The following is a 71,018-nucleotide window of genomic DNA, read 5'->3' on the forward strand; positions in this document are numbered from 1 at the left end:
CCTAGTAATCTGGTCTTGGGCTTGATTGGATCCAGGAGCTCAACAAATCAGAAGACTGCCTCCTCTCACCTCTGGCTCGCCTTCCCACGCCCCTCCCCAACACCACCCCTCCCCCAAGGACTTCCCTCTAAGAAAGGTCGCCCTGAGTGGCAAGATGGCCTCCTGGTTCCAAACTTCTTCCCATCAGCTTAGCAACTCCAGAGGGTTCTCGTTGGCCCAGCTTGGGTCATGTGCCTAACCCTGAGCCAATCACATGGTCAGGAATGTGGTGCTCTGATTGGCCAAGTCCCCTCCCCCATCAAGTTCAAGAGTGTGGTGCTTCAAGGAAAGTGTGAGTCCCTGACCAGGAGAGAGATTCCAGTGCTTCCTCTCTCCAAGCCCCTGCTCTATGTCTTGCAGCTGTGCCTGCCTTCAGAAAACCCAAGATGAGGCGATTTCACTGAAAGCTGGGGATACGGTGGTCAGGCACAGAACAAAGCACTCTTGTGTCTTAGCTCATGCTGAGGGGGTCGCTGGTTTCTGCACGACTGCCCCTCCCCCCAAACCTGGTGGCACACGCCCACTCCTTGAAGCGGCTTCAGATTCGTCTCTGTTCCTGGCAACCCGGAGCTTAGTACACAACCCATAAATGTCAGCTGCCATCACTGCTCTATCATATACTACCATTAAAGGTAAATTTTAGCTTTCACTGGAGTTTTCTAATTGACCACAGCCTTCTATCTAAAGTGTTGACCGGACTTGCCTTCCAGTGTAAGAGAGGGTTAGGCCAGGACTGGGCCACCCACTGGTTTCTCAGTGCCCCCCTCGGAATCCAGGGCAGTGTGAGCTTGATCTGAACAGTAACCAAGTCTTGGGGAGCGTGGATGGGCCCTGGACTCCGGCTGACCTGGCAGGCCTGTGCAGACAGATCTCCAGGGCTGAGGGAGGACAGGAGCCAAGCCTCCGAGGCCTTCCCACACTCAGTTCCCTGGCGCTGGGTCCTGCTCATCCTGCCTGGCCCCCACCCCACAGCCCACACCGGTGCAGCTGGTCTGACCCCTCTCCCTCTGGTTTTCCTGTGCGTAGCCTCACAAGACCCCCCTCCTTTGGCTCAGCCAGGCAGCCACAGTTGTCCAGCTCTGCCTGATAACAAAGCCTGGGTCAGCTCCATTCCCAGTCACAGCCCACGCCTTCCCTGATCAACTCTCTCCAGCACTTTTTAACTTTTGTGAGATGCCTTTAAGGAGCTGTTATGTGCCCAGGAAAGTGCACATGATGGGCCAACACTGTCAGCAGGCAGTTTCCTGAGCCCCTGAAGGCTGTCTGGGGGCCCCTGGTTAAGGAATCCTACCTGGGAAGAATTCTCCTCTTGCAACCCCCATGGGCTTCGTTCTTCTTAATCCTTATGTCCTGGCTCCTGTCCTCACCCTCCACCATCATCAGGACCTGAACCACATATGAAGCTATGCCAATGCCCCCAAATTTCTTAATGAATAATAATTGTTGATACATATCAAACATTTACTATGTGCTAGATACTACTGCAAAATGTATTATTGGTATTATTAACATGTTTATTCCTCATAGCGACCCTGGAGGTTGAGATAATTAAAATCATACCCATTTTACAGATGAGGCAGTTGAGGCACCAAGAGGTTAAGGAACATTTCACAAAGTCTCATGGCAGAGGGAAGGTGCTGCCCTCCCTACATAGCAGCCGTTTTACCACCTATAGTGCAATCCTCAGTCTCCCTCAAGGCTGAGCCAATGCTTAAACACAGAATGAAATGAACTCAAACAGCCAAAGGGGAACTGCTCCAGACAAGTGGCCATCAGTGACTTCTGAAGACTCCACGCCTTTGTGAAGGCTGTTTCTACTGCTTTGGCCACATCTCTTCTATAGCCTCTGCCAAACTCCTTCATCCTTCCACCCTACACGCTGCTTCCTCCAAGCAGCCTTCTTAGTGTCCAAGAGTAGACTGGATGTCCTTGCCCTCAACTCCACATTAAGTTGCAGCCCCCAGAATTTTCCCATCCTAGTCCTTATCACTCTGTCCTGCAACTGCCAATCTATGTGACTGCCTCCCTTCCAGACTGGAAGCTCCTGAGTGGGCAGGGATTAAAGTCGGTGCTTTACTTTGTTTTAAATTGTTTTTGAAAAAATAACTTTTATTTTTTATTGAACTATAACATATGCTCAGTAAAGTACACAAATCATTCGTGTGTAGCCTGCTGAATTTTTATGTATGTACACACCATGTAACGATCACTCAGTTCAATATATAAAACACGTGTTATGGTAGTGCCTGGAGCCCCTACCCCAGAGGGTCTGATGTTGTCACCATAGTTTTTGTCTTCTGTTAAACTTCAAATAAATGGCATCGCACAGGAATACTGTTCTGTCTGGCTTCTTGTGCTTCCCACTATGTCCATGAGAGTCACCCATGTTGCTGCATGTTTCAGTGGTTTGTCCTTTTTATTGTTGCGAAGTATTCCATAGAATGAATATACCAAAAATTTACTTAGCCATTTTACCACTGCTGAACATATCAGTTAGGATAGGGAACATCAGGAAATCTCATTCTGGTGGGAGTATAAATCGCTACAACCGCTAAGGAAAGCTGTTTTGTCTATCATTGTTATAATAACTGTCATTTACTGAGCATTTACTATGTGCCAGGCACCGTACTCAGCCGCTCATCTGCATTATTTCACTTTGAAGGATTTAGCTCAAAGCTGCCATTTTGAAAATGTTTGCAGTAAGTGTTATTGTTATTAGCTAGAGGCACAGGGCTGGGAATTCAGGAGCCTGGTTTCCATGCCTGCCTAAGCCAGCCTGAGCAAGTCATCTCAGCAGCCTTGACCTTAAAACCCCCAGAAGGTCAACAATCTGCTAGCAGGGACCTCTGGGGATGACACACGTCATGCCCTCCAGTAAGAGCCAGGCTCCAACTTTGAGAAGATGGAGGGAGAGGGCCCAAGACTTAGATTGTAAATCAGGAAGGGCTTGGGGGTGTTTAGGGGCCCTCTGCTACGTGCTTCTTCTAGAAGTTTAATAGTGTAGGTACTTTCAAGGCATGATTTTTCAATATCTCTCACTGGCCTGTAAACCCCTTATATAAGGGCTTGGTCATTGTGTTTTTCAAGTATTTGTTCACAAATAAGATTTAAGTGCCTCCCCTCCTCCAGGCACCATGCCAAGAGCTGAGGGATAGAGCAGTGAATGAGATAGACAAGGTAGGGACAGGAGCACCAAACACAGAAAGAAGCAAGAGACTTGTGGTGGCAACACTGTGACGGAACCGCGGCAGGGCAATGAGGTGGACAGGATCTCCTGGGGAGGGGGGTGCTCTAGATTAAGCAGTCACTGAAGACTTTCAAATTCTTGGGGAGGATGAGCAGCCTGATGGGGCCAGAGTTGGGGACAAAAAACTCCAAGGCACTGAGATGAGAAAGGACAGAGGGTGGCCAGAGGAGCTGTGAGAGGAGGTGCTTGAAGGGGAGGTCTGAAAGGGGGTGAGGGCAAGTTCATGCGGAACCCTGAAGGGCAGGGAGCGTGGATTTGACTTTACAGCCGGCTGATGGGAAACACTTTTAAGCTAGGGAGGGCTGCATGGAATCTTAGCATCAGAAATGTGTTCTGATGCTCAGAAGTTTGGGGGTAAGGGGCTCACTTGTAAGGTGCTCGACTATTAGCTGAATGAATGCACGCACGCACGGACATATGGGTGGACGCGCGTCCAGAAATAAAGCTGTTCAACAGGGGGCCCAAGACCTGGCGGCCTGAGGCCCCAGTTCTAGGCCCTGTGACCAGGCGCTGTGACCTTGGGCACATCCCCGCCCCTATTCAGGGCCCGGAACCCAGCGTCTCGGGGGCGGGGAGGACGTGCAAGGAGGGACAGTGCGCGCGCGCGGCAGGCCGACGGATGGCGGGTCTTCTGGCCAGACCCCCACCGGGGCCCGAACTCTCGCCGCCTGCGGTGTTTACATTCCACCCGCGCCGGCCACGCGGCTTTTTGCCGCTCCAGCGCCGCTCGGCTCCACCCCCGGAGCCCCGCGGCCCGCCCCTTGCCGCGCTCGCGCCAGAGCTCACCCGCGTCCCGCCCTGCGCCGCCCCGCCTCCCGCGCGCGCCAGCCGGCCCCGCGTCCCGCCCCGCGCGGGCTCCGCAGCTCGGGCCGCGCAGGCCCCGCCACGGCCCGAGCCCCGCCCCCCCGGCGCGCAGGCCCTGTCACTTAGCCCCGCCCCGCGCTGGGCCTGCCCCCTGCGGTTCCGAGCGCCTGGGCGGGCCTGCGCTGCGCGGGGCGGTCCTGAGGGCGGTGGCTGGGCGGGCCCGGGCTCTCGGGTGGCCGCTGAGGGGCTCCGAGCCGGCCGGGGCGGGGCGGAGGGTGGCGGGAGGGCGCGAGGGCGGGCCGGGGGCCGGTTCCGCGCGCAGGGATTTTTAAATGTCCCGCTCTTAGCCGGGCGCAGGAGCAGCCGGCTCGGCCGCCAGCGCGGTGTAGGGGGCAGGCGCGGATCCCGCCACCGCCGCGCGCTCGGCCCGCCGCCGCCTCCCGCCTCCCGGCTTCGCGCTCGCCTTTGCCTCCTGCCTCCGGCCTCGGCTCGTGCCGCCTGCCTGCCTGCCTTGGAGACGGCTTCGGGTAAGGGCCCAGCCGCGGGCTGCCGGACGGCGCGGCAGGCGAGGACTCCTGGAGCGCCAGGGTCGGGTCGGGCCGGGCCGGGGTGGGGGTGGGGCGAGGCCGGGTCGCCGGGTCCCCCGAGGCGTCAGCGCGGGGTGCCCCGGTAGGGCGGCTCAGAGACAGGCTACGGGGAGGGGTTGAGGGGAAGACTGAGGCAGCCAGGGCCCCGAGGGAGGCGATGGGCCGGCGAGGGTTTCGGGGGGCGTCAGGGCCACCCCCAGTCCGCGTTCCGACCCGGCATCGCGGGCTGCTGGCGGCGCCGCGGGTGACAGGCCACCCCGGGCCCATCGGCCATTTTCCCGACCGGCCCGGGAGGCTCCCGCCGCCGCCGCCACCCGCGCGGGAGGGGGAGGGGGAGGGGTGCCCGGGGCGGGCTGGCGGGTTCTGGCCCCCCTCCCCTGGCCGTCCTCACTCCACTGCCGCTTCGTGTCCCCCCAGGCCTGAGGTCTGATCCTGCGCCCAGCGCCATGCCGAGGGAGAAGAAGGAGAGGTGAGTGGCCTGGCCGCTGCGGGGAAGGGGAAGGTGTGCAGTGGTGGGGGAGGGGTGGGCTGAGGTTTGGGGAGAACTCAGCCCTACCTCTGTGCTACCCTGGCTTTGCAGGGATGCGAAGGAGCCGGGCACTATGAAAGAAGAAAGCGGCACCGATGTCCCTGTTCGCTCCAGGAAGAGGAAAGCAAATGTGGCCGTTGTGAGTACAAAGGAGACAGGTGGGGGAGGCTTCCCCCCCATCTTACCTGGGTACCAAACTGGGTTCTGCCCACGTAGTTACTGATGGGGGTTCAGGGAGGTGTGTTTGGCAGAAACGGTGGTCATAACCTTACCAGCTTTCTTTTTCTTTTTTCTCTCTGTGTTTTTGTCTTTGGACTGTTTTGTGTGTTTCCTTGCGGTGTGGGGGGTGTTTTATGTTAGTTTTTGCAGGATCCAGATGAAGACATTGCCAAAATTGACAGGACTGTGAGAAGCCAGTGTGGCAGTCAGGTAGGTACACTTGCTGAGTGGACCTAAGTGAAGAGTCTCCTTTTCTTGGGTCACGTTGAGCCTCATACTCGCCTCCTGCTGAAGGCTTTTTCTCTAACTATGGCTACAGTGCATATGACGAAGCACTGTGCCTTTCAGTGGGCACTGACCTCTGCCAGCCTTGGGATTCCAGGAACGTCTGTGTTCGTGACTGACATCCCTGAGATTACAAATATGTGCTGATGTCTGGAAGAACCAGAATGGACATCACATAACTCAGTCCTCTCCTTTTGCCCTTGAGGAAACTGAGACTCAGTTAGAGGAAGAAAGTAACCCAAAGTCCAGTGCAAGCCAGGGGCGGAGTCTGTCCTGCAGCCTAGTCTTTAGGCTGGTGAACTGCTGGAGGGCTCCTGACACGGAGCTCTTTGGGTAACCGTGATGGAGGTTTATGGGTGCTCATAAGCAACTTCTCCCCCATCCACACTTGTGTTTTTTCATCATGGTACGTTAAGGACTTCCCTTCCCTGCTCCCACCCCAACTCGGTCATGTTGCAAACATTTTCCCCCTTTCTGAAAATTCTTCCAACCCGTCCGGCAATTACCTACAGTGATCACTGCTGACTGGGGCTCCACCTGGCCTCCACTGGAGTATTAGTGGGGCATTCTGTGTGATGACATGTGCATCTCAACACGTTTTTTTAATTGACTAGTCCATGTCTCTTGCCCCTCCTTCATGGATTTGCTGCCGTATTTCTTGCATGCCCATGGTATCATTATAATATCAGAAGTCCCTAGAAGAAAAAGCTGTATTATCTCTTTACCTCCAGAAATGGCTGGAGATGGTAGTTATGGCTCCAGTAGGGGAAGCAGCCTGTCTCCAAACTAGCTGATCAGGCCTTCTGATGCTATAATGATAAAAGCTGAGCAGGAATAGTATTTGAGCCCAGGGCAGTGGTCCCAATTAAGTTAGCAGTGGTAGCATCACTTTGTAGGGCAGTGAGCAACAGCCACAGCAGCTGAGTCTGGAAGAGCGAAGGGCTTCAAAGTAGTGGGCCACATTGTTTGCAGAACACTTGTCACTGCACATAAGACCCTAGAAATTAGCAGTTCTGGGGAGGTTCTGGTGAATATTGAACAAAGGGTTGATGTTTTCTTGCTGTATTTGAAATACTTCAATTTGGGAAAGGAAATAAGAGTGTATTCTGAGTTCTTTCTTTTTTTTTTTTTTTTTCTTTTTTCTCCCCTTAATGACTTCAAACCAAGCAAGTTGATTTTTGAGGATCTCTACTAAAATAGATCTCTACTTTGTGAAATTCAAGATTATTTATTTTCCCAGCTGTGTTTTAAGTTGACATTTTTTAACTGAGGATGAAGCAAAGCCACCCCTGTTTACTTTTTGGAGTTTTAGAGTAGTTTCTGTTCTCAAAGATAACCTCAGATGCCTAAGACAGGGCTTAGGCCCTATCCCTGGACTGCGGAGAGTTGATAGATATGATACATGAATAGCCATATTATTTCCCACTAGAAGGCATTTTCATGGTGATTCAGAGATTAATAACAACAGGTTTCTGCACATTTTGTAGAGTGGATAGCCTGAAAATTACCCATCATTATGGAGCAATCAATGTCTTTTGTTATTTCTCAGTGTAGATTCATGAAGCTAGAATTTTGGGTAACAACCTTTTTCCCTATTAAGTACACAGAATTTTTCTCTGGAGTGATCATAGTTCAGCCCTTTTTCAACAGCCCTGAGCTACCTGTAGCCATCATGCTCAGCTCCAAGTAACTGCTTCATCAAGACCACGTGGAACCTTTGATTCTTACCTTAGGTTTTTCTTAATGGAAATAATACTTTTTATCTAAAGTATTTAACATATCCATTTTGTTGTTTATTTATTTATTTATTTTTTTTTTGCAAGAGACAACTTTTTTAGTGAAATGGAATCCTTAACTTTCTACTAGTTACTTCTCAGAATATAATTTTGCGTAAGGTAGTTTTACTCTTTGTTAAAGGTGACTTAAATAGTCAGGGGTGGCTAGGAGTAATCATGATTGGTCTCTTGCTATTTCCATTCCTTCCTAAAGTCAGACTGATCTTGTTCTCTTTGAAACATGGCATACACTTAAGTTAATAGACTTCATTATCTTGCTTCATATATTGGTTCCTAAAAAGGCCAGCTTTGGGGACCATTTGTCTGCTTGTGGTTCACACGATTTGTCTGTGAACTGCAGGTTGGGAACTGTTACCATTTTATCTCCAAAGGCCTGCTCTCAGCTATTTCAACCATCTGGCTGTAGAGGGTGACACCCAGCTTCTGCTTTCAAAACTAGAATTCATTCTTGAATGGAGAGCAACTTAAAGCAGTTGTAATATGACCCTTTTTGAGTCAAGGAAATACTACCAGCACATGATACCAGAACTGGAAGAGGAGTCTGCCCTTCTCCAGCAGCTGTTGGCAAGGGCTGTCATGGTTAATTTGCATGCCCAATTCTTTGCGCATTGGATGGAGAGGAGCTTTATCCAGCTTTGCTCTTCTCAGTACACTGAAAGTGCTCTGGCTTCCTCTGAAAGTGGCCGGCGTGCTGTGCTCGCCTCCGCGTCCCGTATCTTCCAGGCAGCACTTGGAGCCCAGGTTGCCGTGTTCATGTACAGTCTTCTCAGTTGTCTCTTTTCTAGTAAACAGTAATGATTTCTCTGCTTAAAAAAAAAAAAAATGCCAAGAGTCTGAGACTTTTCAAAGAGCTTCCATGCTGGCAGGGTTGTTAACATGGCACATCTTACAACAAAACCATTATTTTATAATTTTAAAAATCAATCATTGTCTCTTAGAGTAGTATGATAAATAGTACCTTTAAAAGGAAAAATTTTTAAATAGCAAAATGAGATTACTTTCCAAATACTAAAAATTGAACAAAATTAAGTATCTGGGATCTTTAAAAGAGAAGCGTTGTTTTGGTTTTTAATGATAGTTTATTCAGTTAGCAGTTATCACTCTGTAAGGGTTTGGGTTTCAAAGGTCTTCAGGAGTATCAAGACTCCGTCTACACACTTAGTATATATCCTGTGACTGTTGCTTGATTTGCTTCTAACTAGGTGGATATTCCTTTTGTTTCATTTTGAATTAAGGAAAACCAAAGGTCCCCATTATGTAATATATTTGGCTTGATCTGCAACCAAAGGAAGATGTCACATTTGATGGGTTTTGTTTTAAAATAGGGGAGACTTCAAATATAGATGGCAATCAATTTACATTTTGTTCTTTTGTACTTGTGAATGTGTAGTGCTTATGTAAATACTTTTATTGGAAATTCTGTCTTTCACTCTTAAGAAATTTTAGTAGGTTAGTTGTACTTCTTAAAAAAAACAAATGTTTGAATTGTGACCAGATAATCTCACAACACACTTTAGAAGCCATGCTGTAATACCTCTCACTGAGCTGCAAATGGATTTTATTCTCTTTTTTTTTCCCCTTCAGTAATATAAGAGCTGTTTGTATTTTGTCTAACCCTGCCTGCTTCCATTTTGCTGCTCAAGCACCTCGTATGAGGATGGTGATGTGGAGGAGAAAATGTTGCTAAAATGCTTTCTTAGGTATTTACTGCACAAACTCCTAAGCTTAATGACAAAAATGAAATGAAAGCTTGGAGTCATTACTGTGTCTTTTACTTATGCGTGCTATCTCCATCTTAATTTAGGCCAGAATATTGATTTAGACCTGGAGATTACTCTCCAGTGTGAAGACATTTTCTGTTTTACTGGCTGTTTGACAAATCAATGAATGTAAAAACAGCTGGTTTACATCAAACATTTAAAAATGTGTCTTTCTTTTTATAGCCTTGGGACAGTAATAAAGTCTGTGAAAACCCCTGCTCCTTGATTCCCACACCTGACAAAGAAGAGGATGAACTGGTATACCCGAATTCCGTGTATAAGCCTCAGAGCTGCACACCGTCCAGAGCCTCACCGCTGCCCATCCTGAAGTGAGCCGCCGGCCGAGTGCCTCCCAGACCCCTTACTCCCTGTACGCACTCCCACCTCCTCAGGGTGGAAGCATACTGACACCTGTCTTTTGTTTTTTTGGCTTGGTTTTGTTTTTCTGTAGCTGGGCAAATAGAGAGGAGGTATGGAAAATCATGTTGAATAAGGAAAAGATGTACTTGAGGGATAAGCACTTTATGCAGCGGCACCCTCTTCTGCAGCCTAAAATGCGAGCGATTCTCCTGGACTGGCTGATGGAGGTGAGCCGGAGCCTTCCTGGTCGCTAGGACCATTGACCGCTTCTAGATTCTTCTGTCTGTTATGGGCTCTTCACGTGTTTGATTCCACTGACACATTCTGTGTCTCTGAACCGTGGCACATATACTGCAGTAGTCTAACTTTTTCGCTTATGTACTTTCTTAAAAGAATTTTTGAAGTATTAGATATTTATAAGTTGGCATCTTTTTCCCTCAAAGTTTAAATAGTTGCAAAGGTTATATTTTCCAATTAACTATAAATGTTTGGTATTTGATCTTTGTTAATTAAATTGCTTTTAGGTGTATACAGGGGAATGTGGATAATAGCTATTTGACAGCCACTGTCGTATGTTTTAAAAATAGGTGAACGAACTTATCTCCAGCAGTCAGAAATTTTACGTCATTTTTTTTTAATTCCTTGGGATCCGTTTCTCTTTCCCCACAGAATTTTATCCTTACAAAATATATCGTTCACATCTTTTATTGATCATACTATCACTTCTCTACAATAATTGATCAAAATAACAAGTGTTACAAACTGTGATAGACAACTGTTAAACATTAGAAGTAATGCTGTGTAGGCAGTGCCCCTCTTCCTGGGAGGAAGTGTGGGTGACTCAGTAGTGGCTCGATTAAGGGACACTCCCTGGATGCCTCTGTAGGCCCTGGGTGGGTGAGAAGTGGGTTTTCTTCTGTGATGTGGAGTGATATCTCAGGCAGATCTGTTTTATGAAAAAGTATATATGCAAGTTGAGTGTCTAAATATTCCCTAAAAGTGAACTGAGCCATGTGCCCTTTAGAAAGTCTGTATTGCCAGGGGTACGCGTGCCCTGTCCTGCACGTCCTACAGTCAAATCCCCTGCTGCCACTTAGTGACTGTGTGCCCTGGTCAGGCAAGTCACCTAACTTTGAGTTTTGGTTTTCTCGTCTGTAATATTTTCTAGCAGTATTTTCCTCGCAGAGTTTGTGTGGATTAGAAATTGTGTATATGAAGTGCAGCGTAGAAAGTAGGCAAGGAAAGATAGCTTTTTTTTTTTCCATTCTTGATTTGTTTTTCTTCATTGGTCCCTAAAAATGTCAGCATAGAAAAGGTACCAATGTACAAATTCTTTGGCAGGCCTGCTTAAATCTATAGGCCTTGCAGGTGTCCACCAGAGACCCAGTATGGCACATAGCCCTTCTGGGCCCTTTAGAACATCTTATAATTCCTTGAAGCATTAGGTGTAGTATGCTCTAATCTCCTAGGCTTCAACTGTGATGTTGTGACTGAGAGGTTCTATTTTATATAATGGCAATGGATGCAACTGATACTTCAAAGGAATGATTTTCTATGAAAGTTAATGAAAAAATAAAATACCATTGAAAGGATAGAAAAGAGTGGTCACCGTTATGTCTTCAGTGGAACGAAACCGGAGTCCACAGTTCACAGGTTGTCTGCAGCGAAGTTACGTTGCCCAGCCCCGGCCCAGCCAACAAGTCTTACGCAAGAAAGGCGGTGCTCGCGCTGTGTGCCCGACTGTGAGCGGGCGAAATAGGGCTGGAAGTTGTTTCCTTAGAGAACAGAAGCTCTAGTTTCGCTTCTAATCAGATTGTAGTTGTGTGGTTTTATAAAAACTGACTCTGAATGAGACTCCACCCGGACATAGAAGTGCTCTTTGGTGACTGATGGAGTTTTTCACTAATATTCCTGTTGTTTCCTCTGGTGTCTTTTCTACTTACTAACCCCGTGAATTATACTTAGAAGAGATGTACTGTTAGGAACAGCAGCTTTATATGCATAATCAGACATTTGGTGATGGTAATGAATTGAGGTCTGATATCTCCTTGGTCCTTTTCAACTCCATCATGTAGACTGCTTGGCCACACCTCACAGCAGTCCTGTGAGGCAGGCAAAGCAGGTGTTGTCCTAATTTTGTAGTATGTTCCAGCTTTCAGGCTTTCATACTGAGAGTGCCCAATGTGAAGAAATGTGGTAGTTCTTTTCTCACATCGTAATGGAACTTATAAAGGGGACACATTTTTATTGTGTATGTGCTTAGGGGCAAGCAAGGTCACCATCCCTTCAGAAAAGCCACGTTCTCTCTCTTGATTTGGTTATATTATCCTTCCCCAAAAACTCATGGCAAGTTTTTTGTCTGTCTCTGTTCTTCAAGTCACTGTTCTAAAACTCACTAAATATTTTTTCAGGTGTGTGAAGTCTATAAACTTCACAGAGAGACATTTTACTTGGCACAGGATTTCTTTGATCGGTATATGGCGACACAACAAAATGTTGTAAAAACACTCTTACAGCTTATTGGAATTTCATCTTTATTTATTGCTGCCAAACTTGAGGTAAATCAATTTTGAAATGTTTGTTATGTAATACGTGCTTTTCTTGACTGCCACTGGGATTAGGGGAAGAGGTCAACTGCTTGTTTAAATTTTTCTAATTTGAGGCCTTCTAAAATTAAGCCACATATGAAAAAGGCTAGAAGTTAATCAAGAAAAGTATGAGTATATAAAATGCTTAGGTATTCCTTTCATCAAAAAAATTGAGCTTTGACCAAAAAGGATTAAAATTTTGGTGTGAATAGAAGGGTGGATGGGCCTAACCTTCAAACATGTTGCTACAGGTATTGAAAAGGTGAAAACTTCAAAACTTCCCAATGAGTAAAATTTTATTTATTGATTGATGAGAGTGAGTGTTCAATTTCTTTCACAGTTCATTCATTTTGAACCACTGAGTGGTTCTTGGATTTATCCCATCACTGTACCCCCTTTTTCTTTCTATGTCAGCATACTAAAAAGAACCATTTGGGATGTGCATTGGAAGGTAAAACTATTAGAGACTGGCTTTTTGCTAGTAGTATCTTCCTTTTATTTCCTTTTAGGAAATTTATCCTCCAAAGTTGCACCAGTTTGCTTATGTTACAGATGGGGCTTGTTCAGGAGATGAAATTCTTACCATGGAATTAATCATTATGAAGGTAGGTTACAAGTTAATTTTTCAGTCCTTTTTAAGAATACATACATAATATCTTTTCTACGTTCAGCATGAGTGCGTCTGGCTGGGTGTTCTCCGGCTGGACACATTGTGGCATGGGAAGCGGCTGCATTTTGAGCTGCTGTAGAGGACCAAGGGGAGGAGAAATGTCTTTTTCTTTTTTCAACCACTGGTCTCTTTTCTCTGTTTTCCCTCAGGCCCTTAAGTGGCATTTAAGTCCCCTAACCATTGTGTCCTGGCTGAATGTATACATGCAGGTTGCGTACCTAAATGACTTTTATGAAGTCCTCCTGCCACAGTACCCTCAGCAAGTCTTCATACAGATCGCGGAGGTGAGCAGCTCTGTTCCTTCTGTGGGGCTGCCCACCCACAGCTAGACTGAGTCACTCCAGGAGGGATGTGAGCTGGCCGTCTCCTTCAGTGTCCTTTTCTTCTCCATAGCTTTTAGATCTCTGTGTCCTGGATGTCGGCTGCTTAGAATTTCCCTATGGTGTGCTTGCTGCTTCTGCCTTGTATCATTTCTCTTCATCCGAACTGATGCAAAAGGTTTCAGGTAAGTTGACTTCCCGGTCCATTCACAAGGTGTATTAAACCGACAAACCCAGATGTAACCAGATTGAGCCTATCGTATATTTTCATTGCAGGGTATCAGTGGTGTGATATAGAGAAGTGTGTCAAGTGGATGGTTCCGTTTGCCATGGTGATAAGGGAGACAGGAAGTTCGAAACTTAAGCACTTCAGGGGAGTTCCTGCTGAAGATGCGCACAACATCCAGACCCATATAAACAGCTTGGATTTGCTGGTCAGTACTGGTCCTTGCTTCCCAGACAGAGTCTTAAACCTGCTGGAGTAGCTAGCCTCTTCACTTCCCTTCACACAGGCTCCAGGTATCCCCAAAAGACTCCAATTCTTTTAATTCCTTGGGAAAGAAGAATTGTGGTCAACAGATCCCGTGTCTAAGTATCATGCAGACGAGATACTTTTAGATTGTTCTTTGCTATTTTTTTCCTTCACTTACTTCCATTTAAAAAAAAAAAAAAAAAGCACAAAGTAAAGCCCAAAGGATACTTCCTTCCATTTTAACATTTCTTGCTTTTATTCTTATCAACAGGACAAAGCCCAAGCAAAGAAAGCCATATTGTCTGAAGAAAATAGAATTTCTCCTCTCCCTTCTGGAGTCCTCACCCCACCACAGAGCAGTAAGAAGCAGAGCAGTGAGCAGGAAACAGCATGACCACACCATCATCCTCCACCAAAGACAGCTGTGCGCAAGTGCCTGCTCCAAGTTCTCTCCTGTGTCCCACAGCAGAGGCGTGCGTTCGCTTTTTCAGACATTGAAATGGAAGAGTGTGTCACTTCTGCAACAGAGGGTTTCTGTGGATGGCATTGGACAGGGAGAAGTGTGTTTTATTGAATGCTTAGATTTTTTTAATAAGTGGGTCAAGTACACCAGCCACCTCCAGAACACCAATGAGTGCTCCAGATGCTGCTAAGGAGGGTGATACTTGACTTGATTGACTATTCACACAAATAACAAAGGCTTGAAGTTGAGGAGCGCCACGTTGCTGCTGGCCTCCCCTCGGGTGTTCTGGGTTGTGTTGTAGTAAGTGGAACAGGTGGTTGTGAGCGTTGTGATGCGGAGCCCACAACCAGCTGTGCTGGGGGCCTGCCCTTTTCCATACTATCAGTTGACAGTGTACAATGCCTTTTATGAACTATTGTTTTGTAAGTGCTGCTACGTCTATCCGTTTTTTAATAAAGATAACACTGTCTTTGAGACAGCTGGTTTTATGAGCTATGTCTGGTAATTTAAGTTAGGAGTCAACTTTGAATGTGGCTGTATCAAGTTCTCTTTTTTTTTAACTTCATGCTCTTGAAGCTCAAGCCTTTCAAGCAAATACATTAATAGAAAACTTCGGACGTGAGCTTCTGGCGCAGCCTTACAGGCCCCTTGAGGGCCCCTGGGTTGGGGATGAGGTTCCAACTGGCATTTTCCCATGACACCCTGTGCAGCGGGAGCTCCGGTCGGGCTCGCGGGCTGGCCCTGGCAGTGGTTGTGAAGTCACGTCTGCATCCGAGAGGGTTCTTGGGTATGATTCCTTCCCTGGCACAGGACAAAGGTCATGAAGTATCTGTAATTAGTGTCATTTAATAATCTTTTCGTCCCCACCCAAACCTAAGGCATCTTACCTAAAGGAGTTTTGTTCGGAGAACTTGTTAACCCAACATCATAGCCTCAAACTATACCTTGAAAAAGAAAATGCAAAGTAAAATTGTATGTAGCTCAAGGCCATGATGTTCGTATACTGTCTGTCCCCCGGCCGTTGATGGAATCACCAAGTGCCTTTCGCTTTAAGGCCCCAATGTGTACAGTTCACATCACATTTTGTGGGACATTCTCAAAGGGGTGGCCTCGTGGAGTCTTGTATTTCTCTTTCTCACAGTGCTGTGGTGTGTGTATGGGTTCATTAAGGGAGGGTGAATGAGCAAATAAATATCATTTATTTTCAACTTGGTATTTTATTATTTTGCAAAAATCTATCTGAAGTAGAAAGAACTACAGCCATTTTTAATCTACCATATTTACATGAAATTTGAGAGAGACCCTACTTCTTCACATTGTGATGTTCTGGCAGTTTTAATACAGTTTTCCTAATAAAAGCATTATAAATCTACATGTAATGGTATTTAGCCAAGTGATGCTCCTAGCTAATTAGTTCTACATCCCAGAGATGCTCCTGCCTTAAAGTAGTGAATTTTTAATGGTGATCATTTGTGATTTGTTGGAAAAATCCTAAAAGTGGTTTATTTACATTTGACATTTTTTTGTGCAAAAATTGGGCACTGAAAACATTTCTATTTTCCTATAGGTTTATGTAAGTTTGAGAGCTTGGCAAATGTGAGGAAACACTGGTTTGAAAGTATGTTTGAGGCAAATACTTCTTGGATCGTTTGGCAGAGAGTGTTACTGAGTGTGCTGAGATGAGGGTACCTTACATGTAAATTGTGCCTCATTTCTGGAGATCAGTGTTTTGTTTTTTTTTTAATGGCAGTGTTGCCACAGGCAGCTCTTAATAATCTGTGCTAATAAAGGATAAGTCCCAGATGGGTAAGTGAAATCCACAGTAATCAATATTTTCTGTGGCTCTGCCAAAACCCCGAAGAGCCACTAGCAACTGAAATCAAGTTTCCCCTCTCAGAGGAGCTTCCTCCACTTGCTAGTCGTCAGTACAAACTTTGGCCCCTCACTGGTTGGCTCCATACCCATCTGCCAGATCACTTGTTCTGCAGTTCAGCTGAAACCGGCGGAGGCAAGGTGAGACCAAACAGACAGCAGGGGTGGAAATGGCAGCTCTAGTCAACCTAGGTGAACAAAACGCTCTGAGGCAGAGACGTGTCAGCAGGGAGGGCCCAGAGAAGGGGAGGGGTGTGGGCCCTTGGTCTAACTTGTGCTAGAGCTGGAGAAACAGTAATTTTATCGACCAACCATGAAGACAGATTCGATCGTGGCAGAGCACACCCCATCCTCGTGTTGCACTCTGGCTCACAGAACTCACCAGAGCTGCTGGCAGGTCTCTGTCCCCTGTGCCCGAGGAAGAAAACACTGGCCTTCAGGTGGTGGGTGCTGAAGGTTTTTCCAGGCCATCCTCCTGGTGTGGGGCTTGGACAGTGCACTGTGTTACGGAGGTCATTTCATGCTAAGCGGGTGAGTAAATGATGCTAACGTTCACATCACCCTTAAGTTCCCGAGGCCGTAAGTACAGCTGTGGGCCCTCACAGATTGGCGCTTAGTGCGAGGATATACTTCCGGCCTCCAACTCAGACACAAAAGAGATTGGAGTTTATTTGGGCAAAATTAGGCTCTACCTCAGCGCAGGGAAGGAACGAGAAATCAGATCTGATAATGTCTAGTCATATTTACCCAACCGTGCATTTTCCTACCGCATGTTCAACATTTTGAAATTCAAATCACATTTATACCTTGGACATTGTTAGAAGACTATTTTTATCCCGGCTATAATCATCTAATTTGCTGATTACAGGTCTCAAATTGCCACAGAGAACTCAATTTTTGAAAGAATTGTCCTGTTTGATCAAATATGTTATTCAAGCAATGCAGTCATTTGTTCCACAAGGTTACCTGCCAGGCAGAGCTAACCAGGAGTAATAGCATTAGAAGCCTGTACTTAAAATCAAGCATTAGCTAACCTGTCTGTGACAATAGAGTCTTAAATATAATTTGCTGCAGATACTTCAGTTCCTGCACTGACAGACAATTGCATTTCGCATTCAATGAGCATAGATTTTTCCTACCTCATCCCAATTCCAAATTTAACTCCAGAAGACTCTAATGTGCCCAGTTTCACAGGCTTACCAGGTACCATTTCCCAGAAGCCTCATACAGGAGGGCAATGGTATCCTCTATTCAATAAACACTCCCTTTGCCCCCTTTTTAAATCATTTTCCTGATCAATGCCAATTCCCCAAAGTGTGTAGCATCTGCCTGTGCGGTGAGGTTCACGTCTGATGCTGGCTCCCCTGGCTCAATGCAAGAGCTCGTCTCCCTGGGGAGCCCCTGCTGCGTGCTGGGCACCACCAGTCCAGGGCCCAGTCCAGGAGCTCAGGTGAGCCTGGGAGACAGGCAAACCACTGGAATCCCGAGGGCAGCCATACAACAGATGAGCGTGGAGTGGAAGTCCTACTTGTGCTCGAGAGGCAGACTACTGAGTCCTCCCCAGGAGGCATCAAAAGCGGAGTGGAAGGAGGGAGGCGAGGCAGGAGAGGTGAGAGGCCACATCCCAAAGGGCTTCTGCATGTGAAGCCCAAGAGGGGCTGGATATCCCTGGCAGCAGGGCCAGTGTTTGAGAGGAGGGGAGTGAGGGCTCAGAGGGATGTGTGGACACAGAGGTTGAGGAAACAAGCCCAGAGTCCTGCTTCTGTGCCACAGGGAAGTGCGCAGAACGTGAAGGACATGAAGGAAGGCGACGGGGGCCTCCATGAAAACACCCTGCATCAATAACTAACTTCCACGTGGCTCTGCCGGAGGGATGGCCCGCACCCTCTGCAGGCCTCAGGGATTTCGGCCCCTGCACCTCTACATCCTCAGCCAGCTGGAACCTCACCTCCCACAGGAGACGGCCCCCGTCTGGGGCCCACACTGACGTCACCTGGACCTGCCACCATGTGTGATTTTGGGCACCATGCTTGACTTCTCCACGCCTAACAATTCTCAGCTGTGAAATGGGGATGATAACTCATTTGTGTTATAAAGTTAAGAGGGAGTTTAAATGGGATTAGGCATGAAAAGTGCTTAGCATAGTACCTAGCACGTTAAAAAGAAAACATAATTGATGGTTGACCTTGCTGCTGCTGCTGCTGCTGCTGGTGATACTAAGCTAGGCTGTCAGACCGAGGCCCTAGCGGGGAGTAGGTCTGCAAGGGGAACGCCAGGAACTCATGGCACTTGCTCTGAGTGCCCTTAGCCTCCTAGGCTCCTCCCCCGGGATCTGTGCCCCTTGCCTCCCCAGGCTTCAGTCGCATCTCTCTCCTGCCCTTCCTGGGCAGCCTCCTTGAAAGGATCATATACACCTGCTGTCCCTCCTCCTTCAGGCTCCTCCAGTCGGGCTTCTGTCCCCACACACCACACACTGCCCTCACCAAGGCCACCTAAGACAGCCATGTGCAGACCTAACGGCCATGTGGCACTCTTTAGCCTTCACAGCACTGATGATCCCACCTTCCCTCCAGAAACCTTTTGCCCTCCCTTGATTTGTCATACCCCACCCCTATGCCACCCCCATCACACACCAGTTACCATTCCTTCCAGGCCCCCTCTCTGCTCAGCACTAGGTGGTGGAGCCACGGATCCACCGCCCTCAGCATCCCTGTTCCTGCATCCACGTGCAGGCTCACCATTCACTGAGACGCTGCTTCCTCTCTGTCTCCCTGCTCCAGCGTCGCATCCCCTGCCCTGGGCTTCAAACCAGCAGAACCACCTGCCTGAAGGGTGCCTCCACCTGGGTATCTCTTCAGGGCAATACTCACTTCACCATCTTCTAGGGAAACTCCTTATTTCACCTTCCATTGTTAATAGTCTTCCATTGTTAACAAACATGTGAAAAGCACTCAATTCACAAGTCATCAGGGAAATGCAAAATAAAACCATCAGATCAGTTCACACCCACCAGATAGCAAAAAATTTGAAATGCAAAAAATAATACAATGACTACCTGTGGACCCATAACCCAGATTTGCCAAACCGGCTTCATATAATTTTATTTTTTTAAGGAATACAACATCACAGACACATTTGAAGGCACCCTGATAACCCGCCCCAAGCCCACAGTTTTTCTTTCCTCCTCGGAGGAAACCACCAACCTGAGGTTGATACAGATCATATCCACACATATTTTTAGAATTTTATCTTTTCTATTTGGGTCCATAAGCAATAGATACACAGAAAACACTGCTTTGGGTGCTTTTAAAATTCACATAAATGGAATCAAATCTCACACATACCAGTATTTGCAATTTTCGTTCAATGTTGTTTTCAAAATGTACCCATGTTGATACATGTCGGGTTGTGTTTAATCGTTTTTAACTGTGATAGAGTTTTCTCTTGAGTGAATTACCACGATGTCTATATCCCCTTCCAGGCTGGTCCACAAGTAGGTTTCCAATTTTTTCACCATCACAAACATGCTGCAGTCAACATCTCGTGCACACGTGTGCCACATGTGTGAATTCCATAGGGCACATTCCCAGACATGGAACTGCCATGTTAAAGGGCAGGTGTTTCTGCAACTTTGCTAGATGTGGTCAGTCAGCTACTTCCCCCAAATTCTGCCAACTTATGCTCCCAGGTGGGGAGTGTAAGAGTTCCTGCCTCCCCACGTCTGCTCCAGCCCTTAGTCCTGCTGTCTTGTCTTCCCAATAAAATTGCTACTATTTAACTTCATTGGTTTCTCTATGATTACAAAAGTGGAGCGTGTTTGTTATCGTAAGTTAGAATACTACAAACCAGTACAACAGAGACAATGAACATCCCCCAGAGATACCATTCCATTTTGGTGTTAAAACAGTGTACATTGCTCCAGAATTTTTTTCTGTCCATACACTAACATATAAATAAATGAAAATATTTGCTGTTTTTCTAGAGAGCTGTTTCATTCCATCGTATCATCTCTAAGCTGTTTAAAATGCCCATGAACATACAGACTTACTCCCTTTCTGTTTTTATTTTTTGGTGGTGGCCTGCAGATTGATTTCATTGCTTAGCACATAATTTTGGAGCCTAGCACATTAAATATCTGCTCCATGGGTGGACGGATTGGTTCTAGTCCTTTTCTGAGCAAAGAAGCCGCACAGCTCCCGGGAGGGTTGCAAGGATGGGATGACATACAAGAAAGTGCCCAGGCTCCAATGCATCATCAGACAGAGTACTAGACAGACCATCCATTCCCCAGAACTGTGATGAACCAAAAATCTAAACTTAACATATTCCAGCAATCATAGCCTGAGTTATCCAGAAAGTTCTCTGTGTCTCTCTTGCTAAGCACCTAACCCAGTTGCCTCTCGTTAGAGGCAAGCAGTGAACGTTCAATCTGTGTGAAGTAATGACTTCAGAAGAGCTGGCCCGGGAGTTCCGCATCCTCCATCCCCTCCTTGAGGCTGCGGGGGCCCCTGGGGCTGTCAGGATGGACTAAGAGGCTGTGCTTCAGGCCTCAGGTGCCGTGCTGGCGTGGAGCTTCGTTGTGTTTGGGCTGCAAAGGGGTATTATTACTATTATTATTATTATTAATTATTATTATTATTATTATTATTATTATTATTTTGCAAAGGGGTTTTAAAATATTTGAGCCAACATTTAAAAACGTGGGACAGCTCAAGGAAAGATACGGCCCCCCAGCTCCAGCTCTGGTAGCACGGTGGGCGGGGCCTGGGGGGGTCTGTAGAGACCCCGCCCCTCCCTGCCGCCTCCCCGGCCGCCCATCGTCCTTGATCCTAACTTAGGTGCTGCCGGTCTTGAGAGGATAAATATTTTTTGTACCAGCGACTCTACCAAAGTGAGAAATCCGTATAGATTAAGAAAGTGGAGTGTTTCAAGAAAACTAGCAGAGAGAGCCTATTTCTCCCTGGAAGTGCGGGGTATTTGAATGTGTTTAATATTCAGGACAGTGTCTTGGGGTCCAGAGGCATGTTCCTTAGCTGCCTGGCTTCTACACGCGTTTGAGTTTCAGAGTAGCTCTCACCCCAAGGCCTGTGGCGCTTTTGGCCCATCACTTGCCTGCCCCCGGGCCTCCATTTCCTCATCCACCCTGTGAGCAGTGTGGCCACAAGGTACTCTCAGCACGCACCACATCTGGGGCGGGGCCAGCCTCTCAGGGTTTAAGAGTTGCTTTCTGTTTTTCTTCAGACTTCCAGGTGGTGGTAAAAGACGAGTTTGAGGTGCTTTCGGGTATGCAATCACACTTTAGGGAACCCCCCCCCCCGCCCCGCTACTTCCTGTCAATGCAAAGGAGTTTCATGTCTCTAGGTGTGGAGGGCGACAGGGAGCAGGGCAGAAGTCAGACTGGCAAGCAGGTGGCTGGAAGCCTGCAGAGGCTGAGAGCTTCCTCGTCTCCCCCTGGGCCTCCAGGCCTGCTGGTGACCCTCAGGGTGACCTTGGACCCTCAGCCCAGTTAGGGCATGTCAAGGCCAGAGGTAGGGCAGGTGTGACTCCAGGGCTGCTGCCAGAACATGGTCCCCCACCCAAAGGCTGGTGCCTGAAAGGTCACTGGCCTTGCCAGGTGGCCCTGGACATGGTCATCCCGGAGCACGCCATCCCTCAGAAGCCTCAGCCTGGGGCCTAAGCCTTTGTTCTTCTTGAATGGAATCCCATCCTATGCTGCTGGAAAACCCTCTCTCTCAATCTGCCTCTGTGATGGAGAACTTTGAGGCATCAGAAGACAAATTGCAACTGAAAAAGATGAGTTTCCAGATCCCGGGAGTGATTTTCTACACTGTTCATTTTAGCCATGTCCAGGGCAGTGCAAGAGATGACTCGCCTGTGGATGAGATAGATGCAGAAGCCAATAAAGAATTCACGGGAAGCACAAAAGGCGGGCTGTGTGGGGTTTATTAATTATATTTCTTTTATCCTCACAACAATGGCACGTCAGTAATCTACACTGAATGTGCCCAATTGACGCTAATGATTTCATCCTTTTGTTTCTGTTAAAAAAAGAAAAAAGAAGAAAGGTCTGTCTGCCCAGCTAGTCAGCCCCGGCATGAGCCTGGAGCCCAGCAGGCCCTGGAAGCCCTCATCTGGGCCCATCTCTCTGTCATTTTTGTACCCTGGCTCTCCCTGGCAATGCCAACAGCAGTCCTGCCTGGCAGTGGCCATTTGCTGAGTCCCCAGCCGGGCCCTGCCCCACCCTCCTCTATCCTGCTTTGCCAAAATCTCATGTGCTGGTACCCTGACACGGGTAATGAGTCTTCTGGGTGGAGTGTCAGGCAGGGTGTGTGTGTGTGTGTGTGTGTAGCAGTATTTCAGAGTCAAGGACCTTTCTTGGTGTCCCTCAAATCACATTCCTCACCTGGGGTTCTTTTTGAAGAAAGAATAAAAAAGGGGCTATAGATTGCTTTCTTCCCACAACCCCTATCTATTATTACTAAATGTGATTTAGCATGGGTTAGAAAGGGGATGTGTGTTGGGGGCACAGCAGTGATGGGAACAGTCACCATCATGTATTTGCCCATGTCTGGTGTCATCCTTTCACCCTCGAACCTAGGAGGAGTTGTCAGCAACAGCCTCGAAGAGTTTCCAGACTTCAGTGTGATAAACCTCAGTGTCCTTCTCTCCTCCTCCCTGTGCCGCCCTGTGATGGGCTGCCCGGCATCTGGCCCAGGAAAGAGGCCCAAGGAGAGCATGCAGGCAATAAACGTTTCTTGCTACAAAGGAACGAGACAAACTTGCATGCCCGACACCTCTGCCATCATTTGATCACACACTTCGTGAGCACAGGGTGCGTGGGGTGGGGCACAAGCTGTGCACAGCCGTTAGTTAAATTTGAGAGCCCTGTCCTGGCTCCTAACCTGGAATACCCCAGAAAGGGCTTTCCCAATGGAGTGTGGATGACTCTCCTGCTCTCACTCCACATTGGCTGGCACCTCCCCCACCCCAGGTAGCCCTGGTTTGTGGGAAGATCCTAGAGGGGGGTCCCCATGTGGCCACTTCCGCCTGTAGCTCAGACAGGGCAGTTCTGGAATTTCCATGCAGGGGGCTTGAGGATGACCTGCAGCTGAAGGTGGGGGCCATGGCATATTCTGAGGGTGGATCTACAACTGCACATGTATTGAGGTAGTTTGGGAGGAACCGTTGCTGACAGTGGAGGGGGTCAGAGTTTCTTTCTGCTCTGGCATTGCCAACCTCCTCCCCTGACCTGACTTTCTACCTTCCAGATCCCCTCTTGCCAGGCAGTGGGGGCTAATTGGCACCGCCGGTGATGCAGGCCCCTCCTGGCCCCCTCGGCCGAGCCCATGCTGAGGAGACCACTGCTGAGGGCGTTGCCCACACTCTGTTGGAAGGCCCCACGTGCTCACCCACCCTGAGCAGATGCTGGACACTGGCACACTCTGCTGCTATAAAAATATCAGCGCTGCCACCCCAGCTCCTGGAGAGTCTCTGCATGATAGCCTGCGAAGTGATCCTACATTTGAATTTCATCTACAAATCCTGGTTTCCTCCAGACAAGCTCAAACTTGCACAGATGGCCTCTCATACCAAAAAAGTAAAAATAACAAAGCTTGCAATTCGGGGCCTCCCCCTTTTCTCTGGGCAGATGTGCTGTGGCACACTTGGGGAGGCGCAGAGCCTGCATACAGGCAGCAAGCTCTCTCCTCTGGAACGTTCTCACTCACCCCTTCTGGGTAGCTGCTGGGGAGCAGCCATGGCCCCTCAGGCTGTGTTCTTGGAAGTGCTTCTGGGGTGCCCGGGCCTTTGGATTGGGGCAGGGGGTTCCCAGGTGAAGAGTTAGAGTGAAAACTCATCCCTTGCCCAATTACCCAAGACTAGCCATATTGCTGCCCATGAGATGGTAGAGGGAAGTGGCTGAGGGTCTGGAGCAAGGCTTCAGGTCAGGTGGTCAGTAAATGTAGGGGCAAGAGGCTGCCATGCATGCCAAACAACAGAACTCTCCCAAACAATGGCTGACAGCAAAGATGTGAGTGTGCTCTGAAACAGCTACAAAATCCTGCTTCCAACAACAGGATTCTTCTTATTACAGGTGTGCGGCCACTGTCATTCATTCCCTCAGCATCCCTGACTCCACAGTGCTGGCCTCTGTGCCAAGCCCAGGATTCAGGGAAGGTTCTGGACATCCCTGTGGGGAAGCCTGCCCCACCTGGCCTCAGTAGAAGCAACTCAGCACTGAAGTCTGCCTCACCCCCCAAACTCCCCAGTTTTCCTCTCTGGTGTCTGCTAGGTCTCTCTGTGTTTTGCTTCCATCTTCCCCTTCCTTAGACCAGGCCCTGAGATCCCCCATCTGACCTGAAGGAAAAAGAGAGAGGTCAGGAGGGTCCTCATTAGCCAAAGCCCCAGGCCTGGGCCTCTTATGCACAATGCCTCTGTCTGCCACCCAGAAGACCACCCTGTGTAGACTTGCCCTCTTTGGTAGAATAAGGGTGCTGAGTCCAACCAACATAAGCTGCGGTTCAAGGAGGCTCTGTCAGAACAGGTGCAGCCAAACATGTATGGCCCTTGACCCTGGGATGGGGGTGGGGGCAAAGGAAGTGGCATTATCAGAGAGAGACATGCTGAGGCCCGCCAGTAGGTAAAGGAGCTGGGAGGAGGCTAATAGAAGGGTTCAGCTTCCCGGCCACCACACAGGCCTATGTCACTGTCCTGACCTGTCTCAAGGAATGCATCAGGGCAAGTCCCTGTTTGATGGTGCATCGTGGAAACTTCCATAAAATAGATCTCGAGGGAAAAACTGGCGTCAGGGGTTGGGCTTGGATTCCACGGCAGGAAAGCCAAGTTCCCAGTCCTGGCCTGAGTTCTTTATTTTAGTCATTTAATTCCCCCCACGACCCCATTTCAGGTAAGAGGAAACAGACACAGAGGGTTCAGCAACTTGCTCAAGGTCATAAAGGGGTTGGGGCGTAGGGGGCCGGTTTCAGGTTCGCGGCTGCACTGCAGGAGAAGCCAGGGCCTGGCAGATCCCATTAACCAGTTTATATGGACTCCAAAACCGAGGGTCGCGCCTAGGTATCTGCTTAAGGGGGACTGCGGGCCCTAGACCAGCCCTGGAGGCGTGGGCCTGGAAAGAGCGCTCGTTACCCATGGAGCCCGGCAGCCCAGCTTCTGTGCCCGGGATGCGCTCTTCTAGGAATGCTGAGCACTCTGCCCACTCCTCCCGGGCCACCTTGGCCCCAGGCGGTCGCCGACTCCGCGCGCTGCGCCTCCCGGTCACGCGGGCGCGGACGGAGGAGAGGAAGAGGTGGAGGAAGCGGAGGAGGAAGAGGAGGAGAGAGAGGAGGGAGGGCGGCCTGGGTAGAAGGCGACTCCAGGAAGGAGCGCTGAGTGCCCCGCGCGCCGCTGCAGGGGGCGCTGACGACCCCCACCCCCACCCCGGCTCCAGGAAGAGACGGGTGGGCCCGGGAGTCGGGCCTTTCGGTCAGCCCCGAGGCAGGGCCAGAGGTCCCCGCGAGCCTCATCCTCGCCACTCCAGGGCGGAAGCTATCACTATGATTTGCAGAGCGCCGCCTCGGAGCCTCCTCTAGAGGCGGGCACCACTGCTACCTCATTGCACAAACAGGGGATCTTAGGCTTCTGAGTGTCCCAGGCCAGGCCCAGCCCCAAGGAGCGGGAGCAGGACGCCGAAGCAGGATCCCGGCCCGTGGTTGCGTTTGGACCTTGGGTGCACCACTTTCTGGCCCCATGGCTTTGGAAAAGTTTCTAAGACGTTGCGGGCTCCGCTTTCCTCTTCTGTGAAATGGGATAGTGCCCACCTCACCGGATTATCAAAGGTTTATTTCGACCCACAAAGCAGGGCCTGACACCGCTGAGCCGACCTCAGTGCTTGCCATTGCTAGCAGGGTTTTAGCTGAAATGTTAGGAACTGAGCCTCAGCGGGGCGCACGCGGCCCCGGGCATGGCCGCTGCCTCCCGGCCGCTACCTCTCTCCGCCCGCGGGCCGCGCGCCTCAGCCAGCCGGCCGGCCTCCCTCTGGGAGCCGCTAGCCAACACCTCCCTCCCGGCTCAGGCTGCGCTCCACGTGCGGCGTGTTTACCCACGTGACACCGCCCTGCCCACCGTCCCCAGGGCCCCGCCCCCTCCCCGCCCCTCTGCGTCTACAGGATTCCAGCTGAAAGCTGGCGGCAGCGGCTGCGGCTGCTCTGCACTGGGGACCAGGAGCGCGACCTCGCCCCTCCCGGACGCCCGCCCAGAGGAGTGAGCAGGCCTCTTACCCCTCCAAGGTAGGCTGGGCGCGGGCGCTGCGCTGGGTCCGCGCCGCAAGGGGGCGAGCCAGGGGTCCAGTCCAGCCCAGGGGCCCTGCGGGGGTGCGCACCGCGGAAGGGGCGGGGCTGTAATGGCGGGGCGGGGCTCCGCGGAAGGGGCGTACTCAGGGCGGCTGGGGGCGGGGTCGCGGGCGGAGCCCTCCCTGCGCAGGCGCTCCGCCGAGTCAGGCCCGGGGGCGCGGTCTCCTGGGGGCGTGGCCGGCGTTTTTGCCGCCGCGCGGCTGGGTACTGCAACCGGTGGAGGCCGTTGTGCGGGTGGCGGTGTGCTAGACCCTGCTACCGAGAGATAGAACCCTGTAAAGATCGGTCATTCACAGAAGGGCACTTTTTGTCTCAGATTTCTCTGCAATCTTAGCAGAGCCACTCGCTCCTTGGTTCTTGTCCCCTTGACTTCCTCAGCCGCCCGTCCTGCTGTCTCTCCACCGTTTTAGCTGAAATGGTGGTACTGAGCCTCTGCCCTCCAGAGTTGGTATGCCCAGGGCTCGGATCTCAGAACCTTTGGCTTCTAGGCTGGGAGATGTGGTCCACTCCCTAGTTTTAACACCTACTTCTTCTTCTTCTTCTTTTTTTTTTTTTTAAGTTTAAAGGTTTTTTTATTGTGAAACATCATTTAAGTCAATAGATTTTTTAAAAGAATTTCCCATGTTCTGATTCTTTCCGCTGCCCATCAACCTTAGTTCCTCCAGTGTTTGAGTCATAATCTTCAAGACAGCCTTTCAATAAGAATTTTTGCTCCATCAACTGTTGTCATGTCAGTCAGTCCATAATTCTTTTAGCTGGGCTTCTTTTATTTCCAGTGGAACATAGACACACTTCAAAAACTCCTCACCTGTAATCTTTGGGATCCAATTTCCTGAAGCAATTTACTTTAGGACTATTACATATCTGGGGTCAGGGAAGATGGATCTGCCTGGTTCTGAATTTTAGACATCCTCTAAACATGCATTAAGTTAAAATCTTATTTACTCCTAAACTTATCACACCCTAGAACAGTGCTAATTGTTGAGATATGCCAAAACCTAAAATAAAAAAAGTTTGTTAGGTTTTTTCATAGTTTATTTAGTAGCTTTGTCTTGTAATTCTTTCCCACAGATCTAACATATAGTTCTGTGAATAAAGGAAACCGCATGTTGATAGTTATACCAGTAGCTAACCCATATGTACTAGGCACTTTTCTAAGTACTTTGTGAACATTCACTAATACTGTGTTAACAACTAAATCTTTGTCTCCCAGCCCAAACCACTGCCGTCAGCTCCATATCCCTCTATCCAGATGCCAGCTGGACCCCTCATTAGGTGTTCCACAGGCCCCTCTGAGCAAACATATATGAAGTGGAATCCACCCTTCCCCAAATCTGTTTCTCCCCAGATCACCCCTCAGTGAATGGCACTGCCATTCCCCCAACCACCAGATAGGGCTTGAGTTCAGTTTTTTCTTTTTCTATTTTTTGAATTTCACATATAAGGGATATCATACAGTATCTGTCTTTGTCTTATCTCACTTAGCATAATGTCCTCAAGGTCCATCCATGTGTCAAATATCTTATTATTGTCAAATAATCATCAGCCTAGAAAACAAGAGAATCAACAGGCTAATTGACACCGTGTTTCTCGAAGTAGTTATACCATTTTGCACTCCCATCAGTAGTATATGAGAGGTCCAGCTCCTCCACCTCCTCACCAGCACTTGGTATTGGCAGTCTTTGTAATTTTAGCCTTTCTAGTGAGTGTGTAGTAGTATGCCATTGTGGATTTAATTTGCATTTCCTTCATGAGCAGAATATCCCTTTTTCATGTGCTTTGTGGCCGTGGCCATTTGTATATCTTCCTTTGTGAACTGACTGTTCAAATCTTTCCCTGGTTATATTTAATTAATTGAAGTATAATTGACTTATAATATTATGTTAATTTCAGATGTACAACATAGTGGTTCAATATTTTTATGCATTATAAAATGATCACCACAATAAATCTAGTTATCATCTGTCACCATAAAAAGTTATTACAATATTATTGACTGTATTTCCTCTGCTGTATACTACATCCCCACCTCTAGTTTCAAATTGGGTGATTTGTCCTCTTATTATTGAGTTGTGAAAGTTCTTTTGTATTTGGATACAGTCCTATATCAGATATATGTATTGACAATATTTGCTGTCAGTCTGCGGCTTGTCTTTTCATTTTCTTAACAATAAATTTTGAAGAGTAGATTTTAATTTTGATGAAGTCTAAACTTTTCATTTTTTTCCTTTACAGTTCATGCTTTTTTGTGACATTCAAAATTTTGTTTTGCCTACACCAAGGTCACAAATATTCTATATTTTCTTCTAGTCATTTTATAGTTTTATTTTTTATCTTTAGGTCTATGAACTACTTTGATTTAATTTTTATATGCTGTAAAGTAAGAGTCAAGGTTTGGTTTTTTCCTGTGTGGATCTTCTGTTGTAACATCATTTGTTGAAGAGACTGTCTTTTCCCCATTAAAACAAAAGTCAGTTGGCTATATGTGTGGGTATATTTCTGGACTCTGTTCATTAATCTTATATGTCTATCCATATACCAATACAATATTATCTCAACCACTGTAGCTTTATAATAAGTCTTGAAGTCAGATAGTGAAAGTTTCCCAAATTTTTTTACTTTTTATTTTTAATTGCTTTAGCCATTTTAAATCTTTTGAATTTCTGTATAAATTTTATTTTATTTTTTTGCAGGAGGGAGATAATTAGGTTTATTTATTTATTTATTTTTTCAGTGGTGGTACTGAGGATTAAACCCAGGACGTCATGCATGCTAAGCATGTGCTCTACCATTTGAGCTATACCCTCTCCCTGTTATAAATTTTAAAATCACATTGCCATTTACTACAAAAATAGCCTGCTGAGATATGGATTGGAATTGCATTGAATCTATGGATCAATTTTGGAAGAACTGTTGCCTTAACAGTACTAAATCTTCTAATCCATGAACATGATGTCTCTCTCCATTTACTTAGGTCTTTTAAAATTTCTTTCAACGGTGTTTTATACATTTAAGCATACAAACTTTAAACATATTTTGTTAGATGCATCCCTAAGTATTTCACTTTTTAAATGCCATTTTAAATGATACAGATTATAAAATTAGAGTTTGTAATTTTCTTTTTGTTTGTTTGGTATATTCTTAGGGGTTTTCTACATAGACAGTCATGTCTTCTGTGAGTAAAGTTAGTTTTAGGTCTTCCTTTCCAATTTGCATGCCTTTTATATTTCTTTCCCTGTCTTACTTCATTGGTCAGACTTCCAGTGCAATGTTCAATATGAGTAGTAAGAGGGAATTTCTCTGCTTTCTTTCTGATCTTCAGAGGAGAGCATTTACTCTTTTTCCATTAAGATGAAGTTAGACATAGGCTTTTCAAAGATCCTTTTTATCAGATAGAGGAAGTTCCCTTCTATTCCTTGTTTGTTAAATGTGTTTTCTTTTTAAATTATCAATGTGCATTTTCTTCATCCATTGAGATGATCATGAGGCATTTCTCTTTTATTTGGTTATAATAATGAACCCATTGATTTTTTTTCATTTTAAACAAACCTAGAATTCCTGAGATAAAGCCCACTTTTATATATTTCTAGATTTGATTTGCTAAAATTTTGTTATGGGTTTTTGCACCTGTGTTCAGGAGAGATCTTAGTTTGATGTGTTGTTAGTGCGTGTGTGTATGTGTATGTCCTTGTAATGTTGTAATACTGGCCTTATGAAATGACTTGGAAAGTGTAGCTTCCTATTCTATTTTTGGAAAGAGTTTCTGTAGGATTAGCATAATTTCTTTTTTAATGATCCATAAAATTTACTAGGGAAAGTATCTAAAGCTAGAATTTTCTTTCTGGGACAGACTTTAATTCAAATTTTAAGATAAATATAGTATTATTCAGATTTTCTGTGTCTCCTTGAGTCACTTTTGGTAATTTGTGTCTTTTAAGGAATTGGTCCAGTTCATCTAACTTGTTAGATTTATTGGAATTACTTTGTTCAAAAGAATCTTTTATCCTTTTAATGTCTGTTGGATCTGTGGTGGTGTCATATCTTTCATTCCTGATATTGGTCATTTATATCTTTTTTACTTTTTTTGGTTAGCCTAACAGTTTATCATATTTTTCATATTTGTAAAGAAAAAGCCTAGTTTCATTAATTTTAATCTATTGTTGTCTGTTTTCTACTTCATTTACTTGTATTTTTATTTATTTTTTTTTCCTTCTTCTTGTTTTAGGTTAAATGTTCTACTCTTTTTCTAACTTCTTAGAGTGGTGGCTTTTATAATTGATGTTAGACCTTTATTTTCTAATATAAGCTGTAAGTTTCCCTTGAAGTACTGCTTTATCTGCATCCCACAAATTTTGGTATATTTCATGTACCTTTTCATTCAGTTTAAAATATTTTTTTCAGTATCTCTTGTGATTTCTTCTTGACACATTAGAACTCTTTTATTTATTCAGAAGTATGTTATTTAATATCCAAATATTTGGAGATGTTCAAGATAGGTTTTTTTTGTTTGTTTTTTACTGATTTCTAATTTAATTTCTGTGGTCAAGGAATATACTCTCTTGATTTCAATCCTTTTAAATTTGTTGAGACTTTGTTGTGGCTCATCACATTATCTATCTTACTGAACATTCTATGTGCAATTAAAAGGAATGTGTATTCTACTACTATTGTGTGTAGTGTTCTGTAAGTGTCAATTAGTTCAAGTTGTTTGATCGTATTATTCGAGTCTTCTATATTTTTACTTTCTACTTATTCTGTTAACCATTGAGAGAGGAATATTGAAGTCTCTAAGTATAAATGTGGATTTTTCTATTTCTCTTGACATTTTTTTCAGTTTTGATTTTATGTACTTCGTAGCTCATTTATTTGATGCACATATATTTATAATTTTTATATGATAAAATGGCCCTTTTATCATGATTAAGGATCCTTTTATCTCTGACAGTATTTCTTATCCTGAATTTTACTTTGTCTGATATTATTGTACCCACCCCAGCTTTCTTGTGATAAGTGTTGTATGGCATATCCTTTTCTGTCGTTATACTGTTAACAAAAAATGATTAAAGTGTTTCGGTTTTTTTTTTGGACAACATTTATTTGAGTTTTGCTTTTTCATTCAGTCTGACAATCTCTGTCTTTTAATTTGGAGAGTTTAGATCATTTACATTTATTGTAATTAATGACGAATTTGAGTTGAAATTTACCATATTGCTGTTTGTTTTATTTGTCCAACCTATTTTGGGGTCCTCTGTTCTATTTTCCTTCTTTTTGTTGGCTTAAGTGAGGATTTAAAAATATTTAATTTCCATTGTTTTTGGTCATCGTTTCAGAGTTTACAATTTTACCTTATCACAGTAGTCTACATTCAAATAAAATATTACAACTTCACAATGTTAAGAACTTTACAATAGTGTAACCTCCCCCTATCCTTTTGCTATTTTCCTGTTTTATTTCTACATATGTTATAAACCCTATAAAATATTGCTCATATTTTAGGCTTAAACAGGCAATTATCTTTTTGAAAAATTTTAAGTGAAAAGCAAATCCTCTTATATTACCTACATATTTACCATTTCTGACTTATTCAGTTTACACCTGGTATTATTTTCCTTCATCTGAATAACTTCTTCTAATACTTCTTGTAGTATAGGTCTGATGATAACAAATTCTCTCAGCTTTTGTTTGTCTCAAAAATATCTTTACTTCATCTTCATCAAATCATTTTGCTAGATATAGAATTCCATTTTTAAAGCTTTTTTGGGGGGTTAATTAGGTTTATTTATTTATTTTTAATGGAGGTACTGGGGATTGAACCCACTGAGCTATACCCTCCCTGCTTAGAATTCTAGGTTGCAGTTTTGTTCCCCACCATTTTAGATATGTCATTTCATTGTCTTCTAAAATATGTTGTTTCTGGCAAGAAGTCAGTGTTCGTTCCTATTTTTGTTCCTCTGTGTCTTTTTTTTTTTTTTTTTTTCTGGCTGCTTTAAAGATTTTCTACTTATTTACTCTGGCTGGTTATAATTAAAATTTCTCCTAGCCTTGTGTGAGCTCTGTATATTGTTAGCTTTCAGCTCCCAGCTACCTAGTCATTTTTTACCTGGAATAGGTTTCACCCTATTCAGCCATAGCTTAGTATTCAACCATAGACTTAAGGGGACGTCTAAGCAGATTTTCAATGCTCTTTCTCTGTGCAGCTCCTACCTCTTTGGTTCTCTGTCTTGCAAATTCCAGCTGCTCGTCTTTCTGAGCCGTGATGCTTGTCTGCTCAGTAGGACTGCCATGTTCTTCTTTGGATCCCTACACTGTGGTCTACAAAGTGCTTCCAGGCAGAAAGCTAGGCGTCCCTATGACTCACTTTTTTCGTTTCCGTTCTCTCAGAGATCAGTTTTTTGATGCCTATTGTCTAAGGTATGAACAGAGTTGTTTCACATGTTTAATCCAATTTTCTGATTGTTAATTGAGGAAGGGTACATCCAGTCTCCATAACTCCATTATGGCTGGAAGTAAAAGTCTTTAAATAATGTTTTAAATTAAAAATTTACAGAAATTAAGCCAAACAGAATTCTAACAAAGCTCTAGGATAAGACTTTTCCCTAGAGTTCTGTGCCGAATAATGCTCAAAGATACAATGCAGAGAATGTTTCCCAGGACATGGTTGCAGTAGACTACTCGACTCCACTAATTTATAGATGTGTAGGGCACCAGGAGAAAAAGCTCTGAGAGCTCTTTTGATCACAGATTTTGTGGGCTTCAGTCACAAATTTCCTGTGCCCAGAAAAGGAGGAAGATATTTCTCAAAAGAGGGCTTGTAGACTTGATGGGGCCTCTTATTCTGGAAGAAGGGAATGAAGAGTGGCTAGTGTGGTCTGATAACTGTGGAGCAGATGGATGAATGATCTTCTCAGCTGATGCCAGAAAGTGTAAATGTCTCAACCATTAAGTTGGTTTCCCTCCACACATAGGAAGGGGCCATCATTTTTGTTTGTTTGTTTGCTTGTTTCTTTCTTATTGTTTTAATTTCTGTCCTGAAAAAGTTTATCTTTTTATTTATTGTGCCAGATTTTCCTTTATGTTCATATGCATACTTATAATAGCTGCTTTAAAATGATTATCTGCTAATTCCAACACCTACGGTTACTTTATGTTTAGTAGCCATTGTTTATCTTTTCTCTAGAATTTGGGTGATGTTTTCCTGTGTCAGAGGGTGATGTCTTCATGTGTCAGATAATTTTGGATTTTATCCTGGACATTTTGGAGATGTTACAGAGATTCTGGGTTGTCTATAATCCTCTGAAGAATGTTGATTTTTATTTAAGCAGGCAATTATCTTGGTTGAATTCAAATTGTAAACTCTGTCTCCCCTGCAGAGGATGGTAACTGAAACCTCAATTAAGTTCTTTTAACCATATTCAGGCTGCTTGGTAACCACCTCACTTATATGTCGTTCTGGGGTTAGTTGGCAGGAGATTTGGACGTTTTATATGCAGATTTCAGGACTCCTCTTCTTTGACTCTCTCTCTCTCTCTCTTTTTGGATTTGTCTAGTCACTTTTTAGTTGCAGTAATTGCCCTGAACCCTGGTTCTTCAAGCCAGTAGGACTGTTCCATCCACAGTTTTCTATCTACGTTTTAGTTGCACTGTGTGAGAAGACTAGAGTCTGCTGTTGGACTTACACTCAGAAAAATGGAAAACTTTCTCAGTGCTGTTTGCTTTCTCTAAATATTGATCCTCCCTGCAATGTCTGCCTTTTATCACTCTCCAGGGCCTCCAGTTAGTGTTAGATTTTGTGGCTGTTATCTACAGAAGGCTTGGTCGGACAGGAGTTATTTGCCCCTGAGCAGAGCAGAACCTCCAAGGAATGATACTGGATGGCTAAGACCTCTCTCCTTGCCAACGTCCTCAGTGTCATGACTCTGTTAGCCCTTGAAACTCAGATGGAGAGGAGGGTGGAGAGGGAAATCTAAACCAAATTTAAATCTGGAATGACTGAACGAAGCACCCGGTGTCTGAGAAAACCTGGAACTGACTAGATTAACTTTTCTGCCATCATGTAAAATGGAGGGTCAATTCTCAGGTATAGAATATTAGAGAAAATTGCATTTTCCCGTTTACATCTTGTGGCCATATACGTAGGGAAGGACTTAAAGATGTTAAATATGCGGTGGTGGGGGAGGCTGGGTGCAAAGCAGTTATTACCTTCCTAGTATTGTTTTTCTTTGGTAGAATGGTGAGGGAAGGGGAGACCTGGAAGATTTCAAAGGCTATTCATGCTTTGGGCCTGTGCCATGTGCTTTTTATGAAGTTCTGAGGCCATAAACTCTGGCCCTGACAGAGCGTCTTCTTGTGAAAAAGTGGTGTGTATCAGGGAGCGACGCGTCTCACGCTGTTCCTAATGCCCCATCTCTCTCAGGTCACTGGTCCCATTGACTCACTGCTGCCTCCAGCAGGGGAGATTTGGAACTGCAGGAAGAGCCCGAGGTATTTGAAGGATGGGGAAGCCTGGCATTCCTTAGTGTTCTTTCTAGATTGGGGCAAGCCTGCGGCTTTGTCAGCAGAAGACCGTCAGATCATTGTGCAGCTGAATATGAACAGCTTGCCAAGTCTACCTTATTTTTTCCCTTAAAAGTTTTATTTATTTATTTTGGGAGTTTTAATTTCTGTCTTTGCACAGGAGAGGTGAGTTGTCCTTTGAACAGATTCCATATCTTCCCTAGACTCTCCTATTGCTAAATTTTTGCCGAAGACTAGGTTGGCAGTGAACTCCAAGCTCCCAGCCTAGCAAGTCTGTTAGGAAAAGAGAGCCTCTATCCCAGTAAATCCAGCAAAAATCTCAGGACTGAGCCTCATTGGTCTGTCCTGGGTCACGTGACCACCCCTGAACTACTCACTGAGGCCAGGGTAGCCCCTATAGTCAGAGGTGAAGTTAGCTGCAACCTAATCCTCTGGACTGGGAGACAGAAAGGGGGCTTCCTTAAGAAAAATGGCAGGACTGTTCCCAAGGGAAGGGAAATGGGATGCAGAAGACATAACCCACAGACTTCTGCAATAAGATTTTCTCAAAATTCCAGATCTGGGACTCTTCCAGGTAGGGCTACCAGTATTCTCACACCAATCCTATGAGGTTTGAGATAAGGAAACAGGTTCAGGGAGATTAGGTACCTGGGGCAGAAGTGGGGCGGCCCTGTGTTTGAACTTCCTGCCTCCTGAAGGCAGGACCTCGGGCTGCCCATGTGACCTGGTCCCCTTTATGCCCTTAGACCTGCCTCCCCCATTCCTTCCCCTCTACGTGCAGTCCGACACCAAGGAGTCTGTTCTTGTTTCAAAAAAGGCATGAAAAATTGGCAGTGGCCACGCATTGAGACGACGTGATAAAATATTTCTTGTTTTCTCAAGTTTACATAGACCAAGTTTTCACTGTTGCTATGGGGTGGGTTGGCAGAGAGATGAAAATAAATCTGTGTAATTTATTTTTTTCTCTGCGTCAAGTATATTTCCGCTTGCTTCGCACACGGACACACACACAGACGCACACACACACGCCCGCACGTATAGACTTTAATAAAATACTTAAACCCCTTTAATGCTCTCTGTGGAAGGAATAAATATGTACTGTACTTTCAACTTCTGTTCTTTGAAATACCATATGGTCTGCACTGTGAGCTTAAAATACTCTGGTGAGGGATGCTTTCATGCAGCAGATAGCCAGGTGGAGCTTTCCCCGCCAATCTCACAAGGTTAATTAATCCTTTAAAATACAGCGTGGAGGGGTCCCTGCGTCAGAAGCAGGCGCTGCCAGGAGGAGGCGGCCCATCGGCCTGCACGGGGCTGAGAAGACAGTACAAAGGCGGTGGGCAAGGTGGGCTGGGCCGCCGCCCGATGGTGCCTTTGATGAGCAAACGCATCGCTCAGATCCTCACAGTTTGCATCCTGCATAATCAGGGATAACAGGCTGATGGTTTGCATGAATAACTAAGTTTGTCATTGTGGTTAATTTTCCCTCAAAAAGAGCCCCCCCCCCATCTCTCTGGCCCAATGCATATTTATAAAGGGCAGGGAAATAAGGCAGAGGAGGCTGGATGACCCGGCACCCCAGGGAGGGGGGGTAGGAGTGGCTGGACCCAGGAGCCTGGGAGACAGGCTCGTGCCCAGGCTGGTGCTGGGGGAAGGTGAGAGGTCTGGTGAGCAGAGAGGAGGGGAGCCAATGGGGGCGGGTGGGGGCGGCAGCCTGGTCTGCCATGCCTGATTTGGGCTGTCCTCCTCCCTGCTCTGGCCCTCAGTTTTCCATCTATGCAAGGAGCATGCGGGCCACTTGACCCAGGCCTCAGGGACCATCATCTCCAAATGAGGCTGCATGTGGAGTCAGAGGAGGGAGAGGTGCCGACATCCATCCCACACCTGTGAGCAAATACTTTTTAGACAAATTCTTCAATTGTCATTGCACTGTGTATGCTTTTGGTGTTCAAAAGTATTAGATTGTTCATTGTAAACATTTTAAATAGGCTATGGCTCCTGTAACTTCCTTGTGGCATTTTTTTTCCTCTACTTTTCAAAGAATGCCCCAGCAGCCTCTGAGTAGTCGGGTTTCCCCCTTTCTGTGCCTTTTAGGGGAGCCTAGGTAGGGTGAGAAGGGTTGAGAAGGGTTGAGAATGGGCTCAGGGACCCTCCGTGCTTTCCTAGAAGCCCTCTCAGGCCAGTAGGTGGCAGTTCTGAGCCTTCCGCCTTCCTCCTGGCCAGCAGTCTTCCTCCAGTCTGGGGTCCCTAAGCTTTTCAGGATAATGCTGGGAAGCTAGATGGGGCAAACAAGTGGCCATCCAGCCGCCCCTGCCTGGGTCTCCCTCCTCCCAGCCCCCCACTGCCACGCCTGGGTCTGTGCTCAAGGCAAGTGCACCTCCTGGAGGCGGTGACATCTTAGGTGAAACCTGAAAGACAGTAAGGAATTTCAGGCAGAGGGAACAGAATATGCTAAGATCCAGAGAACCCAGACCCTGGTGCTTCCAGGACCTGACAGAGGGCTGGTGTGGCTGGAAGGTAGAATATGGGATGGAGGCTGGGGAATCAGGATGATGCTTGACTCTGGTGGGGGCAGCAGGGTCAGTGCAGCCAGAGTGAAGAGTCTGGACTTTATCTTGAGGGCAGTGGGGAATCCTCCAGTCTACTCTAACCACCAGATTTGTCCTTTGAAAGGTCACTGTGGCTGCAGCTACCTGACATCTCACTATACCTCCCCTCTCCCACCGTGGGCACTGACACATCTGAACCTACCCCCCCCCCCCGCCGGCCTGGGAGGAGAAGGGCTGCACACCCCAACCCCAGGGATAATTAGGAGCCGCCCTGCCTTGCACTTTTCCCCTTTTGAGGCGGCCAAGGAGCTCCCAACCCCTGGGGTAATGATCATTCAAGGGAGATGAACTGCCATTGCCCCAGCCTGAAACCAAGGAAGCAATCTCTAATGGTGGAATTTGGGGCACCAGGACTATTTTTGGATGGAGGAGGTGGCGGGTGTGTGTAGATGTGTGTGTGTGAGCCATGGCATTGGGCTCCTATCTTTCCATCTCCGTGTAAGCTGGCCCTGAGATCCAATAAGAGAGACCCCCCCCCACCTAAGTGACACATGACATTCTGAAACAGCAAAGCCCAGTACAGCCTCAATCCACTAATTAATTAACGATGCTCCCCAAGTGTCTCCTGGAGGCCTTTCTCGTGTACGGGAGGGAGGACGTGGCTGCTGAGGCTCCAGTCAGGGGTTGCTGAATGGCTAATGGCTATTGAGATATAATGTGCGCTAAGTCACATCTGATTCCATATTTAATGTTTAAATATTTAATTAATTGAATGTGGCAAATGTTTAATTAAACATCAAAGCCACCATGACACTCTGCTCTGCGTAACTCAAAGGTAAGCCAGCCTTGTCTCCAGGTTCCCCATCCCTTCCTAACGGTGCTGCCATCCGCCTGCCTGGAACCCAGTTCTGAAGCTCAGGGCCCCGTGCCCTGGGCATTACTGCTGATTAGACTGGTTGTGCTGTAGGCAGTCCCCCCCACCCCACCGATAAACCTGCACCCAGGGACTTCCTCTGGCTCTGAAGAAGTAAGTGGGGGACTGCCTAAGGCCATGTTCCCTGACACCCAGAGAAAGCCAAATCAGAGAAGAACGATCTGCCATGCAGAGAGAAAAGGGAACACCTAAGACAGTCCTGACAGCAATCTAGTCTCTGGATCCAGCTGTTCTGAAGGTAGAACCACCCTTGTTCTTTCTGTGGCAGGGTAAGTGAATCAGTAAGTGCCTTGCCTGTTTAAGCCAATTGAAATCAGTCTCTTCTCTGTCTCTTTTGTTGTAATCAAAAGAGGCTTAACCAATACCAACCCACCCCTCCTTTACCATCATGTCCCTTGTATGCAGATGAAAATGACTTTAATAGTTCAATGGTAGATGACACTTGTTAATAACATATACCTGCCAGCAAAGTATGTTAGGTTTCCTTGAATATGCCCTGTGCTCTTGAGAATGAAGGGAGGCATCTAGGCCTGAAAGGATGTGTCCCTCAGGCGACTGTTAGTCCTGCTGATAAGATCAGCATGCTTCCAGAACAGCAGGATCCAGGGGCTCAAATGCTGTCACCGCCTCCCTCCCTGTCTGTGACTCTGTCCATCACTCTGTCTCTGTCTCTCTCTCCTCTGCATGCTGTCATGTTAGTTTCATTCTCCAGCAATCCTTCTTCCTGATGTAGCCCCGGCAGGTCCAGACTTAGGTTATCCTTACAGAGAGAAATCCCTGTGCAAGTGGGAATCTTTCTTTTGGACAGAAGCACAAAAGTTCCGGGATTAGCTCTGATTGGACGGATTTGGGTTATGTTCCCATTCCTGAACCAATCACTGAGGCCCTGGTTAGGATATACTCATGGGCTCTGCTGAGTAATGTGCCTGCCCCAGAGAGGGGAATGGAGTCCAATGGACCCAGGGAGGAAGGGAGAAAAAGTTGCAGTGCTGTTCCCACTAGAAGAGTGAGTGAATATGGGCAGAAAAGGGGAGCAGGAGGCTATTTGCCTAGGCAGACACACTGGTTGGTGAACTTCCCTGCCCTGGAGACCTTGTGCTGAGGGGAGTGCCCTCCACGTGCAGGGAGTGGAGGCAAGGCCGGCACAGGAGGGAGGGAGCACGAGCAAATTGTGTCCCACAGTTTGGAGAAATGTTGGGATTATCAGCACTTTTTCCTTCCCCTGGTGGAGAGAAGGGGCAGTTACAGTGTGCACTGAGGCTGATGATGGCGTTTCTGACAGAGCCAGCCTAATGACTGAGAAAATGCCCACTGTGTGTCAACTGGGAAAAAAAAAAAAAAGCACAACCTAAAGGTTGAGAATTATGTTCTATTCGGTGGACACACAGAGGACTTAAGCCTGGGAGACCACCTTTCAGATTGCTCCGAGGGACTATTCCAAAGACGGAAAGGAGGGGCCAGGCTATATATAGAAATTTTTGTGAAAAACCCCCAGATAGTTGGAACATCAAAAGAAAAACCAGACATCTCAAGTTAATGAATTTAGGACATTTCTATCTATGGGAAGATGCAAGAGTCTGGGCTCACTGAACTCATTCCTTTGATATGCACCTCAAGTATCTGGGGCCAGTCTCCAGTTTTCTCCATCCTGAGGTTGCACCATTGCAGGAGAGGGTGGCTGCTTTGGCTGATGGCTTTCGAAGGCCATCAGCATCCTTTTTTTTTTTTTTTAACTGATGTAACAGGTAACATTCTTCGTCCACAGGTGTATTAGACACTTGGAGAGACTTGGGCCGAGTCTGGGGGCTGTGCATCTGGGAGATTGTTCAGCCATGTGACCATGCCCAGAAGAGGAGAGAATTAATGGCTTAAAGCAACAGCAATTTATTATCTTAGTGACTACGTGGCTGACTGGGCTCAGTGGGCAGTTCTTCTGTTCCACATGATGTTGGCTGGGTTGTTCATTGGCTGCACGCAGCTTGGAGCTTGGTTGAAGGTGGAACATCAAGATGGCATTCATGCCTCAGCTGAGGTGGCTGGAATGGCGAAGAGCTGACTCAGCTCCTTTCTGGGCAGGGTAGTTGGACTTTCTGTATTGTATTCTGGGTTCCAAGAGACCAAAATCAGGAGCTGCCAGATTTCTTGCTGGCTATGCCCAGAACTGGCACACAGCCTCCCTTCTGCTACATTCTCTTGGTCAAAGTAAGTCCCAAATCCAGCCCAGTTTCAAGGAGAAGAGAATTAGACTCCTCCTGATGGAAGGAGGAGCAGGTGCACGCAGGTGCAGCTGAACTGTTGGCTGCCATCTTTGGAGACCGTCTACCATGTGCCATACGTGGACACTGGGACAGTCCTGGCACATAGTAGATGTTCAACAACTATTTGTTGACTGAATTGGGTTCAAGTTGCCCATATTCAGTTTATACCTAGACGTGTTCCTAGACCACAGGAGAAGACTGGGGCGCGGTGAACTTGCTTCCCAGCCTACGGCACGATGCTCCTCTCCTCACGTATGTACAAGTTGATAAGGAACGTAAAAGGGACCATAAACAAAACAAGCAGAAGCATGAGAAGATTGGTGTCATGACCGTGGCAGCCTTCCAACCTGGATTCTAGGCTGGGAGAGCTTCTGGGAGTCCCTGTTCCAGTCAGGGCTTTGGTTTCTCCGTCTATAAAGTGTTGTGCATGGGGTCTGTTGACTAAATGGATTTGAGGGGCTTTTTAAGTGCATGGTTTTCTGATCGTGTTAAAATACAGATTCATTCATTTATTTATTGATGTGAGTGTCGGGCACTGGGCTGGGTGACAGCACACAGAAAAGATACGACACAGTTGGTGACTTCTCAGATGTGGCAATAGACACATAAATGTAAATGGCTGGTATATTAGAAGGGGGGTGTGGGCACACCCCCCTCAAGATCTAGGTAAGATCGGTTCAGATAATCTTCTTAGGGCAGTATTTCTGTTCCTGGCTGACCAGCAGAATCTACTATGTAGAGTTTTTAAAATGCCGATGCTGAAGTCACCACCCCTAGAGATTCGATTTAATTAGTCTGAAGTGCAGCCTGGAGTTAAGTCTAAATTGGAAGACCCCCCCCCCCAGGCAATTCTAATATGCCCCAGGCCCTCTGGTTCAGATTTCCAGCCTGGAGTCCCGGTTGCCTCTTAGCTACACCCCAGCACAACTCAAAGGCAGGGCCACTCCCTTTCTCTGTGACTTCCCCTCCCAAGTGCCCCTTCCCTCCTAGGAAGCGCTGAGAGAGGCCAGCCGGCAGTGGAGCACTAGGGAGCAGGCTGGCTGGGTGCCACTCCCCTGTCCTCCCCTCCCCCGAGTCCCTCCCACCCCCAACTCCCCCAAATGGGAACCTGGCAGTCCGTGTGTCTTTGAGGGCCTCCGGAAACCTGGTGGGCTGTGTACCTGCGTGGTCTGGGGGACACCACCGCCAGCACTGATGGATGGGTATCAACATACCAGTTCCCACAGAGCTGCCCACAGGGCTGAAGCTGCTGGGTGGATTTGCCACTGCCCAGGAGATGCCAGCAGCCTGCCCTGCCCGAGTGTTGTTAAAGAAAAAATTATGCATGACGCTTGTCAAAGACAGTAAGATAGACCTTATTCAAGGTGGGGGTGGTGCATCGAGATAGATGTAAGGACCACTGCCATGAAGTCTTGAACTGGGGGAGAGAGATTGGCCTCAGCTCCGAATACAATGACAAAAAGTGGGAATTGACGAGAAGCAGGTGAGGAGGTCAGTGGGTGGAAAATTACTAAGCAAACATCAGGGGTGAGGGGGATTTGGGCTAAACCGACCTAACAGGATTCTTGCTGAAGGCAGGCCAAGGTGACCAGACATCACCTGGGGGGTGGTAGGGGATGAGGAACCAGATTTCGAGGGTGATCAGATATCAAGGGTGGGGGGTTCTGGTTAAACTGACTTAGCAGGATTCTTGCTAAAATTGGACAATGCAGAGACAAACACTAAAGTCCAAAAGCCGAAGTTTAGTTGAAAGAGAGTTCAGGGGAGCCTGAGTCGAGTTTGGTGGAGGAGAGAATCTTTTGTCAGCGTCCAGGGAACCCCCAGGCATACGGAGCCTGTGCACCTCATCTGTGAGAACACAGTTACCTGAGGCAGGAGGTCCAAACTGAGAAACCACGACAGCGACCCTACTGAGGAAGAAAAAGTCAACAAAAACCTGGGAATCCTGAAGGAGATAAACTGGGGGTGGCATGGGGGCAGGGAGGACTGTCAGGAATGAAAAAAAATAGAATGACTTCTCAGTTTAAAAATTCAACTGATGAGCTCAGAAAAAAGAGTGATCACTGCAGAGAAGTAAGTCAGCGTCCTGGGAGTTCAAGTGAAAGAAAACCTCATCTCAGTGCAAAACCAGAAAGAGATTTGGAGGACAAATCCAGGCAATCTGACATTCAAAGGAGAGGGGTTTCAGAAAAAGAAAAAAGAAAAGGAACATATAAAGGGAAAACAATAATTGAGCAATTAATTAAAGAACATTTTTTGAGCTGAAGAAAGCCTTGATTAAAGGGGCTTGTAGAGTTCCAGGAAGGATTAATTAAAAAGACATATACTTAGACAGACCCTGGTGTAATTCCTGAATTATAAACTTCCAGACAAAAAGGAGGGTTACCTATAAAGGAAAAAAAGTCATGTTAACATTGGCTTTCTCGTCTGCCACCCTGCCACCCAGTCATAACCCTGGTTTCAGACGCTTGAGGGACAGGGGCAATGACCCAGGAATCCCACATCCACGCAAGGTATCATTCACAACTCAGGGTGATGGCAAGAAGCTTCAGGGTGTGCAACATCTTGTACCCCATCTGAGGAAGCTGCTGGAGGGTTGCTACAGCCAAAACCAGATGGACTGGGGCATGGCAAGGGGAACCAAATGATGATCTGGAATCAAATTCAGAATGATCTTAGCAAAATCCAGACATTAGAGTTGGAAGAGGAGTGGAGAAAGGGTAAGGAAGGAAGGATGACCCAAGGGTTTTCATCTCAGCAGGCAAGGGAAACACCCTGATGGGAGGGCAAGTTGTTTCAATTTGATATGTCTATGTGGTGGTTTGAAAAAACACATATGTCCACAAATCTTCTATGATCTTCTCTTCAAGGGGTAGAGCTTAATTCCCCATCCAGGGAGTGTGGGATGGACTTAGTGACTCACTTCTAACCAATAGACTATAACAGAGGAGGGGGTGGTGTGACTCCGAGACTAAGCCATAAAGAGTGCTGGAACTTCTTCCCCCTACTCTGTCTGTTGTGAGCATCCCTGCAGAGGTCCTTGTGACAAGGGACTGAAGCTAATAGCCACATAGTGAGCTTGGAAGAAGATCCTCCAGGCCCACCCACACCTTGGCTGACACTTGATGCCAGCCTGCGGGAGACCTGAAGCCAGGACCGACTGCCTGGTTAAGCACCATCCCCACCATCCCGGACTCCTGACCTGCAGAACTGTGAGATAATCAATGATTGCTGTTTTAAGCTGCTACATTTTGTGGTAATTAGTTACACAGCAATAGATAACTAATACAATCTATAAAGAAATACAGCTTTCTATGATTATTAGGGATGGAAAGGAAACCATTGGTGGCAGTGAAAAGTATCACAGAGTTTCCAAGTTAATAAGGGAAGGAATGATGAGAAAACTGAGCAAGCAGCCAAGTAACAGTAACGCAGTGCACACAAGCAAGAACAGTGCTGTAAATGCACAATAAGACTGAAGAAAATAAAATGAGAACTCTAAATTACGTGAAACTCAAAATTCAATTCTTGTAAGGGAGGGAAATAGCTCAGTGGTAGAGGGCATGCTTAGCATGCATGAGGTCCTGGGTTCAATCCCCAAAACCTCCATTTAAGAAGAAAATTCAGTTCTTGATGGAGCAAAGGCTCCATGTGCAATCTAGGAGAAAACTAGGCATACTTTACCTACCAAAATGATACAAAAAAGATAATCACATTCCATTATATAAAAATTATTTTGTCTAGGAAAAATCTTAGGCAAAATTAATAGAAAAATAATAATTAAAAGGTTATATCCAAAGAGATTTTTGTTTTAATAAAAGATCGAGCCCTTTCTGTATAAATGCTATTGTGTTTTTTTTTTTTTAACCTTTTGACCATTCCACATTATAAGACAGAGCGTATAGTATGTATCTTTCTCTGACTTATTTCATTTAGCATAATATCCTCAAAGTCTATCCATGTCACAAATGCACAAATGGGAGGTTCTTCCTTTTTTATCGCTGAATGATTTATTCATCCATCTATGGACACTTAGGTTGTTTCCATATCTTGAGTATTGTAAATAATGCTACAATGAGCATGGGGGTGCAAATATTTTTTTGAGTTAGTTTTCTCATTTTTCTTTGGATAAATACCCAGAAATGGAATTATGGCTGTCCAGCTTTCCCAATACTATCTATTTAAGAGAGTGACTTCTCCCCGTTGTATATCCTAGGCTCCTTTGTCACAGGCTAATTGACCATATATGCTTGGGTTTATTTCTGGGGTCTCTATTCTGTTCCATTGATCTATATGTTTGTCTTTAGTCTAATACCATACTGTTTTGATTACTGTCACTTGGTGATATAGTTTGAAAGGTTGAATTTTATTTTTGATGGAAAAATAGAGGCCATTTAATATTTCATTCTATTACAATGAATTGAACACCAACTTTATTATATATTAAATTTTAGCATGTATTAGGATCTATTTCTGGTTTATCTTCTCTGTTGAATGAATTTGTGATTCCTATGTAAAATCGTATTAGTGTGATACAATAGGTTTTAAGCCTCTGAATTCTGTTAAGACAACTTCACTCCATCCTAGCACCTCAATGCTGTTCTGTTTCACACTTTTTAGGTTATCCTCAGGCTTCTGTTTTCCAGTTAATGTCTCGATTATTTTATTTCACTCAAATTAAAAAATCATATAAACACAAAACTCTGGGAATGATTTGGGATTTCACAAAATTCATTTATTAATTTAGGATATTTTATGCTTTAGGTAGATGTATTAATTCAAAAACATGGTATGTCTTTCCATTCATTCAGAACACAATATTACATTCTTTAAAAAAAAAAAAAAGAGGGTGAGAGAATTGAATTCAAATATCTGATGACTTATGTAACTTGCACCTTTAGGAGTTACCAGAGGGAGAATCTATGAGGTCGCTGGACATACTGAGAATTGCCTCCCTGCTTTGCAGTGAGGTTTTGGAGGTGGATCAGCCTCAGTTTGTATTCAGTTCTACTACCTAAAAACTATGTGCCCTTGAATTGAGTGTCCTTGAATTCCCCAAGCTTGTTTTCTTTTCTGTAAAATAAACACGATCTTCATTGTTGTGGATATTAAATGGGAAAGATCTGCAAAGCACTTAGTGCCTAGAGGAGTACAGTGCCTGGGAGGTAACGGATGCCGTCTGCGGTTGACTGTTACTAGCATGTGAGAAAGAAGAGCAGTTTAGACCACCACTGCCACCCCCCTGCAAGGCACCAATGGCCTGAGCTGTATCTATATTACAAGATACACCTCATCCACTCCAGCTGGTGTTTCAGCTGGAGGACTGTCTTTTCTAGCCTGCAGTCTGGATGCAGCACCTGAGAGGCACTCACACCCTCAGAGTCCAGGTCAGAGAAGGAGAGTCTGAGCCCCACTCTCTGTTCCTCCCACTCTTTAGGAGCTTGCGGGGCTTGGTGATGACTTCTGTGTTGGTCCCAGTGGACCCTTTGGGTCCTATAGATATTTTCTGGATCTCTCCTATGTCAGATTCTGCTGAGCATTTCTTCTTTGAATCATCTGCACCTTTGTTCCTAGAAATCCTCAGAGAACTCCGAGCTCTCCTCCTTCCCTTCTGATGACCCCTTTCTGGTCGATGTCCTCCTTGGCCCATCCGCATCCCCCAGGATTCTGTCTTTGGTTCCCTGCCCTTCTCCTTTAAGCTCTTCTTAAGTGATTTCAACCATGTTCATGGTCCCTGCAGGCTTTCACCAGCCTTTTCATCTCTGACCAGTTTCATATCTCAGCTCTTTATTTGGGGATTCACTTATGGGGTGTCCATATGAACTTTAAAACTGGTATGTCCAAAATTAAATAAATCTCCTCCACTTCCTGCTTCCATATATATACTTCCCAAATTACCTTATATTCTTCCTTATTGCTAATTCAGTTAACAAGGTCACCATCCAGTCAGTTCCCACACCAGAAGTCCTGATTTTTCTCCCACCATGTTTAATTCTTCCAGACCCAGGTGACTTACCAGGTGTCCGTTGCTGCATGAGTAACCCCAGGCAAGCACAGCAGAAGAACCACCCAGCTGAGCCCACACCAAACTGCTGACCAACAGAGTCATGAGAAAAGGAAATTGTTGTTTAACAGGTTTTTGGAGTGGTATCTGATGCAGAAATAGATAACTGAAAAATCATCCCCATTTTGCAAATAAGAAAACAGAGGCACAGAAAGGTGAGTAATTTGTCCAGATTTTCACAGGTAGAAAAAAGATTAAGCCATGATTCAAATCTAGGTACCAAAGAACCAAGCTTTTATAAAATCAATCCCCACTCAAACATTCCTGTCCATTTGCAGTTAGCATCTATTCTAGACCAATGCACCAACATTTTTGGTGGTCATAGCAATATCCCATAATAGAATATAACACAAGTCAATTGCAAAGTGAAACTACAAGTCTTAAAAGAAATTAGGATTTTATGAAGTAGGATAAATACATATGTAGGGTTTTAATTGGTTTTTTAAAAGAATCATATTTGGATTTTACTTTCAAAAATGATATTGGGGAATGGCTAGAACCACATGCAGAACCACTGACCAAGAGCAGTAAACAAAGGAGAAGAGAAGTTTTACCAAAAATAAAAAAAAAAAAGTGTTTCAAAAGAAGATGGTTTGATTATTGTAGCAGAAGCTGTTAATTGTCACCCAATATTCCTTCCCTTTTCACTGACAGCACCTGGTTTTGTTCAAGTGGCGATGTGCCGAGTTAAAAAGGTCTCACGTCTCAGACTCCTTTGCAGCCAGGAGTAGCCATGTGATGACATTTTGGCCAATGAGATATGAAAGTCTGCTTGTGGGGCTTATGTGAATGTCATTGTTTTACTGGTAAGTAAGGAAAACACTAAGCTGGTGTGAACATTTTTTGCCCTTAGTCCTGCCCTCTTCTTTGAGTTGGGATGTGGATATGATGTATGGAGGTGCAGCAGCCACTTTGAGCATGCAGGGATGGAAGCAGTACCCAGAGGATGCCAGAATAGGAAGCCAAAGGAGCTGTGTCTCTGATGCTCCCTGTAGGCAGTGGTGCCCCAGACCATCTGTTTACCCTTGGTGTTTTTGTCATAAGAGAAAAACAAACTCTTAGCTTGTTTAAGTTGCTAAATTGGGTTTCTGTCAAATGCCATCCTGACTGATACAAATAGCAAAGGATTAAGAGAGGCCCTTAGGATGATAGCTGAAGCCATCACTCACCATTTGCAAAACATAATAGTACTGCAGAAGTCAAACATGAAGGGTGTCTTGTCATCCTTTCATACAATTTTCATGGAAATATACTTCCAAAAAAATCAACCTTAGATTTAATGTTTTTAAGCAAATGTTTCATTCAAGTACAATGTAATATGGAAAAGCACACTGGAGTTATATTTGTTTGTTCTAAAGAATTATTACCTCATTGCAATTATAACCTAAGCTTTAGTAAATATTGGATAAATGTTTTTGCACAATATTTTGTTTCATTATCACCATATAGTGCCAATAAAACCTTTTTACTTTATTCATGAAATTTTGTGGATTTCACTTTAAAGTGTTTTTCCTTTTTTCCCTAGTACACTTATTCTTGGATAATGATGTCCTGTATCTCTTACAGAAAGTGGTAGATCTGAATAGATAAAGATGTAGAAGATTTGAATAAAACAGCTAATTGTTATAGGTTTTACCCTATAAATGGAGAATGTACCTTGTTCTCTTATGTCTCCTGGACAGTCCCAAACACCAAGCATGTTCTTCCCCATGAGCAAAACTTTAGGCGATCTCAATGAAATCAAGATTCTACATGTCACATTCCCTGATAATATCCCAGTGAAAACAGAAAGCAATAATTAAAAAAAAAATCCCTTCAAAAAAATCGCAGAGGAAAAAACCCTGTAATATTTGGACATTAAACAGCCTCTTCTGAATTATCTGCTCAAAAAAGGAGTTGAGGGGAACATTTCATACCACAACCTAAGGGACATAGTGAAAATCACAGGAAAATTTACAGTAAATAAATATCTTTTAATATTAAAAAATAAAGTGAAAAAAAAAACCCCATTTAAGTATTTAACTTAGGAAATTAGAAAAGGAACAAGACAAAAGGTATGGTACCACACACATGCACATAGCAGGAGGGAATTAACGAAGGCAAAGTTTGCAAATAATAAGATGGAAAACTGAGAATAATACTGAGATAAACCCCAAAGTGATTCTTAAAAAAAAAAATTAGACTCCCTTCAAATCTGATATTAAAAAAAAAAAAGAAAAAAATTGGAAATGAGGACATAGTTACAAGCACAGACCCCAGAGTATGCATCTTTATGGCAGTAAACTTTATAATCTAGAGGAAAATGGATAATTTCCAGAAAAAGATTGATTACCAATGATTACTCAGTAGTAGATAGAAAAAAAATCTAAGCTGACCAAGAATCATGGAAGAGTTGTAGCAACCAAAGTTCTACCAGTGGTCTAGTTTTAGAGAAGAAAATGAAACAAATGGCACACACGAAAGCCAGAAGAGACCAATGTAATTCCAATTACTTTGAAATATAATTTGGGGAAGAATTGATGATCGTAAGTCTTCCTATCCAGAAACATGGTATGTCTTGCAAATGATGCCTTTAATCTTCTTTTATTAATATCTAAAAGCTATCTCGTTATAAATGCTGAACTCTTCTTGTTAAATTTATTCTTTATTGTTTTCTAGATTTCGTAACATTGTCCATGGAGTTCCTCCCATTTCTGCTCCTTCTCATTTCTAGTGGGCATGGAGGAAACCATCGATTTTGGTATATTTATCTGGAAGCTAAGAATCTAGCAAAATCTCTTAAATTTTATTTATTTACTTTTCAGCTTCTGCATGTAAAGATAATTCTTTGTAGCTCCATAATTTATTTCCCCATATTGATGGGCATTTGGGTTATTTCCAGTTTTGTTGCCTTACACACAATGCTGCAGGGAATATCCTGGCCCAGATTTCTTTACACACTGAGATTGTCAGTGGCGTCTGGAAAGTGGGGTTGCTGGGTCAAGAACACATCGATGCTAGAGCCAGGACCCTTGGGTGCACAAGAAAGAAAAATATCTTTCCACTAAAACTTTATTTCAGTTTCACGTAGACAACTGATTAATTTGGGTTTCCCTCCTTCTGGATTTGAGTCTACGTTCTGGTCCCCCCAGATCTCCAGGCACTGAGGTGTTGTGAGGAATGTGTGATTCTCTTTCATGGGTCCATTCTGGCTTCAGCGACATCATGGACTCCTGGATCCTTCAGTCCAGGCAGCTTTCCCTCCTGGTTCTGTGTTATGGTGTGTGGGGTGGGCTTGAAATTATCAGTGGTGGGGAGGATTTTTTGCCACCCTAATGCCATAGCCCAGCATCTCAGGAGGGGGCCTGTCTACTGCAGAAAGGCACAGACACCCCACAGCCCTTCCCTGCTCTCTCCAGGCCAATGTCTTGGCTCTTGTCATCCTCTGCCATTCTGTCTGTCCCCATGCAGTCCACCCATCTGGACCCCAGCCCAGACAAATCTTTTCTGACAAATCTTTTCTGAAGTGTGGGGTGGCGGGCAGGGAGCAGAGCTTCCTTAAATGTCTTCCTGCTCTCCTAACGTTTCTCCAAATGTTCTCCCTGTGCCCAGTGTCTTCTCTATTTACTTCCGGGCTTGATTTTAGGAAAGTAAGCTAGAAAAATGCTTGCAGACTTCACCCTCCCACTCCTCTCCTGAGATGATGAGAGGAGAATGGCCCAGCTGCCTGCATTGGATGGGGCTGGAGGAGGGAGAGGGAGAAGGGGAGGGAGGGAGTATCAGGTGGAGAGAATAAACATGGAACAATATGTAAAGTATCTCCTGCCACAGACATTATAAAACTGTAATGAATACTGCCCAGTTCAAAAGACATAGCAATTCACCCTCTCATCAGTGATGACCTCTATAGGTGTCTATTTCCTACAGACTCACCAGCTCCAAATGCTATGTAGTTCTTTTGAATTTTTGTCACCCTCAGGGGTACTGTTCTCATTTGAATGTTCCGGACACTTAAACACGCTGAGGGTCTTTTCAACATCTGCACCTCCTCTTCTGTGAATCCTCTGGTTCTACCTTTGCCCATTTTTCTATTGGGTTGTTTGCCTTTTCCTTATCAATCTGTAGGAGGCTTTTGTTTACTAGAGGTCAAGGAGGCCTGGGAAGTGAAGTCAACCATGTGAGTAGTGACAAATTATAGAGGGCTGAGCTGTTGGGTTCTTGGAGGGGCAGATCAGATTGCCTGAGAGAAGGAGCCCCCATGCCACATAGTCAAAGCATTTACAGGACTGTGGGTAGGACAGCAGCAGCGCGCAGGGAGTGGGGTGTGCCAGCATCTTGGTAGGGTCCGTAGAAGAAGAAAGAGTAAAAACAAGGAAATAGGTAAAATAAAATACAATGCAAAATAAAATGCAAGTGAACTGAGAAAATGAAATGAAATAAAATGTGGTGATGCTCTGGGGCAAAAGACTGTGGGGGTCTGAAACTCTTTGGTCAATGACCCTTGACAATTCCACACCCTCTCCAGTGCTTCCTTCCTTTTAAAGCCCACAGCAATCCTGTGAGTGTGATGAATATTCCCACGTGGTGGATGGTCCGGGGAGGACTTGTGAAAGGACTTGCTTGGAGTGCAGAGGAAGTGGGTGACCGAGCTAGGAATGAGATTGGAGGCTGTTGATTCCACTTCACATCACTGGCCTTTGAATTTTTAACTTTCTCATTTCATTGTGGTTTGTTTTGCTCCATTGTTTCTAGTCTTTCTTTTCCCAAGGAATCCTAAATAAATAGGAGGGAGGCGTAGCAGTGTGCCCACAACAGGAGCGCAATCACTGTCTCAGAAACACAGCTGCGGACGCGGGCAGGACTGGCCCAGCCCCTGGTCCCCGGCCCTCTCTCACGTGCAGCCCAGCAGCTGGCCCAGGGCTGGGCACAAGTGCGCACGGCCAGGTGGGCTTTTTATGGCACGTCCCGAAGAGGTCATTCTTATTAGTGGATTTTACAACGTTCACTGTGAGACCCTATTTTCAGCTTCTTTGAGGCTTCAGTAGGAGACAGCCTGCTGGTTTTCTCTCTGCTCGCCCCCACCTCCGCCTTCAGCTCCCGAGTCCGGTGGCTCCTCCCGGCTAGTTTTCCGTCTGCGGGGTGCGGGGTCCGGCTAGAGGGCCCCAGGCGCTTGGACTCGGGCCCCCTCTCCTCGCGCAGAGGATACTGGCTCCCAGGTCATCGCCCTTCTGCACCTTCTGCACTGCTCACGTGGCCGACTGGAGGCCCTCTCCTACCGCTGCAGGTGGGAGCCTGGCCCTCCCTCGCTCTGTCTGCCTTCCCTCTGCCCGCCTCCACCCTCTGCCCCACACGCACGCTGCCTCGAGCCGACTGGGAAAGTGCCTGTGGCTTGCCCCGAGGCACCAGCACCCACTCTTGGCCAAATGCATCATTTCCGGCAAATCCCCAGGCTCTGGTAGCTGTCTGTGTGGGGCCTGGCGTGAGCCTTGGAGCAAAGACCTGCTCAGCTTCCTGTTCAGCCATCTACCACCCAAGCGTCGTCATCCAAGCCCTGTCCCAGCCAGTTTCCTCGGGGGGTCGAGTGGGGTGACAGCCCCCCTCCCACAGGGTCCGGAGTGAGCGGTGTGAAAGGGCCAGCCAGAGGAAGCGCTCCAAGGGGTCGCGGTCAAGCTGGGCTAGTCCTCCAGCCACCTGGCCGCCGCCCGTCCCGGCGCCTTCCCCGGAGGGGTTGCTTGCTCGTCGGGCTTCTCCGGCTTCAGCCCATCAGCACGCCTGCGCCCTAACCGCGAGAGGAGGCGGCCGGAGAACCGGGTGGGGGGTCAGGGTCAACTTCCCCGCAGCCTAAGTTACGGGTCGCGGAGGGCGCAGGCCAGGCGGGCTGCTGGAGGAGGTGGCGCCGCTCCCGGGGGCGCGCCGCAGGTGGCTTCCGCGGGCCCGCGACCCGGCCCTTCGTGCGCTCCCGCCCGGCGGCGCGATCGCAAAGCGTCTGCTGCCATCTGGTGGCCGCGCCCGCGCAGCTGCGGCGCGGAGCAGGGAGGCCGGACCAGGGGCACCCGGCTGGGGCTCTAAGACCCGCTCACCCAGAGCCTTTCGAAACCACGCGACACAGCCAGGAAGCCCCACGCCTCCGCCCTCTGGCGCTGCTCCGGATTCCCCAAGCAGAAGGAGAATGGCTGGTGTCCCAAGAGAGGCAGTGTGGCGCAGTGCTCGGCGCCTGGGCTTTGAAGCCCGCGCCTGACTGTGGAGCCACCTCGCTCCGCCGGAGAGGAGCCCTTCACTCTCTGAACCCCATTTTTTCATCTATAAAGTGGGGCTGAAAGAAGTGCGTGCCTTGTGGCGCCTTCAGATTGCCTGGGCAGAAGCATATCAAGCCCCAGGCCCATGGTAAGAACGTGATAATTATTAGCTATGACGCTTGTAAAATTCCAGACCGCTTCTTACACACACTTTCTTTAGGTCATTCTGCCACTCACCAGTGTGAACCCTTGGCCATACCGTGAATTTTCTGTTTCTCCCCCTGTAAACTGCAGACGTCAGTGCTGGTCTCCCACTGCCGGGTAGGGTGGCTGGTGTAAAGATGGCCCCTCCTCCCTGTATACCGGGGCACCTGGCATCCTTGGTCCTCTGGGCCTTGCATCTGTGAGCTCCCAGAGGTTAATTCTCTACCAGAGCAAAAAGATTCTCCCAAGCTGCTGCCCAAACCTGGATGCTTTGCCTGGGTTTTTGTATCTTGAAGACAGGACCTGTTTTCTGAACTAAGAGGATCTCGGTGGCTTTTCTGGGAACCAGAGACCAGAGGGTCCAAATTACGGATAATGCTTCTCTGACCCCTACCAAAAGAGGCCACACTGAAGCAGATGCCTCATCCTTACAATAATATGATGCAATATTTAAGGGAAATAAATTCTTCTTTAAAAAAAAGGGAAAGCTCTTTGGATCCATTCATACACTAGGCACTGTCCCCGAGACTTGGGTCCAGTGTGTATGTGTGCACACACCATGTCTTACACATGATTCCATTAGGCACACAGCTTCAATTACTTCTCAGCATGCAGCAAGAGGGGGCATACAGAGCTGGCGTGGCAGCCAGGGCACCAGCAAGGAGGGGGGCATCACAAGCAGCCCTGCCATTCAGCCTGTGAAAATGCCAGCTCCAATGCGAAGGTATCAAATATTTGCCTAGCTGTTCAACATTCCTTTAAATAATATACTCGAGACTAATTCATATCTAGACTCGTTGTCTTCATCTCTCCCAGGCCTCCCTCCTGGATTAGTGTGTCTTGTCTATTCTGGGAGAAAGTCGTCCTACATTCTAAAAATAGACCCCAGATTCCGGACACCAGCATGCACAGTCACCGGCGGCTTTTTATTTATCTTGAGGACACATTGGTGAAACAGCCAGTCATGGGCGCCCAGGTGCATGGAGGAGGCTGGGTCCTCCTGAGATGTTTGTGCTGGCTGCTGCCTTCCAAAAGAGGGGTGGTCTGTTCCCCACGATGCCCTTTGGGTTCTTTGACCTTTTGGGGGGAGTACATGCCTCTTGCATCAGAGGCAAGGGCCTTTCTCCTCCACAGGTGAGTCCATTTTCCCCTTGAAGTGAGAAGCCCAGGATGTCCCCGTTTCAGCCAGGACCAGGCAAGAAGCAGGTGGCACGTTCACTTGGGTCATTCAGGGAGAGTTTAATAAAGAGGCTTTTTTACGAAGGGAACCTTCGAAAGAGGGTCAGCACTCTGGGTCTGGCCGTGGTGAAGCCGTTCTCACCCCTGGGGCTGCAGGGCTGGGGGAGGAGGAGCCACCTGGATCTGGAGGCCAACGTGGCCGTGCAGAGAGTGCCATCTGACAGCAGTGGTGACCTCAGGAGGAGTAACCTGGGGAATGGCCACCCTAACCACTCTCCTCTGCCCCAAGCCTCCCGCTAGATGCCCCCCTCCCCTACCAGGGAGTGAACCCATTCAGAAGGCAGTGATGTGTGTGATGCATTCCTTTTGGGGAGCCCACAGGGGAGGTGCACAGAGCGGGTGAGGGAAGGTGCAGAGGGGTCCACAGGGCAGAGGGAAGACATTCAGCTCCCTGTCCCTTTCTTGGGACCTCTCCACCTCGATAGCCTCCTCCTGTCTCTCCTTGTGCCGGCCGGCGTTCCCGTCTCACTGTCCCATCGTCTGTGTCTCTCACGGACACAGCCCTTTGTTTTTCTCCAGATCTATCCTCCCCACTGTCTGTGTTGTGAAGGAGGAAGGTGGGGTGGGTACCATGCACCTTTCCCAAGTGATCCAGTTGCGGGGGGCCCAACGGCTCTTTCCACTGTCGCCTGCTGCTGCTGGAGCACGGAGAGCGGCGGGCCCGGAGACTTCACGTGATCCCCAGCCCTTCCCTGTCTGAACTGCTCTAAGTGAGGCCAATGAGCATCACTTTCATTTGATTACTTCGAGGACTTCCTCATCCACTTCCTTTCATCCTTCTTGCTGCTTTGGCCTGGAATTAGCAAGGAGTTCCTGGCTCCTTGTATCACCTCTCACCACCATCCAGCCCTTCCACAGAGCTCCTACTGTGTGCCCAGCCTGCGTGCATGATGCGGGGGTGCCAGCGCCCAGAGCACGCGGTCCAGGTGGGGGCGCGACCCTACCACCCATTCACTCAGTCGTCCGATAGAACACACCACAGTGCATGGGCTCCAGGCCAGACCCTGGCTGTATAAGTAGCAACGAGGGATTTAGTGTCTGCTCTTGACCGGACAGACGCGGAGGTTGCACAGCACGGTGGATAAGCCCAAGGAAGTCCCGGTTTCCTCTTCTATGAAATAGGGGCGACTATCCCTCCCTCCCAGGCTCTCTTCAGGGGGATTTGAGATCACAGACGTTGTTATTACTTAAGTGGAAGAGACTTCCGCACCCCACCCCCCCTTAAAAGGTGTAACCTCAAATGGAGGTGGGCCCTCCCAGGCTGGGGGGGCGGTGAGGAGGTAGCAGAGAGAAGGGCTGGGGATGCAGATCTCAGACAGCAGGAGGACCAGGAGAAACCGATGTGGACCTAGGCCCCCAACTTCAGCTCTGGTGTTACGTGGAGTAAACTAACTTCCAGAATGAACATCCCCCTGCGAGGCATGTCCACTTGTGCGGGAATCTCCTGTAACAGGTCTTACCACAGCACAAAGAAGTCCTCTCCTCATCTAGGGATGATATATACAGCCAGCTCATGCAAAATGAATTTTCATGTTATTTTTGCTTATTTTTAAGTCCGTTGGGTGCATCGTGGCTGATCGCTGTTCTGACATTTTTCTTCCCTCATTAAGAAAGATGCCCCTGGTGAGTTACCTGTGCTGGGCTCAGAGCAGAAAATAAATATCGCTGGCATCCACTTTCCTGTGCTCTCTGGCTGTAATTAAGAAAAAGACACCTGCAGGAGAGAGAAAGAACAGAGTAGAAAATGGCCCAGTGGTTCCTCTTCACAGAACTCCCCAGTCTGTAAAACCACCCGAATGTTCTTCCTTCTGTGACCTGTCAGGGCCTCCCTCTGACCTTGAACCCTAACACTTCCCTCTGGGGACTTTTCCTTTCTCCCTTAATACGTTTCTCATCCCTGCTGTGGTAGACAGCCCTGTTTTTTCCTTTGTCTGAGGCACCTGCTTTTCCTTTGAGGACCCGCCCTTCGCTGGAAGTCCGTACAGTCTGGGTGAAGCTAGCCTGTGCCCCAGCAGGGGAGCCAAGCCGGGCCAATCAGAACCAGCCTCAGGATGTGGCAGGGGATGCTTCGTGAGTTGCTCTCCAGCAAGGCTCAGCCCGTGCCTACGGCCACTTCTGACATCACTTGGGGGAGAACCAGTCTTGAGACAGAAGCCAACTCCAAGGACAGCTGAGCCTCTAGCGAGAGTCTGGGACCCTAAGTCCTGTTTGAGCCCTGGGTCCAGGGCTTCTGGACTTTGCCTGCAGTCATTGTCCTTCTCTGCTCCCTTAAGTGTCCCTTAAGTGGGGGGAGCTGGGGACCCTCTCACCCAGGATGTCCACCTAGTCTCACCGCACCATGCTCCTGCCCCCGGCTGAGGCAGCTCATGGTGGGTCCCCAGTCTCCAGAGGAGGCAGAGCTGGGTGCCCAGAGCACAGGGGCCAGCAGCCGGCTGCGTTCTCAGCTCTCAGGGCTGGGCCAGGGTCACAGTTACTGCAGCCCAGGGGACCTTAGAATTCCCTGATTTCCTGTTTTACACCCAGAAGTGGGCCACAAATGACACAGAGGCCCCAATGAACTGAGGCCCCCACCTGAGCTCTCAGAACCCAGTGTATCAGTAGCAGTTCATGCCGGGGCCGACCTGACTTGTTTCAGAACCACATTTGTCACTGTCACACTGGGCATTTGTCCCTGGTCTTTGGAGGGGGCTTTGAATATCAGATGCCAGCCTCTCTCCTCCTGTTCTGATCCCCTTGCCCCACTTTGGGCCCCTTTCCTCTCTCGTCATGTCCCTTTTCCTCCCATTGCCTTCAAAACTCTCTCCAGACCGTGAGCATCTATGAGGTACCATGTATGCACTCTTGTGAGTAGAGGCTTCCCTGACACCACGTCCTGTGCGACTTGAATTTCCACCGTCTTCCTCTCTCAGGGCGCCCCATTCTTTTCCTTCACAGCAATTATCACACTTTATCACTGTTAAGTGTTTGTTTATTTACTGGACTCACTGTTGTCTCTGCAGTAATCTGTCAGCTCTCAGAAAACGGAAACTTTGACTATTTTTCCCCTTAAGTGTGCTAGCACCTAACTCAGAAACACGAGGTGACGGAGTGGGTGGGTGTGAGTGGGCCAGGCCCTGGCCCCCGTGTTGGAGGGCGGCTGAGCAGAACCAGCCCAGAAGCTGACCCCAGGAGGCTCGGCTTCTGGTTGGGTGAGATGGGATGGGGCGGGGGGTCCAGGCCTCCAGAACTATGGTGTGAGGTGGCCGTGTGTCCTATGTGCAGACCAGGGCTCTGAGAAGAAGGCAAAAGCTGCTGGGCAGGAGTGTTCACTGGACAGACTCTTGTGGCTGAAACTCAGCGAATTAAAGAGAAATGTAGAAATGAGAGAATGGGGACTTCTGTCCACTGCTTGGTCCCGTTCACCCCTGCTTTGCCCTCTGATCCCCACTTCCTGAGCAGAAAGTCAGTTCCCTGGGATGGAGACGAGCTCTGACGCTTCTCTCCTGTCCCACGTTGCTTGGCCCAGGGCTGGGCTGCATGGCTGGTTCCAGACCAGGCTCCTCACCTGCAGGAAGTGGCTGTGAGAGTGTAGGCGGCAGCTACATAATGTCAAAGTCTCCGATGCCCAGTTTCAGGTCTGGGGTGGGTGGGCTGGAAGGGGGAGCCCCATGAACTATTTGGCACCGGCCCAGCATGATTCCATCCAGCAAAGGGGTGATGTTTTCCTCCCCAGAGCCATCTCAGTGTCCCTGTGTTATTCACGACCTACAGCCAGCCCCAGGAGCCCCAAACTGGGGGCCAGTTCGCCTGGAGGAGAGGGGTAGGGCATGGGTGGCTCTGAGCCCCAGCTGACCCACTAGTGGAAAGTCGGGGGACAAGTCCCCTGACTTCTCCCAAACGCACTTCCTGCCCCTGAGAAATGGGCTTAGTAAGTACTCTTGGGCGACACCTGGCTGGTGATGAGGGATTCTCTGCCACAGAGAGGCCACCACCCCAAGCCCTGGGCAGAGGGCTCCTCAGAGGCCTCTCAGCTCCCTGCTCTGGTGCCAGCGTCAGCCAGCCGAGTGTGGGCTCCCTGCCCTCCCCGCCTTGTATGCTTCTTGGAGGGGAGGGACCTGATGCCTCTAGGTGCTCCCGGCTCCCCACCTCCCCACCCAGGGCTCAGCACTGGGTCCGTGCACTCAACAGGTATCTGTTGGATGCTGTGTAAACGACTAACAGGAGTTCAGTTGACCTATGTGGAAGTACCAAGCCGTTTTGCTAACTTCCCCCGAAATCCCTGCCACCCCTGCCCCGGCAGCACTTGCCCTGCCGGCAGGGAGGAGGGGCGGCCAGGCAGCCGGGAGAGGGAGGCTGAAGCCACAGATACAGGACTAACGGCCCCATCAGATGCTCACACACAGCCTCCTCCTGGCCCTCATTTTCGAGTGTGGCCCTTCTTTAAGCAGCCTAGAGACTGCAGGGCCTCCTCGCCATCCCTTAGCCCCCGTGCTGTTCAGAAGATGGGACATTAGTGATTCCCAGGTGCAGCTCTGCTCCTGGAAACGTGTGGCACTGGGAACTCGAGATGCCAGATAAAGGCTTCGTTATCTAGTGCTGCTAACAGGAGCTGGCTCTCTGCCGCTCACCAGGGTCCCGGAGCTGAGGGCTGGAGTTCAGATTCTAAATCTGGCAATTCTGACATTGATCCAGTCCCAGCCCCCAAAGATAAACTAGTCCAGTCTGCCATTTTCCAACATAGTTCCTTTTGAAGCATGAATAGTCCAAATGCTAAACATCTAAGCACTGGCATTTGGGGTTAGCTCTTGGTATTGGTTTTAGACCAGAAAACTGACTCTGAAAAACACAACCATGAACACACATTCACATACACTGCACCCCATGGGGTCCTGATTTTCAAAATGCTTAGAGTCCTTTCTAAACTTGCCTAAAAGATGCTGTCTTTGGAGTTCATTCCAGTGGGTTTTTAGACAGTGCTCTTTAAAAAACAGGAAAAAGGAAAACACTGACAATTTCTCTCCTCTCATCTTCCCAGCAGCAGGGGCGTCCGGCCCCTGAATGTGTTTGGGCCTTTGCCGCATGCTGGACACTGAGGTGTACTCACAAGGGCCGGGATCACGGGGCTGGGGCACAGGCACCCTAGACAGGGACCAGGTCTGGCCTTACCACTTACTTACCCAGAGCTGCTGGAAAGTCTCTTTACCTCTGTTTGTTCATCAATGAAATGGGAACAATAGACCTTTCCTGCCTTCCGGATGTGAAGATCTCTGCAGAGGGCTGGATAAATGCAGGGGCCATTGCTGTGACTTGGGAGGTGGGAGAGCAGCAAGGATAAGCATGTGGGCGCTGGAACTGGTTGCCTGCGCTTGTCTTGCTACTGCCCATCGCTAGCTGTGTGACCTTCAGGGAGCTACTTAACCCCTCTGTGCCTCAATCTCCTCATCTGGGGGAAATATGAATAGTCCTGACCTCATCGGGTTTTTTGTGAGGATTAGATGAGCTCATATAAGTTGCTGGTCCATGCAAAGTGCTGCTGCCTGCTGCCAGGCACTCCATTTTGCTGGCCTCAGTCACTGTCTCCTCCAAGCAGCCCTGGACACTCAGGGCCCTCTTCTGACCCAAAGAGTCTTCTCCAGGGCCCAGCCCCTGACCTCAAGACCTGGCTTCCCCATGGTTAGGAGAAGCCTGAGTCAATTCCACTTTTTGAAGCTTCCAGTGTATTAAATAGTGAAAAAATGCCAAAGCAAGTTTATATAAATCAAGATAAACTGAATATATTTGCATAAAGCAAGTTATTGCTTTTAAGCTTTTAAATAGACACACACAGAGACTCCCTGGAGACCCACACTGGACCCAATGACAACAGTCTGCACTTGATGTCCATCAGAGCAAGTGGCCTGGGCTGACTCCTTCCCCTTGTCCCGGCTGGAGGCGTTTAGGGGGAAGGTAGAAGGGGCAGAAATAACCCCGACTCCCACCTAGACAGCAGCAGAGACGAAGGGCTGGGGGTAGGGGTGCGGGGGCAGAGGATGGCTGCTGTGCAGCTGGGCACCTGCTGCTCCTTGGAGCTCTCAGTGACTGGCCTGGGTGGCCGCAGTGAAGAAGCAGGATGGCCAGGGGGAGGTGGCCAGGGCCTTGTTGCTGGACTGGCCTCCTTGGAAAGAATCCCCTCCTCCCTGATGGCCCTAGGGTTCTCTAAGAGCTGGCGGAGGATGGTTTGAGGCAACTTGAGGCTTAAACAACTCTGAAAATTTCAACTCTTGGCATGTCCCCGTGCTCCCTGGGATTTGGTGGCAGGTATCGGGCTTTATAAATCTAGGCAATGCATGGCTCCTGTGGTGGCAGGAAGCTCCAGCTTCTAAACCTGCTTCCTGGTTAGCTCTCTTCTTGACTCCTTGTGGCCTGAGTGGCCTGCCTTACCTGGGACTCTAGCAACCAGCCAGGAAGCACCTGGCAGGCAGGGTCAGAATCTAGTTCTCACCTTCCTTCGAGACCCTCCCCCAGCTCCTGGGTTTCTCAATGCTGGCTGTGCATGACTGTCACCTTGGGATGGTCTTTACAATGCTGGCACCTGTTCCTTGCCCCACTCCAGAACGCCCGACGGCAGAATCTAAACCCCAGCCAGGGGCTTCTTCTGGAAGGGTCCTGAGCAGAGGATTAAGGTCCAGAGAGGTTGCTCTCCAGTGCAGCCACAGCAGAAATGCCAGCTTGGGAAGACGAGCAGCAGGTGGCCAGATCCCCAGATCCTCTCCAGAACAGCAGTGAAGCTGTGGGTCAGATCCAGCAGGATATAGCTCCAAATCCAGCCTGCTTTAACCAAGCACAGCTAGGGGCCAAGTCCCTGCTGGGGGTGTCATGGCTCCCGCCCTTGCCACAACACTCCCCTCTTTTTACGTGTATGGGGTCAGAAGGGCTCTATGTTAAAACAGGAGCGCTGGACCGCGGTTCCATGGTCTCCCTGGCCCCGTTCACTCCCAGGGAGCTGGCATTGTCAGCAGAGTCGTTTGAATGCTCGCCGTGATGCGGTTATTCAAGGGGCTTAACTGATTTCACTGTGCTGAGAGCGCTGCCATGACCCTGAGGGGCTGGCCAGGCTGAGAGCCTCCATGATCTGGTCCCTGCCTGCCTTCCCAGCATCACTTCCACTCCCCTTCCCTCACTCCCCACACTCTTGCCATGGATTTTCCCTCTACCCTCACGCACCAGACTTATTCCTGCCCCTGGAGCCTTGACTCTTGCTCTCCTCAATGCCTGGAATGGTGCTCCCAGAGCCCCCAGGTTGCTTCTTATCCTTTAAGTCTCAACTCAAGGTCACCTCCCCTGAGAAGCCCTCCCTGACCACCCTTCCCACAACTGGCATATCTGTGTCAGTCACCTGCCCCTGAACTGCAAGACTGAAGGTAGTGAGCTGGTTGGACTTGTTCACTGTTTTAGCCACAGCACCGGCAGTTGTGCCTGGGGCAGGGTTGTTCCTGACAAGCATCTGTTGTTCTCGATAAACACTGAGCATGACAAGTCCTCCCAAAGCGAAGAATGAACTTAGGATTGCGGATAGCGCAGGACCCAGCGTGGGAGGCTCCATGGATCCCCTGCCCCTGCTCCTGCAACATTCACCTTCCCTTAGGCACAACTGAACAAGTGACGGGCACTCTGCTGGGGGACCAGCTCCCGCCGTGGGGGTCTGCTCTGCCTGTGTTCAGGACAGGTGGGAAGTGCCAGGAATTAAGGTGCTGGAGAACAGCCTTCAGTCAATGACAAGAGACATCGTGGATAAATTGCCCAGCTCCCTCGCCCTGGGATGGGCCGAGGCCAGGTATGTGCTGTGTTCCTGGTCCCAGCAATGAGGCTGCCTGCAGCAAACCTGCTCCTTCACATGCTCTGGAACTGCTTCCTTCCCTTCCCTGCCTCGCGATGCCACCCTACAACAGCACACAAAGAACCACCCCTTTGCTCAATCTGCCCAGCGGCCTTTCAGTGCTGAATCCACTGTCCTGGGTCATCAGCCCCACGGAGGATGGGGGTGAGCTGGGGGTCTCCTTCAGCTCTGTGTTCCTTTGGTTCTCTGGCTCCTGCCCCACAGATAACTAAACCAAACAGGGTGACAAAAGTTGTCATCTGGAAAAGTCTTGTGGCCAAAGGTTGCAGGGGGAACAGGTGGTGGGAGAGAAGGATAAGGCAAGGAGGGGAGATGCCTGGAGAAGATAAGGTGGGAAGCAACTCCACAGCGAGCTCTTTGCAGCCAGGACACAAGCAACAGCCGCTTGATGGGAGCAAAGAAAGTTTCTCTACTCCACCCTCCCAGGATGTTTCTAAGAGCTTTATTTTTCTTGCCAGTTGGCTAAGAAGCAAAAAAGGAACAATAGATTCAAGCTGAAATAATTTGCATTTGTGATGAACACAAGGAATATCTACCTTGCATTTTCCTAAAAAAGAAAAATTAAACCCCGTTTTTAATTAACTGATAAACTATTAATCAAATTTTTGCAATGTTAGGTGACACATTATTCATTTAGATAGAATGACTGTGAACTTAAACTAATCAAATCTGATTTGCCCACATAGGCTTGATTGAAATACATTTTAACTAGCATATACAAAGAGAAAATCTTGGATTTCTTACCTAATCTTCAGAGTATACTGCTGAGTTAATAAGGGCAGTTTTTTTAAAAATGAGACCACCATTTCTTCATCTGCATATCAAAATCAAGAGGAACTTAATTGCAAAACACATATTCCTGAAATCTAATCATTACACTGCTTTAGGGTATTTTATTGAAGCATGTTAAATTATGGACAGAATATTAATGACGGAGCTAATCAAACCCAATTAGTCACTTCTAACAATAGTCACATAAATATACAAGTCAGGTACCAAAGTACCGTAGATACGGTGTAAAATTGTTAAAATATTAAATGTATGGGATATGGATGACATATTCGTATAGAATTTAAAGCCAAAAATTATTGAATAAGTCACTTTAAAAAAAACAAGTTAGGCAGTGTCCTGTAATATTTGACTAGAAATTCGCAACTTTTCACATATTCTTCTGGCACATTTGAATTTAGGAGATTAGAGTCTATAATCAATCAATCAGCAAATTCTAATAAGATGACTTACCATATTCATGACCCAGGATTTCACTCTTGCATCCAGAGTTTTTGGGGTTTTTTTTTTTTTTTTTTTTTTTTTTGGTCTTTTGTTTTCTGACTTTTTCAAGGCCTGGTGGAAAGGTAGGTCTGGGGTCTCCAGCCCGCAGAAGTGTGATGGAGGGGTGGATGGAGTTTTCCGGGTCTTAGGGATTTGCTGTCCATGGTGTAGGCCAGGCAAGGCATGGGGTCGCTGCCTGGTGAACTTCCTCCTCCTTCCTTAGATAAGACTTCAGGAAACAGGGCTAAGGGGCCCATGGGAGTCCCAGGCCGTGGGCTGCGAGGAATCTTGGTGGAATATTGCAGGCCTGGGAGCTGGGCCAAAGCAGGTAGGCAGCTCTGGCTCTGGGCATTTCCCCTGCAGAGTCCACTCCCTGCTTCATTTCAAGCCAGTCGCCTCTGGCTTCACAGTCGCAGACTCGAGCATCTGCACATGCCTGAACGGTGATTTCACCACAGGGTAGCTCCCAAGGCTCCCCTTAATTGTCAGGCCTCATGGTTCACTTTCCTGGCCTTGGTCCTGTTTTGGTGTTCCAGTCCAGACCCCCCTTTTTTCCCTCTCCAGCCCTTGTTCCAGGACACTGCACTTCCACCATGGATGCCGGAATCTCAGCTCTTAGGGAGAGAGTGGACCTGTAATGTTGGGCCTAGCTCTGGCCAAACGTCCCAAGTCGGGAGCTAGAGGAAAGAGGAGACACTGTCCTTCTTGCCCATCCATCCATGCATTCATGCATCCATCCATCCACCCAATAAACATTTACCGGGTATGAATGTGTCCCAAGCTCCATGCTGGACCCCCCTGAGCTTGGGGAGCACAGAAATGAAGCAGAAATTGCGTTGCTTTTCCCCGCACATCATGCATGCACCTGCTTCAGGTAATGGCACCTCCAGTTTTCTTTGAAGAACCTCTCTGCCCCAACTCACTGTCTCTAAGGCTTTAAGGGGGCTGCTCCACTCCTGGACGCACAGTGAGCATGTGACCCAGGCCTGCCAACAGTGCACTCCACCCTCCAGTCCTTGCGATTGGCTCAAAGGTGGAACATGGCTAAAGTGTAATCCTGGAGGTTTTGCTGGAAATGTAAGGAAAGAGAAGCCGCTTTCTGTTGGGGTGTCTTGGGAGGAGAGGCCAAGGCCACAATATGGAGATAACCTGCCTCAAGGAGAGACTGAAGTCCACACAGAGGAGACAACAAGTCCTTAGGACATCAGTTGAGCTCCCGAATCCAGATGTGCCTGGGACTTTTCAGTTACCTGAACCAATAGGTCTCCTCTCTTTTCTTTCCCCCTTTAGCCAGTTGGAGTTGTGTTTTCTGTCACTTGCAATGAAAAGAGTCATAGCTAATAGGCAAAGGAGAGAGATGGAAGGTGTGTCATCTGGAATCTCTGAGACAATCTAAGGATGAGGCAGCATGTGGTTTCATGAGTGGGATACAGCCTTTTGGCTTCTGCAGCTTGGACAATGGGAGGTGAGGGGCTGGAGAGGAATCGGCATGGTTCTTGAAGGACTGACAGGGCTGCATCTTCACCTGCGTGCCCTGGCCATCAGTGAGGGAGGTGGAGCCAATGTGGTTGCCTGCAGGATGGGAGGGTGGTGTAGACGTGTTGAGCATCAGCCTGGGGTCCATGCCCAGCATGTGGCTTGATGCATGGTACCAGATGCACAGGGGCTGATACATTCTAGCAAACTGACATGCCAGACTAGTACCAAAGACACAAGCTCATTCTGGCAAGAATGCCCTTCTTGCCTGGCATTGGTGGCTCTTCATGGTCTGTCCCCAGTGTACCTGGGCAGCCTTCATTCCACTGCTCCAGCTGCACCCCTCCATTTGCTAGTCCCCCAAAACCTTTTACACCCTGTGGAATGCCACATCACTTTGTCATTTCCTTCTGCAAGGCCCAGCTCCGCTGCCACTTCCTCCATGATTGCTGCCTTGGTTCCTCCCAGCTCATTTGGTTCTCTGCCTGTTTTGAAGCCTGAGGGGCTGTTCTTGTGGACCTCTCATGACCTTGGCTTTCTGTGCCTTAGAATGAAAAGGGAAACTTGAGGTGCAGAGGCTGCATCCACGTTTGGGTGGAGGCAGCAGGAGAGACAGACCTAGACTCCAGATACAGAGTTAAAACCAAGATTTTAGCAGAAGCTCAGCCAGGCATGAGCAACAGAATTTGCAGCAAGGCCATGGGACCCCTCATGGGAAGTGGGAATGGTGTTCAGGCCCTGCCCTTCTAATTGCCAGGGAGAAGGTGGTGTCCTTGACCTGGTACAGGTCTGTGGCTCAGGTCCCCACTCATACCATGAGCCCCCAAGGGCAGGCAAGGAGCCAGCGTCCCTTTAAGCCTCAGGCACCAACACGATAGGTTGGTTGGTGAGACAGCTCCAGAATCTGAAAACTTTCCTGAGGCTCTGGGACCCCAGTCTCAGGTTCCCAAAGCAGGCTGTAGTTGAGATCTAGCTTTGAGTCAGCATGTGGTTGACATTCCTGGGCTGCTGGTACAATTCCAATCAGGCTAAGCCGGACTTCTGTAGAGCACCACATGTGCTTTTGAATAATTTAAAAAATCGGATAGTAATGCAAAATAAGTACCAGGTAACATTTTTGTCATTTCTGCCTCAAAATTTTTTTTTAAAGAAGCAAAAAATAGAAGACAAGATAATGCAATATATCCATTGCCTAATAATAGGCATTTAGATTTTCAGTTAGTGACGGTCCTAGGTGTCTCCTTGGGCACACGTGTAGGCATCTCTAGGGTGTGCACCCAGAGGTGCAGTAGCGTCTTCAACTTGCTCTCTGTTGCCAGAAGTACATTTCCACCATAATGTGAGCGTTTCTCCACATCCTCTCCAATGTTTGGTGTTATTGGACTTAAATGTTTTTCTTATCTCATGGGTGTGAAGTAGCAGTTCATGGTCGATTAATTTGTGTCTTCCCAGTTGCTAGGTGTCCCGTGTGCCTCTTCAGGCCATTTTTAACCCATCCTATCATCACATTATTCCGGTCCTCCTGTCTCTCATATTTGGGCTCCTGTAGGAGGCACAGCTGCTGTGCGTTTCAGGCAAGGAACATAGCTTCCGTGTCCTTATCTGTGAAATGGACATAATCATGACTAACCCATGAGGTTCAGACAACACAGACTAGCTCCTGCAGCCTTGTAAGGGCCAAGCTGATGGGTGGACCACAGTCTTCCTCCTGCAAGCCATCAGGTCTAGGATGATGCTTTTCATTTTTGTCAAGAAGAACAGATGAGACCAGGGTACCATTTCAAGTCAAGGGGAGTTTCTCCTGAAGCTGGAGCAGCCCCCGTTTTCCCAAGGCAGGCTCACTTCTCCCGGCCAGGAGGCTACAGGGAGAAGGTGGTGGAGGTGGGGGAGCATATGAGCCATCTTCAGAGCTGCATCTGGTGCGGCTGGAGAGCCTGCACTGTAACGATGGTGCTCCAGCATCACTTCCTGCCTTCTCTCGGCAAGCCTCCATCACTCACAAGGCAGCCCAGGGATCTGGCCTCTCCTACTCGAGGGCCTTGGCAGACCCAGGATGGGGAGACAGGGCCCAGGGTCAGGTCAGGCTGACACCACAGAAAGGAAGCTTCTGTGTCAGAGACACACACCTGACAGATGATTTATTTCTGCCCTAAGCTCTCCAAAGGCCCAGCCTTATCTCTGCTTTGCAAGGCCTCCCAGGCTCAAAAGCAGAAAAGCTCTGCTTCACTCAAGACGAAAGAAACATCTAGGTGATTGTCTGAATTTTTGCTGGAAGCTCTGGCCCCCGAGGATTTCCCTGAGCACATCCTGAAACTTACTTGTTAGCCATCAAGACGCCAGCAACTTACCTAAACTTTTCCATTAACTGAAAGCAGTTATCAGGTCGCCTTAAATGGCACCCATTTTAAAGTTTAAAGTTGATGAGTTTTGACGAATACGTACACCTGTTTAAGGAGACTTAAAGTCTTCTGAAATGCACAGTTTCCATGGGTTTTCATTCTGTTAGTTGAAAACATAAAAAAGGCAACTCTTTCCAGTTGGTGAGCAGGCACACTGACCGACGTGGGGAAGACCAGCATTGCTGACCAGACTGGAACAGAACCTGCACGGTTGGTGGATAAAACTGGCAAGTAAGCACCTGACTTAGTGATGCCTGTTCTCCATTCGGATCCGCGTGACTTTCTGAAGTGCCTTATTAGTTATCAAAACCATTAAACCAAGTATCAAGATAAAATGAACTCAGAACCAGGCTTCCAAATTGCTGCATCCCAAAGTGTTAATCAAGATTTTAAAAAATAAATGAAGCACATTTAATCACATTGCCACTTACTAAGAATATCATAATTAACAGTCAGGTGAGAGCAAAAAGATTGTGTTGTTAATAAATAAGTTATTTTAAATACTGTTTATCTCTATCTTATCCTTTAAAAATGTGTATTTTGTGTATGTTTTATTACAAACACAGTGAAGTAATACCATAGGAGACAGCAGACCCCGAGACAAGGGTTTGGGTGCCGGTCATTTATTTGAGAGGTGATTTCTGGGAAACAAGAGGGAGGGAAAGGGGGAGACAGAGAGGGGACATAAGTGAGGGCTTACCCCACTCCCTCAGAGGCCAGCTGACGTATCATGTAGAATGTTCAAATTGTCCCATCGAGGGATGGGGGACCCGGGATGTTCTCCACTGGGATACCTACCTGTTTTCCTTCATTAGGTGGCAGTTGCCCTTGGGATGTTAACTTTAGGCAATCCCACAAGCTGGCTAAGGAAGCTTCCGTGGTGTGGGAAAAGCCTTTAGTCTAAAAAGCAGACAGGAGCCGGTGCAGGTGGGGGAAGCTGATGCTTGTGTAGGAGCATCCTGCACAGCTGTAGGGGAATTCAGAGACGGTGGCCCTCCCCAGCACTCGCTGAAAAGTTTGTGCTAGAAAATTTTTGACTGCAAAGAATGCATAACCTAAAACTGAGTGGAGACCACTAAACTTGAGATGATTCAGAAAGTGGTAAAAAGCTACACAGTGACTGCGAATAACTGGTGTATAAAACCAAACTCCATCCTTGTTTTTAACAGTGAAAGCAAATCTGCCATCCACCACCCTTTCCACTGGCACCCAGCCTAGATTATTTTATGGGTGAACATATCAAATCCTTAAGGACCAAGGTCCTGCTTCGACTATCCCAGAGCATAGGAAAAGCATAGAAAATGGAAAAACTTGCTGTTGAGATTATGGCCATTTCCCTTGGATTTATCTGTAAATTCAACGTAAGTGCTGTCAAAGTGAGGAGAAACTCATTCTAATTTTTTATGAATTTCTTGAAAAACTCCTCAAAGGCATCCCTCAGTGCCTCTGAATTCTATTTCTTATTTTTATTTATTTTTAAATTTTAATTTAATTTTATTTTTTAGAGCAGAGGTCATTAGGTCTATTTATTTATTTATTAGGCTTTTTTTTTTTTTTAAATAGTATTGGGGATTGCGCCCAGGACCTTCTGCATGCTAAGCATGCGCTCTACCACTTGAGTTATACACCCCGCCTTGAATCCTATTTCTTCACCAACTTAATTAAGGTGCAATTTCCATACCAAAAAAAAAAAAACTGTGCCCATTGGAAGTGAACACTTTGATGAGTTTGGCAGGTGCCTGTACCCCTGAAAACAGCACCACATCGAGATACAGAATATTTCCATCATCCCCAAGAGTTTGCTCATGTCCGGTGCAGTCGCTCCCTCCCTCTGCTTCTGGCCCCAGCAACCGATGATCTACTTTCTGTTACCAAAGATTAGTTTGCATTTTCTAGATTTTATACGTGTGGAACTATGCATTCCTTTGTGTCTGGTGTCTTTCACTCTGCATAATTATTTTGATACTTTTCCACGTGGTTTGTTTGGATTTATTAGCAAGTAGTTTTCCTTTGCGTGGCTACACCACATTTTGTTCATTAGTTCACTTATTTTGTTTTGTCATTCATGTTGTTTACAGTTTCTTTTTTTTTTTACTATTATGCATAAACCGTGAACCCTTGTATATGAGTGTTTGTGGGGACAACCCCACGAAATTGTCAAATTTTGGCATTAGATTTTGTTGACTTTATAAAAATTAGTTGGAAAATGTTAACCTCTTTCTATATTTTGTGAAAGGGTTTGTGTTAAATTGGTGCCGTTTTTTTCTTGAAAGTGTAATGGAATTCACCAGTAAAGCCATTTGGGCCTGGAGTTTTCTCTGTCGAAAGGTTTTAAGTACCTAGTCAATGTTATTAATAGATGTGCAGGACTATTCAGATTTTGTTACATCTTGTGTTAATTTTGTGTTTGTAATTGTGCAAGTTGTATTCTTCAAGGTATTTGTCCATTTATCTCTTTTTATCTTGATCAGTCTAGTAGATGTTTATCAATTTTGCTGATTTTCAAAGAATTCTAATTTATTCTAATAAACACCCGTGGAGCAGACATGAGCCCAACCCACAGTTAAGAGCCCAGTCTAGTGGCCTTGAAACTTAAAGCAGAGACGTTCAGAAGAGCCTTATGCAGGTCAGCCAGTTTCCAGCCAACCCATAGATACAGGAGTGATAACAGGTGATTGTTTCGAGGAACTGAGTTTTGGGGGTGATTCTTAAGCAGCTACAGCTGACTGCTACAGTTTGCGCATTTAAAAATTGTAAATAATATTCCTAAATTACGCTAACTAAAACTATGCTGATTCATGTTCCCAATCAGCAGTTTATAAGCATCTATTTTTCCTCGCAGTTTCCAAAACTAAAGGTTAAAATATTTAATTTTCATCAATCTAATGAGTGAAATTTAATATTTATTTAGCATTAGAGAGGTTTAGTAATTTTCCATATACACATTGACCATTTATATTTCTTCTTCTCTGAACTGCTCCTTCATGTTCTTTGCTTGCTTTTATTTGTTGGTTGGTTGGTTTTGTGTTTTGGGGCAGGGGGTGTAATTAGGTTTTTTTTTAAATGGAGATCCTGGGGATTGAACCTAGGACCTCGAGCATACTAAGCATGCACCCTACCACTGAGTGATATCCACCCCTACCTTGCTTTTATAATAAGTATTTTGTCTTTTTCTGTTTATTTGTAGGAGATTCTTATATATTCTGCATATAAATCTTTAATCTGTTAAAAATATTGCAAATATTTTCATTCTAAGGCTTTTTTTAAAGCTTTGCTGCAGAGAAGTTTAATGCACAGTTAAATCTGTTAATTTTTTTCTTTATGTCTACTAGATTTGCCTAAGAATGCTTTTCCTATCCAAAAAGTATTAATTTTTATCATATTTTCTTCTATTATGTTTATAAAGCTTTTTATTGTTTTGAGTCTTTAAATCATCTTACTTTAGTTTTGGGTTATTATTTTGAGTTAAATATAAGATTCTTTTTCAAAACAATAGGTAATTATTCCAGCAGTGTTCATCCAATACCCCATTACTATTTCTTCTTTAATTTGAAATGCCAGATTAAAACTAAATTTTATTTAGGAGTTGTTTCTAGAATGTCTGTCCTAGTCCACTGATCTCTCATAGTCTTATGTCAATACTATGTTGTTTGACTGCTGATGACTTAAACCATATTTTGGT

At 47.0% G+C, this 71,018-nt stretch overlaps 1 protein-coding gene and 1 long non-coding RNA gene across 2 annotated transcripts; both read left to right on the forward strand.

Moving 5' to 3' along the window:
• The first annotated feature begins 4,432 nt into the window (after positions 1–4,432).
• Positions 4,433–14,627, forward strand: CCNE1 (cyclin E1). The gene is made up of 12 exons (XM_031458542.2): positions 4,433–4,617; positions 5,095–5,146; positions 5,258–5,345; positions 5,567–5,635; positions 9,450–9,595; positions 9,718–9,853; positions 12,038–12,184; positions 12,724–12,819; positions 13,034–13,168; positions 13,278–13,389; positions 13,481–13,638; positions 13,948–14,627. Exons 2-12 carry the CDS (start codon positions 5,124–5,126, stop codon positions 14,068–14,070), a joined length of 1,233 nt encoding a protein of 410 aa, XP_031314402.1. The 5' UTR covers positions 4,433–4,617; positions 5,095–5,123; the 3' UTR covers positions 14,071–14,627.
• An 11,544-nt stretch (positions 14,628–26,171) lies between these two features.
• LOC116154887 (uncharacterized) lies at positions 26,172–48,076 on the forward strand. Its single transcript, XR_010382330.1, has 3 exons — positions 26,172–26,294; positions 46,614–46,831; positions 47,331–48,076. It is a non-coding gene; the product is annotated as an uncharacterized LOC116154887 (long non-coding RNA).
• Positions 48,077–71,018: the final 22,942 nt, after the last annotated feature.

This window comes from Camelus dromedarius, chromosome 9 (genome assembly GCF_036321535.1).
Source record: "Camelus dromedarius isolate mCamDro1 chromosome 9, mCamDro1.pat, whole genome shotgun sequence".
In the NCBI taxonomy this organism is placed as follows: Eukaryota; Metazoa; Chordata; class Mammalia; order Artiodactyla; family Camelidae; genus Camelus; species Camelus dromedarius.

What these genes read in the sequence shown, in the direction of transcription:
- CCNE1 (XM_031458542.2), top strand. Translation starts at nt 5,124, where the DNA reads ATGCCGAGGGAGAAGAAGGAGAG. An exon ending in CCGAGGGAGAAGAAGGAGAG is followed by an intron (nt 5,147 to 5,257) that starts GTGAGTGGCCTG and finishes CTGGCTTTGCAG; the next exon opens with GGATGCGAAGGAGCCGGGCA. An exon ending in TCTTCATACAGATCGCGGAG is followed by an intron (nt 13,169 to 13,277) that starts GTGAGCAGCTCT and finishes TCTTCTCCATAG; the next exon opens with CTTTTAGATCTCTGTGTCCT.